Source organism: Melanotaenia boesemani, chromosome 3, assembly GCF_017639745.1.
Source record: "Melanotaenia boesemani isolate fMelBoe1 chromosome 3, fMelBoe1.pri, whole genome shotgun sequence".
In the NCBI taxonomy this organism is placed as follows: Eukaryota; Metazoa; Chordata; class Actinopteri; order Atheriniformes; family Melanotaeniidae; genus Melanotaenia; species Melanotaenia boesemani.
Window position 1 is genome coordinate 32237118 of NC_055684.1, and position 50743 is coordinate 32287860.

The following is a 50743-nucleotide window of genomic DNA, read 5'->3' on the forward strand; positions in this document are numbered from 1 at the left end:
GCTTTTAGAATAACTACTCAACATGTGTGGAAAAAAGTGAAAAGTGCAAAGTAGTACCAAACTATAAGAACTGGATTTCCAGCAAACATGAAAGAGGACCTGTTGTTGAACATATAAAACTAGTTTCTGTTTGATCATGTCTTGTTAAAGTTCACTGAGCTAATGTGTGTTTGTTAAAAGCTTGTCTGGGTCAGTCAACCTCATGTGAGATGTGTGTATATATGGGAAGCGCAGCATGTGTAGGAAGAGCAGCCACTTCAAAGAAATGTGTGTAGTGTCTACCTCAGCTGAGAAGTCTTCATCAAGGCAGCACAGAACAATTACGTATTGGGGCCCAACCTGCTGAGTTTCCAAATTGGAAGCAAAATAAGAATTTGATGTTTTCTTGTACAACTTCCTTTAATGTTGAGAATCATCAAAGACTGTTTTGAGATGGGAACTTTCAAAACTGCATGGAAGGTCTACTTCTTAGCAAGTTTTACCTTTATATCCTCTGAGTTTGCCACTGTATTCTGCCTCGATTCCATCGGACATTAATAATTTTGAGTAGTTGACTAGTGGGTGTCTTACAGTCTGTTACACATAAAGGGGTAGAATCTCCACGGGCCTACAACCGGGACTCCCCTGAAGCCCCATTTACCCCCTTGGGCTTTCTCTCTTACCTGGCAGATGAATGAGACAGAGATGACTGTGACTTTCATCACACTCAGAGCTGGAAGCTCAAAGCCTACATTTGCCTTGCACCTGAAGAGAAACAACTATGTGCACTAGCGGGAAACTTGCTCCGAACTCCCCAGTGTTGGCAAATGTGTTGACTCAATGTCACTATGCCGTTTTGCTTTGCAAAAGCGTATATTCCAGGAGTCACTCATGCTAGCAAGGATGATACAAGTCTGTCACGGGTTGAGTCTCTGCACATCAACCTAAAAGCCACAAATCCCAAGCAGACACAACAAGCTGAGTCATAGCCGGAGATGTGACTGAATTGAAAAAAGATTCTCTGCAAGCATAGGTCAAATTTGTGTAAAACATGGTTATCTTTTAAAAGAATAAACGATAATGAATAAAAAATTAAGACTTGTTAAATTAGTGGTTAATCATCGAGGTGATGTAATATAAAGCACGCACAATTCATATTTCGTTTCCCTTTTTTTTAATGTCTGATATTAGACCGATAAATGCTTCAGAAATTAAAACATGAATAAATGCCTTGAAAAGTGTATAATCTAATCCATTATTAAAGTAAAGGACACTTCTTTTTCTTTGGGGGGGGGGGGGGGGGGGGTTCAGATAAAAATGATTTTATATTCAAGGAAGAAAAAAAGAGCAGGTTTGTTTTGTGTTGGTTTTTTTTGTTGTTTTTTTTTTTTTTAATCCAAAGCTGAAGCAGACAAAAATATGGCAGGTGGAGCGGAACAGACTCAAAGATGAGTACAGACACACACATCTGTGCTTTCATTACAAAATAAAAATAAAAAAAAAGAAGTAATAATCAAACATTCAATGAACATACTTGGGTGAGATTTTCAGGTGTGATGCAAATGTGATTTTACAAAGTGAAGTGGACCAAATTGACAAAATGAACATTTATTTTCCATGATACCAAGTGAGCTGGGAAGCATCCTGTCCCATTAACAGAGCACAAAAAATAAAGAACCATTTTACCCTCCGAGTGTGATGATAGATGGCTGGTGCCGTATCAGACTGTGCCCCATCAAAAAAGGGAAGTTTCATATGTTAACTTTCTCTCAGCCCTCCAAGAAATGTGAATTGTACCAAATAAGAGACTGAGCCTCCAGGCCGCTGGGATGGTGCAACTAACAGTTCTGCACTGCTTGAGACACTACTGCTTACATAAACACACAAGCAACCCTTATTGTTGCTTAACTTCTCCCCAACACAGTTGCAAACAGAAAACACCACAACTTTTTAACAGTACTTCAAGCTGACAAACACATCTGCATAGCATTAACCTGAAACAATTCTGCAGCGCAACATGGGTAAAGGTTGGAACTTAATAGTAGGAAGGGGTTAAAAAGCCGTTTGCTGATAAGCAATGCTCAGTAAGGCCTATACTAAAACTTTCATAAAATCCATTAAAAAATACAGTATAATCTGCCTCCTACTCTCCAACGAGCTACATGCAAGAGAAAGAAGAGCTGGTTTCAGTGTAACAAAAAAAACACCACAGCTTCTTTCTCTGTCCTAAAACTATTTACCTGATAAATAAGCAGGAATTAGGGTAGGAGAGAGGGGCTACGAGTGAGGTGCTCTGTCATAGTGGCGTCCGGCCCGTGTGTGAGTGCATGGGCCTCAGTTCAACATTCATAAAGACAAACTGAACCTGACAGATACTCCCGGCCCCAGAAATTAGCATCTATTTCCAGCTAATTTCATCAGTCAGGGACAGAGTCTTCACATTCCACTTGTCAGTTCAAAATACATCTGCTTACTTTGCATTTATAGAAAAAGAAACTTTCCCTTGTTTCTGTTTTTGGGATTTAGCCATTTGATAACATTCAACTGAAGCGGGGCTGTGGGGTGAAAGATAACTAATGCTAAGGCTTCATGTTTTATTCCAACATTCAAGCCCCTCTGGAGTACACAACCTCATATTTGGAAGAGGAGAGAAATCTACCCCCTCTCCTCCTCTTGTCAGAGTCATAATCTCTTTTGTGGTGTAAAAATACAAGTTCAACTCATCGCTCTGCGCGAGCAGAATAATGAGTCTGTTAACACGGTATGTTAACATGGTAGAGTAATAAAAACAAAACACTCTTACAAAACATTAGAATTTGTCAAGAAAAATAAAACACTGAAAATCCATGCAATGCGACTAGTGTCGACAAATTATTGCTTCCTTTTTTCGCAACCTGTGTTTGTGTGTGCATGCAAGCGTGCATCTTTCAGTGTGCAGCAGACTTTGGATCAGGCATGGCGTTATTGGCTCTCTTCCTTCTTTTCGTTAGCAGTGGGTTGGTTGAGTCCTCAATGGTCTTGATTTTGATTTGCTCATAGTCGACCCTCATTGTTGCCAAGGCACTCGTCATTTCCTCCTGAGAAATGAAGAAGAGGAAGTCATACTCCTTTTTTTTTCTTTTATACACAAAAAGTCTGTTTTCATAGCAACATTAGATTTTTTTATGCATTATTCAACTTCTGAGATCTCTTATTTAAAGACATTTGCAGATTGCAAAAAAACCCAAAAAATTTTCTTAAACACTCCCTATGTTTGACTTGGGGAATTGGACAAATTAAAACTTGCAGTTATTCATTTTGGTGTGAATGAAATTTTCTGATTTTGGATTGTGTTGGTGCACCATCTTGGTTTTCTTATGTTATTTTAGGAACAATAAGCTGTGATTATTGGCGAATGTGCTGCACCTGCAGAGGTGGGAGTTTATAAATGTTTGCTATGGCCAGTCACACTCTTTCTCTTTCTGGGCAGCTTGGTTCCCACCTCAAAAAAAAAAAAAAAAACTCACCTTGACTTCCTCCCATGCGTCCTTCTCCTCCATTAAAACTCGGCTGGTGTGAAGTGGGGTCTGGGGAACTTCCATTGATTGCTTTAAAGAGACACACACAAGCAGATCCCAATCTTACTTTACTATTGTGACTTCTGCCAAAACAATGAAATAAAAAGGTTCAAACGGATGAGGCTTTTAGAGTATGGACATACATTGATCCACGGATGATTCATGAACTCTGTGATGGTCATCCTTTGGGTCGGTTCAGTCTTTAGGAGCGTCCTGATGAGCTGTTTAGCTGCAAACACAATACATGCCAGCTTATGTTTTACTTGAACAAATCATTTTCATTGTCCTTTCATACTGTGACATAAATGGTTAAACATTAACATACAAAGTCCATTTTTTTTACCTTTTAATGGACTTTTTTGAAATAGTGGATGTTAGGAAATGTGACACTGCACTGCAAATAGCTTAATTTTGAAAAACAAACAAGTCTCAACTTCCTGTCCGGTTCTACTATGGCTCGCTTGAGAGTGGCAGCAAAGAGATGACAGAGCAGAGTAAGTGAGAACTTCGAGGCCAGGAGACACAAAAAGTTTGTTTTCGTCTGTGTCTTTATGTACAATTAATAATTGACCTAGTTATTTCATATTAAACGTGAAACTTCGTGTGTGGCAGGTCGGGGCTTTGCAGCCCTCCCCCGCAGTTTAAAAAAAAATCCTGGAAGGTCTAAAGCTGCAATGCTACGACATGAGAAAACATTCAAATCTAGAGTCATTTTATTTAACCTTATTATCTGGATGCATTAGCCAGGTTATGAGGATTATGCCATATTATTTTGTAAAGATCATTATGTTTACATGCATTTTCCAAGTCTGGTTTTGGTAACAATAACAAAATATTTTATTATAGCATCATGTAAACATGCAGTCTAATTCTTGCGTTGTGCATTGCGCAAATGAAAACAAACTAGTAGTAGCTCTATAGATGTACACCACTTTCAAATTTTTTTTCTATAAGAGGAAAAATTGGGTGAACACTCACCACATAACTTTTGTTTTAGTCAGAAAAAAAGACTTCACTTTCATCTGTAGTGAGTTACAGCTGCAAATATGAAACACCTTTATCAGTTTCAATTTCTTCATCAGAGTACGGACCAGTCGGTTACATTAAGAGCTGTTTCATGAAATGTTCCAACAGGAGTTTATGAAAAAGAATACCACAGCAAACATCAAACTTTTCTAAAGTATATGAAAGTGAAAATTTAAGGTAAAACCTTTTAATGTGAAAACTTCCTTTAAACAAAAATATTCACAAAAACTCTCACCCGTTCAAATGTTCAGCTCAATACCTGTTGTTCCCCTACAAATACTAACAACTGTGTGTTTTTAAACCAAAACAAATAAGTTATTTTGTAAATTAAAATGTTTAATAAAAGACTGAAATATCAGATTTGAATAAATACTACATAAAAGGTCCTATTACTTAAGCAAAGCAACTTTGGTGGCCAGAAGCCTTTTCGGAAGGAAGTTTCTACCCTTCTTCAGGGAAGAACATTGAACCTCGACTACATTTATCAAAAAAAAAAAAGGCCGGGGGGGGGGGGTTGGGGGTTATATTCATTATCATGTGACTCAAAGTCTCTCCCACATCTGGGATGTCAATCTGTCCAGTTAGGACAGAGAGTGGCACATGGCTGGGTTTTGGTCATGTTCACATTATGCCAGTGTCCTCACCACTAAAGGTAACATAAGGGGGAAGTCTGGAGACACATGGAGAACGTCCTGCTGCCTGAAACCCAGCATGACCAGTTTGGCAGTGGGTTAGTGCTGGTCTGGGAAGGCCTTGGAGGGCCACACAGACCTCCATGTGATAGTCAAAGGTACCCTGACTGCCATTAGGTACAGGGATAAGATCCATTCACCAGAACTGAATCCAATCCAGCAGCTCTGGGACATCATGTTAAACAACATGTACTTAAACTACGCCACGTCAAACCACCGAGTGTCTAGGGGCTGACTGATGCCCAAAAATAGATTTTCAACTGAAATATTTCATTCATCAAGATTTAAGGTGTGATGTTGTAAGTGTTCCTTTTGTTGTTTTGAGCATCTCCAAAACTTTTTCAAGTTTCTTTAACAATGCTCTTCTGCAATCAGGTTTTACTAAAATCAGTGCTGTGATTTCATGGAGTACTTTTCCACCTTGTTCAGCTGTGTTCAGCAATAAGCTGCACATGAAAACTTAATACAACGTAGATGAAAATCTAAATGTAGATGGTGATTTTCTCATTCAATGTCACACTGTAAAAAGTTTGATTGGGCATTCAGCTGTATTAAAATACTGAATATAAGATTACAGAGTAGGAGATAAAAAACAGCTGTTAAGAACTGGTGTGTGTGGAGAGTAGAAGAAATGTAGATGCTGACTAAATTGATGTCGTTCATTTCTTATCAGTGTTCCAGGGCAGTCATACGTAGGAAGTGTGCTGGTGTTTCCAATCTCCCTGCTTTTGTAAATAATGGAGAATTCTTTTCTTAAGGGCACAACAAATGGCAGTGGAATTTATATTTTACCCAAGATCTATGGCTTGACAAACTTGTCTTGCAGGTCAATAGAAAACAGGTTTTCAGTGTGACACACACCATGAACTTTAAGATATTATTTAAAGAGATGTGTACCCTTTTAAACGTTGAAAGCAATTAGGGACAGATGAGGGCTTGGGTCTAGGGTACCCAGGTCAAGTCCCAGTAACCCGACAAAAACTCAGAGCATATTTATACCATCAGGCTTAATAAAGACAAAATTATTTTTATTATTTTTCCATCATTCACTCAGAGGACAACAGTACGCGTGTTAAGGAAGAGTCTGAATGCTCATGTAAACTGGATGTTGAAATTAAATCTTAGATTTCTTATATAATACATAAGATATTTATATCTACATTATATATTGTAAATAGTATTTTTTCTTTTCTATCTTTTATCTGGATATTTACTAATTTTGTTTCGTATATAGTATTTGTGCATCATATAGTTTATTTAATTTTTTCTGGTTAATTTCTTATTCTATAATGCTGCTGTAACATTAGAATATTCCTGTCCAGGATCAATAAAGTAAATCTGTTTCTATAGTTTTTTTTTTTTTCAATCATAAATTTAAAAAAAAAAAAATCCTCATAGTCTATACAAAACTTTACAGAACAATACCAGCTCTTTTGCTGCAAGTAAACAATGGAGCAAGAATAAATTTATTCAGTCTCGTGGTTTCCGTTTTTACTTTATTGTTAAAACTTAACATGGTTTTCATCAGAATCTGTCCAGTATGAGCAGCAGGAGAGGGAGTGAGCTATCCGACATGCTGCAGTTCATTACATGATATGTCACTTGCCCTCTTTGGTCCACTGGATAGTCTGTCTGCTTTCACACCGTCAGTGCACCGGAGCACAGTTCACTTGCAAGACCCTCAAGTTTTCAAGCGGACCAGAGTTTGCTTCTTTGGTCGGCACCAGAGTCCAAATATGTGTTCAGACTACTCCAAATGGAGCGGACTGTCCGTGGAAGCGGACCAAACAGTATCAGTGTGAATGCACTCTAAGCGGCTTACCTTCCTCTGATACATCAGACCATTCAGGGTTGGGAAATTCGTACTGGCCCATCCTGATCCTTTTCTTCATCCCAGGCGAGATGGCTAGGCCATGGTTGGAATAAAATGGAGGGTACCCACACAGCCTTAGTGAAATTTATAACGGTAACATTAGATGCGGCACTGAATAAAGAATCAAATGATTAAGTGTTTGAAGAGACTGACTTACAGGATATACATAATGACACCCAATGACCACATGTCACATGACTTGTCATATTTCTCTGGGCCCAGGACCTCTGGAGCTGCAAACAGAAATGAAGGAATGAAGAGAAGGCAAGGGAAAGAACAGAATGAATGCTTTCATGTTTAAGTGTTAACTGAAGTAACACGTGGAGTGAAAATGACAATACATGCTGAGGCAGATCCTTACCAACATAGTACGGGGTGTAGCAGGGAGTATCTAAAGAGTTATGTGAAGTGGTCTCCTTGGCAAAACCAAAGTCTGTGAGTTTGAGCAGGGCATTGGGCCTCTTTGAGGAATACAGTAAATTCTCTGGCTGCAGGAATTATTTAAACAAAAACAAAACAAGACTATGAAATTATAAACAGCAAATACGAGTAATTTTTAACAAAAACAAACATCTTAAGATGCTTCAACTTTCCAAGACAGAGTTCAATTTCACACCAACAGTTGTAAGAGCAAACAACACAAACCTTGACGTCTCGATGTGCAATGTTGACCGCATGTAAGAACTGGATAGCCTCTCCTATGCTCTTCATGATATCAGATGCCTCTTTAGTAAAGACACAAATGACTCTTTTTAAAAAAAGATTACAAATGATGGGTTGTGACAGATGTACAGCTCTGTGCCAAGAGCAAACCGAACTGAATATCACACACAGTAACGTAGCTTTGCTGTTTTTAAAAGCCCTTTTGCATCTTTGCAATTTGTGCAGTAATGTATATCTAAACCAGCAAGAAATTCAACAAAAAATATTTTATCATATTCTGAAACCCTGCAATTCAGTATGAGACAGGAATACCTTTCTCGGTGAAGGCTTGGTCTCCTCTGTCCTGGATTCGACTGAAAAGCTCACCACCATCCATACTGCAAAAAAAAAAAAAAAAAAAAAAAAAAAAAAAAAGAGATAGGGTTTAACTTGTGTAATCAGTCCAACTGATGTCCCTGTTTCATCTCCAGCTTATATGTGAATCCCTGTAAGACAACCTGCTCAGTCAAACATTCATGGTGGTGTGTTTTATATGATACCATCAGAATAATGGAGAAACTACTGCAATTTGAAATCTAGATCTCTGCACATCGCAATGAGACACGTGTCAATTTGATACTGATTCATAATTGTTCAAAAAATTTTTTTTTCATAATTAAATAAAAGGAATACAGATGCAAAGTGTGGCAGGGACATACATGGTTTAGGCAACTAGTAAACAAAAAGGATATAAAAAAGGATGGCATCTTGCCTTTTAGCCACAGTTACTGAGCGTGAGATTTATTCATCTGGTTTGAAGTTTAGCATTTGAAAACATTTTTATGAACATGAGAATGGAAAAGGTCTGGACTAGACTTACTCCACATGCAGGTTGTGTAAAATCAAAATAAATATAACGATAATACTACAAACACGTGACAGCACCTAATGTGTTCCCACCCTGGGTTAGAGGAGAAGCAGCCGCCCGCTGTTGCTTCTAACCAGCCAACAATCAAGGAAGGATTGTTGGCACCGAAAGGAAGAAACAAATGTAATCAGCCGTCACAACCATCAGTAAGGATTTATGTCCATAGCAGCTGGATAGCTCAGTTGGCAGAGCATCTGTCTCCCATGCAGTTGACCAGAGCTCGATTCCCCCAGGGGATGAATATTAACACCTTCCAGTTGGACCCTTAGGCAAGACCTTCAATGCAACTGCCTAACCACTGTAGGTCACTTTGGATAAAAGTATCTGCTAAATTACTGTAATGTAATAATATAACATATGTTGTCATTAACAACCAGAACTTTCATGCTCGGATGCAAACACTGGAGAAAGGTGCAAACCCCCAAAGCAAAAGTATTTTGCCCTGAAAGCAGTTTCTGACCTGTAAAAAAAAGACCGAAGCAAAACCCCTTATGGACAAAGATTTTTTTTATTCTCTAACAATGCCTCTAATACGGTTGTTGTTGCACAAATGGGAAACTTCCTACATGTTAAGCTATGCACACACCCTCAGCCTCGCACCTTAAAGCCCTCAAGTTGCCTGCAGTGACAAGGCTCCTGGGGAGGGTCAGACAGATCACCTTGTTTTTTCAGCACAGCACCACTGTCAGCCACCTGCTGGGGGAGAATTCACAAGCTGAAGACAGATGTGTGCACCAGGACGAATAGTGATGGTTGAAAGGTTCCTGGAGTGACAGCCTGCTATCTGCGCCACCTTGCTCTTTCCTAGGAGGACAACAGACTCAGACATTGCCACTCACTGAAGCTGGCATGTTATATTACTTGTTTTCCTTTAAAAATGTGTGTTTCAATCCACCAAAGCTTTTTTTTGTACTACTTGAGAATATTATTTTATTTTTTTAATTATTTTGATACTGCAAATGTTTTTGCAGGTAACTAATGGTAGCTTTTGCTGTTGTGTAGAATTCTGCTATTGCCACCACACATTTTTGTAGTCAATGTAACAATATTTACAGTTTGAAAAATATGTTGGATATGTGCTGGATTTGTTTGTTTGACATAAAACATGCTGGACATAATTTTTTTTAGTTACTTAAATTATTGGTTACTGAATACATTTAAAAGTATATATAGCTGCAGAGTGAGGAGAAAAAAAACACTAAATTGGGGGAAAAAAAATTCATAGAAAACCCCCTTTCTGTTCCTCTGCCTGGAAGAGGAGGTCTGATCTGCTGATCAGCAAGTGCTTACAAATTCTTACCCTACCTCCTGATAAAGCCATGTCAGAACAGGAACAGTACTTTGTAAGGCATATAATTCACTCGTCTGTTGTATGCAACTACCCCAAATCCCATCAGAAAGTTTTGTAATGTGATAATGGCCATTTACTTTAAAACAGAAGTGTTACTGCCTCAGTTTGTACATCACAAAATAATACACAGCAATCATCTTTATTTCATGATATTAGTTTTCATTTTATTTACTGTGTAATATAAAATATCTTTGCTGTCAAAATCACCACTATGTTGTTGTCAGTCAATCATGCCCATTTACAAGAGACATGACTACACACACCAATTCTGGGTATGGAAGCTACTCGACCAGATAAAGACTCATTTCCACTATTGATAACATAGTTTTAAAGTACCATTCTTGTGTCTGAATGATCAACATAAATCTCTGAGTTGTTTTGATGTGGTAAAAGTTCTTAAGATACAGTTGAGATTTCAACATCCTCTTCCTCTGCATTTCTGAAAATCTACTGTCTTAATTCTCTGTAGACATTTTAAGAGTTCAAGGAGCACTAGAGAACCAAAGCAGATGTAGCAACTGCATTATTTTGAATTGATGCCTTGCCCCACTTTACATTATTTAATGGTTTATCAAAAGGCAAAGACATTGTTTCTTGTGTTTTACATGAGAAAAATACAAATTTCAGAGTAAAAAGAGAGTTTGGGGTCAATTATTGCAATACATTCAGTCAACAACAGAAAAATTAGTAAAACTGAATGTTGTATAGTTATTATATAAGTTAAATGTTTCAAATGTTTTCAAAAATGAACTGCTAAATTATTTCCAGAGCTGTACAGCCACCAGAGTGTGATTTCCTCCACAATGTTTGAAAAACTCACATAGTAACTCTTTTAGTTGCAACTTGTTTATGTTTTCATTTTTCTCGCTACAAAGTTGAGCTGTTTAATAACAACATGCTGGTACTGGATTAGAGAAAAAATACCATCAAACAGCACAGACAAAAAATAGCTGGTAAGATACATTCATCAGCCACTTTATAAGTACAACTGTTCAATTTAACACAAATAAAAGGCTGCAACTCAATGCCTTTAGGCATGTTGACCCAGTCAAAAAGTTTAAACTGAGCATCAGAATAGAGAACAATTAATAAACTTCATATAATGCTATTAAAACCAACAAGGCTCAATGTAATAGTAGCCACAAAACACAGAAACGGTCAAATGCACAAATAACCGTCAATAGCATGACTTCGAGTATGAAAAAGTAGCACTCCCTTACTTGATAAGTTTCATTTAATCTTTTTTGCTAAGTATGACTGTGTGAGTTTCAGATCCAATCATCAATACCAATTTCATATCTGTGTACCGAGAGGTTCATGACACTACAGAGCAATTCTTCGGGCATCCAAGTGTTAATGGGAGCAGAAGACTCGCAGGCTTAGCACTCTGGGACAGCCCTGTTAAACCACAGCACACTTCCTATTTCTCTAAATCATTCACGTTTTGCATGCTGAGAAACGGACACCACAAACCTCCAGAAGAGAGGCAACCCCTGTTAAGCAAATCTATGTAGACGAAGTTAGGAGATATTCTTGAGGTCGCTAGACCTCACCCTCTTCCTATGCGTTTCTGAAAAACGTTAGCAGAAGTGTGAATTCTCAGCAGATGATTGATGAACACTGTAGTACTAATGGCATTTTACACCATAACAGCAGAAAATTGATCCACCCTTACATATCTCAACCTACATTCTTTCACATCTCATGTACAGTGTGAAGATGCTGCACCAAGAACAACGATAAGAACCGTTTGGAGAGGATGCGAAGAAAAAAGAAACAGTATGAAAGCAATTTTTTGCAAATACCTTTTTCAAAAACTGTTACCTATTAGTCATCTTTTTTTTTTTTTTTTTTTGTACACCGAATAAAAAACTGCTGGAAGCAGAAATTCTCATTAGTTTGGTCTGAACATGTCAAAGTTGTGAAATATAATATGCTTATCTTAATAAAATATATTTTTCAAATGGCCTCTTAATACAACATAAGCTGCTGCCAATCTAACAGTGATTTACCAGAGTGACATTGGGATATTTTAAACCCTGAACAGAATTTTAAAACAGTGGAATATAGGTCAAAATTAGTGAATGAGTCACGACGGGTAGCAGAAAGAACACGTACAGGATTCTCTTCTAGTGTGATATTCTAGGAAATGCTTTAATTTCACCAGAAAAAGAACTTTTCAATTACTCTTTCAAGTTGCTCTCATTTGCTCAAGGAAATTAGTCATCACTTAGCATGAGAACATGTAGGAAGACAGGTCCACTACCTCTGCACTAAAATGCTAACCACAAACCCAATGAATGCACGTGTAAAAAGATTATGGGGGTTAGGTGGTTTGGTGGTTTAAAATGCAAAAGATAGAAACAGAAAAGAAATGAAAATAAGCTCAACTCATTTAGGAGAAATTTGGTTTTTTGTTTGATTTTTGCAACATTTGCAATAATTTGATTACTAGAAGCTGCTTAGAATAAAAGATGGCAGCTTTTTTTAAACTAGGGGTATACACCAGAAACTGGTAACTTAGAACTTGAGTAAAACATGTAAACTGGAATAGTTCACTGAATGGACAATTTCACCTAAGAAAAAAGCTATTCTCAATATGACTTCAGTTTAAATTATGCACTACTGAAATAAGAATGGTCCATTTAAACTGTGCAGACAACTGTAATTAAACATAGATTTGAACAAGCTGGTACCATTATCCAGTCTTTCCCAGATTTCACAGCATCTTTTTTTCTCCATGTTACCTACAATGTTTTATTGTTAAAACACACTGGGAGAGCATTTCACCATTCAGCTGAATGCTCAAGCTGCAAATTCTTCAAACAGCAAGCACTGCAGAAAAATACTATCCAGATTATTTCACTATTTGCAGCAGATCTACATGTTACAGACTCCGTCATGGTGATTTATTTGTCTGCTTGTGCATTTCAGACATTTGCAGGCAGTGTTTTGTGGTAGAAAAAGGTTTGTCAATGATTTTCTAACCTGCAGTGGGTGCATTGTGGACTTGTAGTCTATAGGCTATATGTCCCTGCTGCCAAACCAGTTGAATTTAGTTTGTTGTTTTGTTTTTCTGCCAACACTCCTTCTTTGTAAAAACAAAAAAAAAAAAAAAAAAAAGGTTATATACCAGTTAATAATAATAAAAATAATAACTTAAAAATATTAATAATAATTTTTTGGACAACCTTTGTGTTTACTTTGGCCTCTTAGCTCTTAACTGCTCGGAGAGACTTGAGCCCTGCCAGGACAGGTGATGTCACATAAAGAGGAGGCTGCAGCAGTCAAAATACATTTTACTCTCATCTTGTTTTACTTGTTCATTTGATGCAGGCACAATAAAAAACTTTTAGATTAGTAGGGAAAGCAGAAATTCCACGTTTTACAACTGATTCCATTGTTGTCAAATTCTATGATTTAATTTGTAATTTCCATGTCACAGAAATCATAGTAATAATCTAGTAGTAATCTAGTAATAAGGCTAATTTGGCATCCGTCTTGAATTCCCTTGAACTCTTCCCTTAGCTCTCTAGCCAGTAAAAGTTCAATGCTGGCTCTTGTCTTATGTCTTGCTTTGTCACTTTTTTATTTCTCCCTTCCTCCAACAATGTCCAATTGCATTTCTTTGCTGAATCAGTCCCGGTATCCAGTTCCTAGTGTGTCATGCAGTGCCATAAAGCAAAACAAAGCCTCGGGAAGGGAAAAAAATAGTTGTTTGGTTTGCCGGCCCACGGATGCAGCAGGGCAATCACAGCACCAGGAATATGCATATTTAATTTCAGTGTGAAAAGTCAAAAGCAAAGCATTCTGAGGTCAGAAAATTATAGACCGAAACTAATCAAAGAAGAACAATGACTTGTTTTCCTTTTAGGCTATGTAAATAAATGTCTCTGGAGGATGAATAAAACCCAGTGGTCCCTTTCACACATCCGCTCTGCCATACGGATGCAACAACTGCAACAAACTACCCAAACCAGTCAGCCTAATGTGTGTCCCTTCACAAATCATTACAGCGTAGCAGAATCAAGAGCGGAATGATTTTAACTCTGTGGGATTGGTGTGAAAAAATGTGTTCCTGACTACATGTAGTCATAATATTAAGACTCACTGTACCATTGATACATATGATTCAGTGCTGACTGTTTAACCTTTTAAATCACAAGGCATGCTAAGTGCATACATCATGTATCATCACACTCATGCCACAATGCTGGCTTGATGTCTGAAAGCACACACTAGGTGGGATAGTTCCTCGTCTGTTACTGCCTCCTGTTCTGGCTCACAGGCCTGTCAAGTGTAGGTCAACACTCCAATAGCTCTAATGCATTTGGGAAGCCTCAAAATAAACACTAGGTGGCAGTAAAATTCCTCTCATATGCTGCAGAGGATGGGTACGCAAAGACGACACCAATGAAAGTGTGTACACAGCAGCTGTGTAGAGCACAAGGGAGGCAGCGGATGAAGCAGAAATTAGTTTGTAGAAATAGCCTTTACAACACAGAATAGCAGGAGGTTGATATGTATATTTCATGTCTGTACATTTTCACAATATCAGGGATCGAGTAGGAAGCAGCATATAGCACAGCTACAGCAAATGTCCCACAATATTTGCTAAACTGTTTATACACTGTTTCACCTGCTGATAAGCTAAGAGCGATGGTACACCCTGGACAGATTGCCAGTCCATCATAGGGCCACTTTCTGAACATTTCTAGACCAACGCAGGCCTCAAGTGCACATTTGAAATCAGCTTGCGTGTCTGATGAGCCAAACTGCAATGCAAAACTGATATCTTAGCATCTGAAGGGCATCCTCCACACGTTTCCTGGTTGCAATCAGATCTGAATGATGCACAATACAATCAAACTGCAAAAATTTCAATTGTAAATGGAAACGTCGATACTGTATGTTTGTACTAGTTCACATATAAAAACGTATATGGAAACAACAGACAGATTTATCTGCCCATACAGATAAACAAAATGCAACAGAGTAAAACAGGATAATATGAAACTCACACCACTTATTTAAAAAAAGTATCCTACTATAACGCCCATTGTTAACTAGCATGCAATTATAATCCAATTTGTTCACACTTACAAATCCCACACAGATGCAGCTTGGATATTACTCTCATGCTAGTAAGTTTAATTGCTGTAATTAGACTCAGCAAAAATCTGTCATAAGGTGACAAAACAAAAGTCTTATCAGATTAAAAAAAAAAAGAGAAAATGAAAGAAAACAGAGAAGCTGTGTTGCTCATGTGGGTGCACTTGAGTACATATAATAAAGAACAGAACAAACTGTGTGGTAATAGTGTTAAGACAGCTGTAGTCTTAAAGGAAAAACACTACATATTAGAATTATTAATGATAACTACTTTAGATATATTGCCCTGCCCTACAGAGTTTGGGGATTTTACAGATGTTGAATGCATCATTATAAATGTAAAGGTACACACAATGTAATGTGTTAGTTAGTTAGTTAAACACCAGGAAAAACCCTTAAATCATTTCATCAGTCAGGAATATTCCTCAGAATAATTCTGGAATACACATACAGCATTGCAGAGCTTGGGTAAACAGTTAAAATATCCTTGTCCAGCCAAGTCTATTGAACAATTTCAATCCTTGTGAGTATGTATTTCAATTACTGAAGACTTAAGGCAGAAAAACTCAAAACAAGCGGGGAAGGGGGTTAATTTATTAAACATCCTAGTTACACTGGGAACAGTGGGCTGCCAGGCCAGATTCCGGTGTCCACACCGTTACCCACCCAGGAACTTGAACCCCAGTCAACCAGACGAAAACCCACCTCTGTAATCACTAGGCTACCACTGCCCCTTTTCTGGTTAACTTTGCTCAGGCATGGTGAAAAACTCTTAAATTGGTGAGGATAATAGATATCAACCGTAAATGAGCAAATTCCACAATGTTCCAAGTTTTACAGTTGATTCCAGTTCCCGTGATTCTCCTCTTTGTTGCTCCCCATATCGAATGTCTAATGTGTGTTGGTTGCATTCAACACATTTTTGGTCGCATGTGCTCACTGTGATTTTTTTTGTCTTTTTTAAAAAAAATAGTATGTTCTTGCATGCAGCAGATAAGACATTTAACATCTAAGTAAAGCTATTATTTTCTGTGTTATCTATGTCATATTTGCTCTGTGTGAAGTCTGACAGGAATAAGAATATGAGTTAAAAGGAATGGCAAAGCTGCAAGACCTTTGAAATATCTACACTGAAATATGTACAATATAGATATTTCATAAGTAGTTTAGTGGTTAGAATTCATTTTTCTAATATAGTGCTTTTCATTTTTAAGGCTCAATATACTTTTCTCTTTTTTTTGAGCAAACATAGGCATCTTTTTGCATAACAGATTATGTTGTTAGTTCATGGTATTATTATGTGTATTTGCTATTTTTTTAGCTTACTCACACATTCAGTGTGCTATTATCTGGTCAAGCTTTTTTTTTCTTACTACTGTTGAGGTACCAAATAACTATTGCTGACTGTGACCACCTCAAATCAAAGTGCCTTTTCATTTAGAGAAATGCTCTGCAAAAACAACTGGAGGCCAAGTTTTTGACAAACACTGAGCTATGTTGATTTAAGCTAAAAGCACTCATAACCACTCATAAATAGAGATGTTCATGCACGCATGTGTGAGAGAGAGAAACTGGGCACTCACCACTCCATCACAATAAGGAGACATTTTCTGCCTTGATAAAGGTTCTCATAAACATCAATGATGCGCACAATGTTGGCACAGGGTGATGCCCTCCAGTGAAGTTCCACCTCCCTGCGGGCCTTAGGACAGTCCTGTAGCATCTGGGGAGAGGAAAAAAGACAAAGGAGGTGAGGCTGATTAATATAATACATACACCTAAAATATACCCTAAGTCCGGGGTGTCAAAAGTCGGTCAAGGGGGGGCTGCTGTCCAGCAGGTTTTCAATGTTTCCCTGCTTCAACACACCTGACTAATTAAATGGAACCAACAATTTATTAAGTTCTACACAAAGACGCATTCATTTGAGTCAGGTTTGTTGAAGCAGGGAAACACTTAACATGTGCTAGATTCTAGCACTCAAGGACCAGAGCTGGACACCCCTGCCCTACTTATTATTATTATAGACAACATTGAAGAAAGAAGCACTGGTTCATTGCAGGATGGTCACCTGTGTCTTAAATGATTGGCTTGTTTTAGACCAAGAAAGGAAAAAAGAAAACTACAAAGGCCACAAATAATCAACAGTGTAGTGCTGCCATCAGATGGCAGAAAGTTAAAAAGGTGCTTTTTACAATTCAGTCTTATGTGAACGTAGCACCCTCTGGTGTACAACACCATGTCAACACACTATTCAACTGCTGCAAAGGTCATTTAAATGGTTTTATATCAATGTTTGTTTTTTTTCTTTTGCAAGAACAAATAAGCTGTCATGAAAGTTAGTGTTCAACAGGCAACATAAATGGGATTTTTTTTTTGTATAATTATGTTTATATAGTTGTGTGTTCTTTGGAATCCAAGTATTCTATTAATGATAAGCTAAAACTTTTAGTCAAGTATCAAGTTTGAGTAAATCTAAGATGAATAGTTTACTATAAACAGGGCCATGTGTTATGTGACCTTGCCAGTTGTAAATAACATCATCACTTGCCATGGAGACTGTCACAGTAAAAGTAGTTGGGTCTTCAGCAGCAGTAAAACTGGTTCCTGGTCAAATATAGACCTGAACTTATGAACTACAGTCACCAACCCATCTCAGCAAAAAGTTAGTTAAGTACAAGGTGTGAGTTAGGGCACGTTAAATGTAAAAGAGAAAAATGATAATACAAATAAATGTTAATTTATTGATAAATGATTAACAAAACCAGTCAGAAAAAAAATGTATTACATTCCAACACTGCCCACTTAAACACAACTAGCCCTTCACTCCATGTTTTCAGGCTGCTCTCTGATCTGGCACACTAATGCTGGGCTTACACCAAACGATTTTTACAGTCGCAGACTAAAAACTGAAAGTCTTACTGGAGTCACAGAGCGCTCCCGTCATGTCGATCGTTAGGTTTAAGGTGGTAATCTGCACTGTTTCATGTCAGTCTTTTTCCAGTCTTTGGTCTGTGTTTAGATATAACCCAAGTCGCAGTGACGTAACACAATCAACAACCAATAGATGAGCTCTGACAAAAGCAGAAGCAGGAATCCTGACAGAACGGCAAAAATTAATAATAATAATAATAGAATAAATAAATATAAGTAAATAAATAAAAAAGGACGAACAAGAACCGTTGATGAAACATTGTAGGTGGACTGTCCAGAAAGAGGAGTGGATGGTGGAGCTTGTGGCGGATCAGTCTTGTAAATAGTGACCCCACAAGATTCACAGTCTTTGTAAATTCTCAGTCTGAGACTATGCGAAGACTCAAACACTAAACACTTGTCATTAGATGTGAGTAGGTGTGAGCTGATAGTTTTCCAGAGTCTTCTCCAAATCTTTTCAAGGTTTTCTGATGTAAGTCCAGCATAATCTTGTCAGCAAACGCATATACTTCTAAGCAACAAGGTTTATAAGAAATGTAAATTTGCTCACATGCTGTACCTTACACAAGTCTTGAGCCACCCGTCATTTCATTAGTATTGCTCCCATGATGCATAAAAAAGGTACTATTTTTATTTTAACAATCACCATGATCACAAGCGATAGAAAAACTTTTTGTAGGACTAATGCAACAGTTCAAAATGCAAAGTTAATAGGTGATGATAGTAGGGCTGCAATAGTTGATTAGTCACTAACTATTAAAACGACTAGGATTGTGTATCTCGTGATTATTATAAATGGATCTTATTTCACTTTCAGCTTTGAAATCTTGCATGTTGTTGTTATGCAAGTCCGACGTGCCTTCTCTTTAAATGTTCAAGCATTGCAGACGTACTTCTGTGGCACGCAAGGTCCGCTTTACAAATCTCACATGTTTTTAATGTATTTTGTTTAGCATGAAGTTATCCCAGACTTTTGACATCCTCTGCCGCCATTTTGTTCCCTGGTCCGCTGCCATATTTTTCCCCTGGAGGACTTTATTGCACATGTGCAACTCTCAGCAGAGATAGGGAAGAAATCAATGTCTCACTCACTAAGTAGTTTTTTTTTTTGTTGACAACGTCGACTATTTGTTGCAGCCCTAGATGGTAGAAAGATCTCCACTGATAATAAATCTTTCCATTGCACTGTTTTTACAGCAATACTACGTCTGTCTAAAGATATGGAAACACAGATAACAAAAAATTAGGAATCAATACATACAAGGGCAAAAAAATAGTTTTTTTCTAAAAGCCACCTCAAAATAGAATACATTATCATGAACATGTTTTCAGGTTTGTCATGTTGCACAGCTGAGTTTGTAAGAGGTTAAAAAAGGCTGTCTGTCAAAAAATACTCCACAGACCAGTGATGCTGACCACTAAACACTGAAGTACAACTATTAAATATAACAATTATTTTGAAAACAAATTTTATTCGCAATCTAGTAATAAGCAAAATTCTATTTCCAATTGTTTATGTCACAAGCTTAATCATAATGACACGTGGTATCATGCATGCATTTTTAAATAGTTGTAAAACCAGTAATTTAAAAGAAAAAAAAATCGTTTATTTTCTATGACTGATTAAGGTCACTGGTATGTTTGCAATCCAAAGCCTGGTGCAATGAGCCATGGTCAGGCCAGATCACTATCTTTACACATTACTTCTCTAAAAGTCGTTTTCATGATGCAGCAAATTCTCAACTGTCAAAGTAGCACTGATGACTCAGATTTCACATACTGCACATAGTTCACAACCGAAAAAGAAAAAAAAAACATTTTGGAAAAGAACTAACACGTTTACCAGAAATTTGAAGACCCACTCCAAAGTTTATTTGGAACTATTTAAAATGTTGTCAGTAGTCTTTAAATTGTGATTATGAGGTTTTTGACAAAAATCACAAAACCTGTGCCCTTTTCCAGGACTCTGCTTCTGTAGAGGACCAGTAGCATATTAGCAATTTGCCTCTGAGTTGTGGGAGGAGTCAGCGCTGCTCAGTGCCCTCCCCCACTGGCATCGAACATTGCCCCTCCACCCTCCCGTCACCATGTGCTGGCTCTGCATGCTAGCGCACTGACCGATCATTAGCGGGGCAAAAAGGGCATGTAGCATAGGAGCTATGCTGGACCATGTCTTCCTTGAAGTGTTGACTAACCAACGAGTGGTTTGTAATACTGTGATGACTGAGAAACCTAATCCATTGCTCTCAGACAACAAAGTTTTTCAGTAAATAATAAAAGCTAACATGATTAGCAACCCGCTACTGCACACGTCGATCCGCCATCTCTTCATCCTCAGTCAGAAGGGTGGGGCAGTAGCTTGTGGCCTCGCCCTGTGGGTTTATGTAGGTGGGTGTAAACGCAGGTCTGTCTGAGCTCGCCTTTATCTGCCCGCCATTGGCTCACAAGGATTTCAATGCAGAAATACTCAGAAAAGCCAATTTGATCCGATTTTTTATAAGATATGGCTTCTAGCGTCAGATAAATCCCACATAAACATGATTTTCACCAGAGTGGGTCTTTAATTTATCACAGCAAATAATTTGATATTGTCACAATTCCATAAAAGAAGAAATCTGTTCCAATGTGAGGCCAAAACCCATTCATGCCTTGGGCCTATGTAAAAAGGATTAGTGGCTTAGCAAAGTAACCTCAGGTTCAGTCTGAGCTAACAGGGTCACAAACATGGTTCACTTCTTATCAGGGTGTATTGACATGGCAATTTATGCAGGAAATATGTTCCAAAGTCAGTTCTGTCCAAGTATGTCCAAGATAAGAGAAAGACATGTATAAACATTGCCTTTTCAACAAAAAGGTGTTGTGGAAAATGAGGGGTGGGGGGTGTATGGGCAGTTACAAATTTTGTGATGGATTTATTTAACGTCGCAAGCAGCTTCAGCTTCACTGAGAAGAAAGGTATTTGTTTCTTTGTCATCTCCCTCAGCCTCTTCATTTTTCTCTGATCTGTCTCTGCACTTTAATGTGCTTTACTGTAGCTCCTCAGCCATTTGTCTAATGTCTATCCAGAGACAAAGATCAAACTCATCTAACTCCGATCTAACTCATCATATATGCTACACAGTAAATGGCATTCGCTGTTCTACTGCTCTAAACTGAAGACAATAACAGACCAACACTAAGGGCTTTCCAACAAAGAAATAATCTGATAATGTCATGTTGTTCTGAATCAAACAATCTGAACTTAACCCAACTGGGATTGTTTGGTTGAGATGTAGCGCAGAATGAGAGGAAAGCAACCAACGATCATACAGAGTACAGAGTGACTGTCTGTGTTACTCAGAAGAGTTGGTATGAGGTAGTGATGTGTGACTGCTTTATCTTCACATTAGCCACACAGCACAGTTCATCCACCTTTTAGGACAGAACAAACAAAGATGAGACTTATTACCAGCATCAAAAGCGAGGGGAAAAAAAAAGGAAAATTCAATGAAACTACCAAAAAGGACGAAGAATTAACGCTGTACTTCTACTGAGAATTGTAGTAATAGTTATTTTCTAAAAAGATTATCTGCATATTTGTTCTGTGATTGTCGTTTGGGGATGTACCAATTAAAGATTTTGTTGTTATTTTATGATTACCATTATTTTGTCTTAATTACACAACACTATAAATGTGATCCCACAAAACAGTGATAAAAAAAAACTATTATTTTGCCATATTACATTCTGCTATTTTGTCACACATTTCGAATCACGCACACTTCTGCTCCTGCAAAAAATCTTCAAATACTAGAAGTAAATCCTCCACCATAGCTACTCACTGTTGCCAAATTAATGACTTAAGGCGGATTTATACTCGCGCAGCGCCTACATTACCGCCGTAGGCGCTGCATAGCTCCACAGAGCCCGATGCACACCTCTTCCAGACCTGATGTGCACTTCAGCTATGCAGTCAGTTACGCAGAAGTACTCCCTTATGATTGGTCAATTTGGGATTATGAGTTTCCAGATTTCTGTATCTTCTCTCTGAATTTGTGTAGTAACCATCATTTTTTAAAATAACATCCATGGATCAAGTTCATGAGAGGCTGATCAAATTATTTCTTCATTTTCTTCCACAAGCTAATAAAGACACTGAACCATACTGGACGCCATTGTTTTTTTAAAACAGAAAATGCATACCGGAACTGAAGTGAACCAACAAAAGAACTCCAACCTGGTCAATTTGGTCAATCTGCCACCTTCAGATTAAGAGGAGAAACTGCAACACAACACCAAAACAACACGTAACTGACCGCATGCAAGTGCCACTCAAGTATAAATCCACCTTTAGTTACTATATTTAGCAAGTATTCAGGCCCCATTAGCAACTCTTTAAAAAATATAGCAACAAATCTAGCTTTTCTAGAGAAATCTTGAGAAAATAGTTACAAAATACAACAACAGCAATTACAGAACAGGTAGCAAATATTCTGTTTAAGAACATTAATGTTACATTGACTTTGTTAAAGACAAACTAAAATAAAGTGTGTGCATGTAGAGGAAAAGACTTCCCTCCACAAATACTTCTCACTGTCCTTACCCCTTGCAAATATGCACATAAGAATAGACCCCCGTCACCTCTCTGATGTTGTTTGTGTGACTGTGTAGCCCCCCCCCATCTGTCACTTGCCTTTTCAAGTCAAACTGTGAAGCTTGTGGAAAAAAAGAGGGATATGAGGAAGGCAGATGGGCAAACAATACACTTGCACTAGTCAATACAAAAGCTCCTATAGGGTAGGACAGTGGGAGGTAAGATGAAGCTTAACTGAACAACCACCCATCCTCCAATTGTTGAAAAAAATAAAAGGGTTAAAAATTTTACTGAGAATGATATTGCAGTGAAATTCTGGGGGTGACAGATTGGAGATGTCATAGGTTAAGCTTGCTTCTATAAGAAAAGCTCCTTAACTTGACAAAGTGGGGTAAAATGGCAAGTCAACAGAAGAGAGACCGTTTGTGCATTTGACCTGCTCTTTGTGGAATCTGTGAAACAGTGAAAGTGTTTTAGTTAATAGGACATTATCTGATTAAAGCCCAGCAAGACCATCAAATATCTTCATGTAACTTAATGTTGTGTGTATGCTACCAGTAATGCTGAATCTAGGGGTGTGATGCTGCAGGTTTATCCCATCCCATTTGGCACTCAGCATTTGATCTGGTATGAAAATTCAGTATTCTTTGTAAACCAAACAGCTTCATAGAAGTCCATTCATGGTGACATTTTTAGATTCTATAAGTGAAAAACAAGTTAGTTATTGCAATAGTGAACTCACAACTAGTGGTGTGTTTATTCTTACATAGTTAAATCTAAAAAGACAAGAAAAGCACAATTTTACATTTAATTTATAACCTTCCTGACAGTCCACCTTAGCATTCATAATGAAGCACTGCTATGAGTACTGGTCACAGCCAGCCTCTGGAAACACATAGCTAGTATGGAGTATCCTGACAGAAGGAAGTTAGACCTGAATACGTATGTATGACCACATATAGGCTGTGTTGTACAAACATAGCCATCTCTTCTTGAAGCAAACTGGAAAACCCTCATTCAAACAAACCTGCTGGAGTACAGTCTAAAGATTTAAAGCAGAAAAGTGATAAAATGGTTTATATAAAACCCGTCTATTGAAGTAGTATGGTCAACACGACATAAGCCCCCTACATAATTTTGAAATCATCACTGTCCAACTCTTTGAGCAGGCTTCACTTACTTTGAAAAACTTATAATTCATGGTGTAATCCCCTTTTTGTATTAATACAACAAACTTTTAGTGTATAAACTGAAACAGACTAGTTTGTTAATATTTTCAGACAACAGGGGGCCAACAAGAGCCAGTGACCTTACAATTAAATGAGTAGTATGTATACACATATCAGCCATAACAATATGACCACCAAATTAAATTGACGTAGAACACCTGAGAGTGTCCTTGACTGGAACTGCCTGGAAGCTGAGTAAACATCTCAGACTTGTATTCTTTGAGCTCTTCCTAAGAAGTGGCACATGTGGGTGGAGGCTGTTACTGAATCATTATGCTGTTGCCAGATCAGCAAAAATGTGCACATATGTGGCAAGTCTCCAAGTAATGTCGATGTGAATACCAGGCTGAAGGTTTTCCCAGGAAAACATTGCTTAAATATTATAACTTTATCAATAATTTTGAATGTTGCAGCAGACAAAAAAAAGCTCATCATACTCCACAATCACTCAACCAACTCATAGTGGACACCCAATGGATCACTGAACACAAAGCAATTAAGCTGCATCACCACCGGTACTGTGTAGCAACGTCAATTCATATCAAATGCTCTCAAGCCGAGCTGCTAACTGTGCCAGTGCCATTAGATACATTAAATTATGTATGATGTACACTACGTTTGTCTTAAATAGCTTGACCAGTTACCTCATAAACCTGAAATATGTGGCACATTTCTACTAAAACCAAAAGTCACAAAAAATAACATTCAAATGAAGATTAATGGTCAATAACAGAGTCATATTTTGTTCTTTTTAAATACCCAAGACAAAACTCTGGGCCATGAATCATAAATCAAAAAGGTAATGCAGACATGCTATCACAGATCCCCACAATTTGGTCAGAAATAAGATCAAGATAAAAATCAGGGATTCCGCTACATGTAAATGACACGATGATGGCACACCACAAAACCAAAATAAAAGTCGCCATGCCTTCAGAATAAATTTACAAATGTAAATTATATTGTATAAATGGATCCATATGCACATAGTCTTCATTTGCGCACATGTGCAGACCATCATAAGAGTGTGAAACTGTACTCAGGAAATGTGACACTGCCCTGCAAATAAATTTAATTTTGAACACTGGAGTCTTAACTTCCTGTCTAGTTCGACTGCAGCTCGCTTGAGAATGGCAGCAAAGAGGTGACAGTGCGGAGTAAAGCTTGTTATACACTCATGAGAAGCGAGAACTTTGTTCTTGTTCTGGAGGCTGCAAAAAAGAAAAACAGTTTGTTTTGGTCCAATTAATTCACACTCAGCAAGAAGCTTCATCTGCGACGGGAATGGGGATGTCCATGGCTATATGTGCAATGAACAGTTGAGCCAATTTTTCCATATTAAATGTGAAACTTCCTTTGTGGCAGGACACACAGTGGTGTCTATGTCTATAAAAGCCAAATGTAACATATACATTTTTGTACTTTTTTAGCAGCCAGATCAGCTTCATTAAGACCATCTGTTCAACCTTGCATTAGTTGTAGATATATTTTGAAAAACTTAACGATGTCGGGTAGTTTCGTGTAATGACTCATTCGTGGTTGCATTTTCAGATGAATAAGCCAATTTCAAAATATTTTTAAAGGGGAAGGAAGCCTAGGGAGAGAGTCAGGTGATGTAAGATAACAGAGAGGATTAATGTTCTTGATTTATCATGACTATCTCCTCAAATACCATGGGGAGTGTAATATTTAAATGTTTCCATTGTTAAATGCACGATATCTATGACGTAAAAGAATATAACGCTTGCTGCCTCACTGCCAAACAGTCAGAAGTAGTGGAGGAGACGAGTGGGAGAGAAAACTTAAGGGGCAAAGCAGGAGAGAGCAGCAGGGAAGCTGTGGCTGATTTTCCCTTATAGAGCCTTATAGTTCTTCTTAAAAAAAAATATAAGGAAAGAAAAATCAAGTGCTCTCAGCCCAGCAGCAAACTAAATGTGCCATTAATTACATTATGTATGACTCGCAATGTTCTGATCCCATTTTTTTCTGTCAAATACCGATTCCGATACCTGGCGTTTAGGTATCTGCCGATACAGAGTACGGAGCCGATACCAGTGTTATTTTATTAAGAGGTCTATAAATTCTATTTCATTCTTCAGCTTCATGTGACAGTGACATGGATCTGATTGACATGAGACTGATCAATTTTTGCTATTGCTAGTGCGTCCAAAAACAATAGTTTGGGTTTAATATAAGATGAACCATAAACTACTAATTTCCTCCTTCTCAAATGAATAATAAACAAGCACAACAAGAAAGCCGGTGCTAGCACCAGAGAAGCCGATCAGCTGATCATCAACAGCTGGTCACCAAAACAATATTAGTACAGAACTACAGGAAACTTTTTTTTTCTTTAACTGAATCCTCTCACCAGGAAAAGTGTGGGGGTTAAGAGAGTGTTAATTCTGGTTTAAAAAATAACACAATTACATAAATTAGTTACTGCTGTTAACGTTATTTTTGACAGCCTTAATATTTATATCATAAATTTTTTATAACACATGAAATCCATGATGGCCACAGAACTGTTTTAATTATTGAGTAAATAAACTCAGATGAAAGAATTTTTATTTAAAACTATCTTGAAATTGGACGTACAGTGAACATTTCCCACAAAGAATAGGGCCTGTTAATCCAGGACAATAAATTCTAAGAGGTCTGTCTTTGCGGTGGCTTTCTTCTGATAAAGTCGCTGGTGGTAAATTTGGCAGCATTCATGTAGTCTCTGGAAACTTCCGCCCTGCTTATTAGGCATGTCGCTGTTTTGCTAGCGGGACTTTTCCATGGTATCGGATGGTGTTTAGACAGAAATACTCACCGATACCGATCCCCTTACTTGTGGTAGGATCGGCTAGTATTTCCGATGCTAGTATCTGTATGACCTACACTATGTTTGCCTTAAATAAATCAATTTTAAGTTGTGATCTTCCTTTTTAACGCAACTTTTAAAAGTTTCAAGTTGCGGGGGGTAAAACTTCTGACCTTTTAGACAGTGAGCACGTCAGCAAGAGTTAACAGCAGCTACTCAAAATCAATTAAAATCTGATCACAAAATGGAAACTCCACTTGTGAAAAACTCCTTAACAGTGAAGAGAAGGATGTAGTCTTGTTTTTTTTCCCCGTTCAGCATGAGGAAGTAAAGAAAACAGAGCTTTAACAAACAAGTCTTTATGTTTCGCTGACTCCCCTGGCTTCACTCTAGTAGTGCATCCGTGAGGCACGATTCCAACTTTGCAAACGACGTGTCATGTTTGGCAAGAATAAGGTGACAGTCAAGGATGTGTCTGTGAAATCTTTTTGCAGACAAATGGTGAAGCTATTCCTGCTGTATTGTTATAATCTACAATGAACGGTCAAACCTGCTCTGACTACAGCAAGCCATAATTATTTCAGACTTGGCAGATAGACAATTTAGTGAAACAATGTGAACAAGAACATCACCATATTTTCTTTGGTATTGCAGATATTACTTTTTATAGTTCAAATGAGACTTGAACAACAAAACAATACAGCGTAAAGATGTTTTTATACACACTGTCTATTGCTCAAGATGTTGGTAATTCAATCTACTTTTATGCACCAAACACAGTAAGATTAAAAAATAAAAAATAAAAATAATAATAATAATTTCAAGAAATGGAAAAGAAACAAGAAATTCAGATGTGTATTGTTCATATAAATAACTAAAAATCAAAAATCATCAAATTAGCCAATGTAGCCTTGAGTTATTTTAGTCATTATTTTTTTGGCCACCATTCATGCAAGAGCAACACTTCTCATATACTGAATGAACTCTGAAGTGAAGAGAAACAAACTTCCTTTTACTGTTAACACCACGTTGCTCTATTCAACCACAGTGGTTCACTATCAGGAACTGATCACAAGACTCATGCAGGAAATACACAAAGGACAGATGAAGAAAACACAGTAAAAGCTCAAGAAATTAGCGTTTACAAATATCTATAAGTAAGAGCTATACCAGCAAGACTTCTACATAAAATCACTCTGCATCAGACTTACAGCTAGCTAACAGGTTCAACCTACCTAGCAAATATACCCAAATCTTTTTAAATACATGTCCTTCAACAGAAAGAGAAGTCTCTGTGAAGCAGGTTACTCCACATCTCACTTCTGATACATCTACAAAGGAGCATCTTATAGAATATTGTAAAAAAATAGGCTAATCTCCGTCACTATAATGTTGTAGGTACTGTCAAGTCAAGGTGTGCATTCATAATAGCACACAGTGCTAAACACACTGGGTTTTGTAATAGTTAAACAACTTGGCTCTCCTTGTCCAGGCTATCACAAATGGCAGCCTTAAAAGATTTCCAATCAAGCAAGATAGCCACATCTTCACAGAACATTAAAATGGAACTTGACTAGAAAGAAAGAAATTACACATTTTTGCCATTGTAAGCAAAGAAACAAGATTATCAGATATATCAGAACATCTCCTAAAAGACAAGTTTGGAAGCAAAGGTCATCAGAAAGGCCATTATGATGATGTGGCAAAAACCTAATTTTCCACTACACATAATTGAATAACATATTTTGTGGAAAGATGGGGGTTTCCTCTTTTGCATAAGTAGATCATCTCACGCATAGGGGCAGCATTAGTAAGTGCTCAATGAGCAATAGTAAGAGTAAAAAAGATTATGCACTTTAAACAGAATAAGATCAATGATTTTGAGGGCCAGCAGATTAACTCTTACTTCCTCTCTCTTTCCCTCCCTTTCCTTCCTCATGTCAAGACTGAAGCATGGGCAGAGCTCTTCCTCTACATCCTTGCTAACATTTAACCACATTCAATAATGCAACACTGAATTTAGAGGGATTTATGGCTCGCAGGTGTTGTATCTCAACAGAAATACAGACTTAAAGCACCTTCTCAGTAAAAGATAAAATGTTTCTGCTTTATTTTACTCTGAGATATGTGCAGTATTCAACTCATTTTAAAACCAAAAAGAATCTAAATTTTTGGCCGTCCCCCCACCAAAAGGACTAGGAGAAACTCATCCAGTAGACTGGATGACTGTAATGGGCTTTTAACAGGACTTCCTAAAAAGAACGCTGCTGCTAGAGTTTTAACCAGGACTAAGATCTGAACACATCACCCCAGTTTCAAAATCTTTACAGTCAATCACAGAAAAGATTTTTTACTCTTTTGACCATTTAAAAATTCCCAAATGGTTTAGTCCATAATATGTCTGTCATATGTTCAAAAAATATAAACCTAGCCTAGCAGACCTCTAAAGGTCCATTTATGCTCCCTTAGTGAATATAAATAGCGACGTGAGTTTCAAACGTTGTCATACCTCGCCGTCCCCATGCTTCCATGTGTCTTTTGCGTTACCATGGGTAAGTCAATTCATCCATAAGTGGGCAGTTCTAAGTTCAGAGTTCACTCCCATGAGCAAACGTCAGTTTCAGACATCGTTTGGTAGTGGTAATGCATCGCTATAAAGTTTTTTTTTCCCCAACCGCCAAAAACACCCTAAACAGTAAAGCTTGCACAATTTTTACAGTTTTACAGTCATAGATATCAATGATAAAGGATAGATGCTTTTTTACATCACTGGCGGCCATCTTGCCACAGGCAAGCCGTGTCTCAATTCGCGGGATCTGTGGTATCTGAGGGACGGCGAGCGATGACTGTGTGGAGTGCAGCCAATCAGAGAGCGAGCTGGCTGGGGAGCAATTGAGGATTTAAAGTCTGTGTTCACGCTGTCTCTATTATTTTTTTCAGTTCTAGCTTTTTCTGTTAACAATAGTCCCAAGACCACCATCATTCCCTCGTCTTGTATATCCTCTTCCATGGTGGATGTTGTGTTTTCCAGTTGTTGCCATGTCTCTTTTTCTCCGTTTTTTTTGCCGGTTGTTGATATGGTTCTTCTACGTTTTTGTTAGATCACGTTTGGTGACGCGAGGTATCCGGCTCGGAGGACTAGATTGTAGATCAGTTGTGGGACAGCATCATTATATGTGTGTTGTTCTGTGATGAGATTATCTGAGCACACCACACACTATATGATCAAAACTGTTGCATGCCAGATTGTTTCTCCTTATGTGTGAGGTCTTGACCAGATAAAAAAATCTCATCAGATTAAAAAGAAACTTTGCCTGTGTACCAGGCCTAAACCCTGCAGGACGTTGGCCCTTGTGGACCAGATGTGGACACCCTGGTGTAAGCTAATTAAAAGTTTTTTTCTCCATTTGCCAATTGCATAATTCCTAATACAATTTCTAGCTACATTTGTTTCAATGTTTCCCACCAACACAGTTGGTTGAACTCGAGCACAAATTCAAGGTGAAATACAACGAAACAACTGCATAATTTTACATGAACAGAAATACGGCACGCATTTCTAAAGTTGTGGAATCATGTGGCATTTTGGCACTTGGTAATCTTTCACCGTGATTATTACAGGAGAACTATATAACCCAAGATTATATCAAACTTTATGAAGGATTTATCTTTGTTTTTAGCTCATATAAAAGTAGTAATTTGAAGAATAAGCCTGGGACAAGACACCTTGAAGTCAGACTAACACAGGACAAATCTCTCTGCCTCAGATAAAAGCCACAAAGTCAAAGCTATTGAGTTTATAGGACAGGTATTATGAAGAATGTTACATTACAAGGTTGTAAAATATTATGGACAACTCAACATTTGGTCAAATTATTATAAATGTATTCATCTTACCAAAATCTATATAAAATCCTGAGCCAAATAAACGTAAATTACTCAAATGCATAGATTGCATTCATTTGACTGAAGGCATAGAAAAAAAAAAGCTGGCAGATTCCTGGAGATGGAGTCTAATACCAACTAAATGAATAAAATAGATGAGACAGGATTGGCTCAGCTAACGTCAGCAAAGAGAACAAGGACATTGCTTAATTTAGACAAGACATCAATCAATTTAGCTGCAGTCTGAGTAAATATGACAAGTTATCAGTCAAGCTAGCATATTACATACATATTTTGAACTGAGGCAAGTTTAAATAGCTGTAAGAGTGCTTCCAAGGCTCTGGAAGAAGTAACCTTCCATCAGAACCTCAGCTTTTTAAACCAGTATGTCTACATGATGTTACAGAAAACAAAAAAATACAGATGCAAACATGACAGTCCTGCTGAAGTCATGCAATTATTTAATGTCAAACACACCCATATAATGTGGTTCTAAAGTCAATTTATTAATGCATGTATATGCTCAAATGAACTCAAACTGTACAAGGCGCATTACGGGTTTTAAACTGGAAACAATAAGCAGCCAGTAACAACAAAGAATAATTAGAAGTCGTAGCATGTAATTTATTTCTAAATAAAAAAAGTTTGCAACACATACTTTGTAACTGTCAAATTCAAGATTTTTTTATATCGTCAATTTCTGCAGTATGCGAGTACATACACAGGAATCGACTAAGGACGTTTCTCTCCATACTACAATGCAAAAATACAAAGAATCCGGTACCTTCTTCCAGAAGGCAGTTCAACCAGTTCTCAAGTTTCTAGCAACTAAATCATGAATAGTTTCTCTATGACATGGCTATTCAAATGAAAAAGTCCAACACAAAACAAGCTGAAAGGAATAATATTGTCTTTCATGTTTGCTGTGTCAAACATAATCTTGATTAGGGCTGGGCGATATGACCAAAATCTCATATCCCGATATAGCTCATTTTATATCCTGATAACGATATACATCACGATATAGAATTTTTTTGTAATTTCAATTAATGAATAGTTTATATAAAATTGCAATGTGGAAATGCAGTGTGAAATGATATACTAAACAAATAAAAGGTATTATGTACTAAATATTTCTTTTATTTAGAACCTTTTTCCCAAGCAAGACATGGTGGTCATGGTAACATCTGCCATTAACATTCAACATGCACGGGTAAAAGCCTGTTGCAGCGTCTGCGCCTGGAGTTTATTATGAGCACTTTCGCCACCGCTCGACGCTGCTTTTGCGGCCTTTGCTCGTTGACTCTCTCTGTATTCTTTGTCGTGATTCTTGCGCAGGTGATAAAATAAGTTTGTAGTGTTGGAGTCCGTTGTTTGGACCGGGAGCCGACATACTTTACAAACAACGGTTGTCTGTTCCACGTCGGTCTTTTTATATCCAAACCACATCCATGCGACAGAAGTTGCCCCTCTTTTAGGTACAAGCTCCTCGGTTTGGGTTGGGTGGTCACCTTGTAATGCATTACCCTGCTCTGAAACGGGTCTGCTACCATCTTCCTCCATGTTTGTTAATGTATTGCAGCGTGCATGGGTATGTCGTAAGGCGAATCTTGGTGTAAAATACTGCAGTAACGCACCTAACCGTGGCGTAAACGATAGAGCCTCATATGAAACGATAGACATTTTCTATCGTCCAGATGATATATATCGTCATATCGCCCAGCCCTAATCTTGATTCATCAATAACTTGCCATTTCCTCCCACTGGTACAAAGACAGGAGTCCAATTAAATGGTCTTGTGGAGCATTAGCCATAGCTCGATTTAACCCATAAGAGCCCGATGTGACATGTTTGTTGAAGTTTGAGACATTTTGCCTCAAAATCCTGTTGAACACAATCTGATACTTGTCTTCTGTTCCCTAATAGATACCCAGAAACGGAAAACCACATTATATTAATTAACTATCACATGGTAGTAAACGGTAGATATAGTATATAACGGTAGATTGAGCATATAAACAGGGGTGATGGCAATAAATAAACAAACAATCCTGAACCTGAACATTTACACACAATTATATCAGTGTCAAAGGACACTGATATAACTGATCTAAAATTTCAGAATATTAGTACACATTACATCTTTTTCCACTAAAATGTCCTGTTGAATCCACAATTATTTCTATATTAAAACCTTTCTTAAATTGCTTACAGATTATTTTAAAAATAACCATTTTAACCACATTTAACCTGTTCTTTGGCTATAGATTTGTTAGATCTGTGGTTATGGTACAGCTATGTGACCTTTAAAAAAAAACTTACCACAGAACAAGACCGCCAGAGCACATTTTTTTTATATTTACGCATGCTATACTGACATTTGAGCATTTTAATTTGCTATACATCAACACAACCTTATATTCCATATTTTTAATCATATGTATGAATTACGTCCATTCCAACTGAAGAAGTAAACACACAAACAAACACACAAACAAAAAATCTGTTTATTTTATACAAAATTTCCTAAATACAGAGGTGCCAAAGCTTAATTCCTCAAAACTGTAAATATAAAGAAGTTGGACAAAGTCCTTTTGAACAACACAAAATTTATTTTGAGTTTGTTTATGATGTAGTTTTTGAAATACATTTGTTTTTACAAACAGTAACAAAAAAAAAAAAAGCACAATCTGCATATAATCAGGCATAAACAGCTGCAGAAAGAGACTAATTGAACTGGACTGAGGTGATGAGGCAAGCTGTCAGTTCATTTTTACCTGTCCAGCCAGCCATGTCATCAGGTGTCTCTTACCTGGAACTCACTCTCTGCTGCAGCCTTTGTTTGAAGGAGGCTGCCTTCTTCCTCTCCCTCTGCATCCCACCCAGCTATAGCAGGCTTTAGGGGAGCAAGAGGTCTCCGTTTTCTCCTCATCAACACGTTCAACACTGCACACAGGAATTATATGGCGTGTTAGATATGTTCACCATGACAGTAATATAATATTGTTGCATTTTTGGCACATTTTCCTAACATTTCTGTAACTAAAAAACAAAAACACAATTTTATGAATATATACATACCTGTCATGGGGCAGATGAAGCTGGATTTATCTCCACTGTCGGCAGAATCCAGATCAGATAGGTCAACAGAAACTGTCTTCATCCAACGCAGTAATCAGCTGACAGCTCCGTGCGAGGTCTAAGACTGTCCGGGTATTCATGAGTGTGGAAGTGTGTAAAAAAGCGTGTGGTAAGCGTCTGGAGTGTGTGGATACATCATGCTCAAAACGTGAGGACGTATGCTCCAAAGTAGAAAGGGCTGTGAACACCAGATCAGATTCATAAAGCACCCACAGTTCGGATTATGACGCTTTTTCACCTAATGCATTTTACTGACATTCTGAAGACCCAGTAAGTAAAGGAAACAGAGCTCTCGGACACACTGAACGTGTGATATGTAAATGTAATTCCTATGGATTTATATGCAGAAAAGAATTATTGCTCTAGTTTGTGTGGTTGCAATTTTACAGACGGTCAAACATTGATATGCAAACAGGATGTGCAAACATGATGTGCAAACAGCGCTCTGTCGCTCCGAAAGGGATAATTGTTTTGAATCAATTCAAATTTAATTATCCCAATATAAATTCATAAAAGTGATAAAAGAATTTGTGCTGACTTAAAGTCAACAAGGTGAGCAACATGCGTTTTTACTGTGTATTTTTCTTAAAACTGCTTCCATGACGCTTACCTCACAGGTAAAAAATAGACATTGCAACGAAACTCTAGATGGCATGCAGCTGCAGTGCAATCATTAGGTTCCACACATACAATGCACATAGCATGTAGCTGGTATTAAGCAAGCCTAAGTTTACCTCCCGTCTCAATTTAGGGATCCAGACTAATATTTTACATTGGCTGCACTGGTGTGCCAAATTTTTACAGCAGCTCATTTTAATACATTTTAATGATTGTCTTTTGATTGTTACACACAAACATTTATGGTTATTTAAGTTATTGTGAACAATAACGCAACAAATTCCAACATACTGCATGTTTTACAATTGATTCCAGTTTCTGTGAGTCTCATTGCCATACCAGATGTCTAATTTGCGTCAACACAAACCAACCAACATTGTGTACAGAGGTGAAGACCATCGCTTCTCTTGGCTTTTTATCACAGTGTTACCTCTTCTCTGAGCTCAATTAAGGAGGGAATGAACACAGAATACACAGGCAGACATTTAGAAATAATAAGTTCTTCACTCAGACCCGTAAAATGTTACGCACGACCAAGTCGCACTCAACAAGTTTTTGGTCACGTTGTAGAGCAATACGGATGTTTACTCAGTCAAATTCAATTTATATCCTTTTTCCTATTTCTCTAGCTTCTTTTCCCACCATCATTTATAAATTAACACAGACCTAAGTGTTACTGCCACTGAGCCCTCAATTGTCTTATTTCAAATATTTAGTAGGACCAACCCCTTCCCTTGAAAAGTTTCATTATTTTTAGTTTTATTGATTTCCCAGTAACCTCATGTAAAATTTAAAGCAGCTTTCACTGCAGGAACAACAATGCTATTGTTAAAGTTACTCTAGCAACATTTTTTTCTTGCTCCTGTGTTTGATTTGAACACTGCCAAAACTTCCTGAACTTTATCTGAAATATTTCATGCACTCCCATCTTTGATTATTCAGGTGCACATGTTATAATAAATGACTGTGCAGTATGACTTGGTCTTGACTAATATATTAAACAATGCTAAGCATAAGGGAAAAAAACAAAAAAAAGATTGCTAAACACATTTTTTCACCTTCATTTAAATTAACACAATCACATCGGATAAATGTGTGATTATTCCTGCCTGAACCACCTAAACACTGCGACAAGCAAGATCTTATTTTAATACACCAGTATGAATGCAATGTCTGAATAAATCAAGTAAAGCGTCTAATATGAGCTTGTTCCCGTCTCATATAAAGTGCTTTTCACTTGACTTTAAACCATAAAAAACAAAGAAAAAAAACAGAAATATCAGTGACAGTTTTAAGTTTTACATCCATAAAACTGCAACTACTCGAACAATGCACACACAAGCATGCCTTTTTTTCATATCCTCATCAATTCTTTTTCTGCTTGGTATTATCATGGTACCCAAATTTTCCCCCCTTTTTTTCCTAGACACTGACACAATTTTTGTTACACAAGTTTATACTGGATACATATGATTTAATGACAAATAAAATGCTATCAGCATTGGAAATATGGTTCACTGACTTGCATCGTCAAGCAGGTTTGACTTGGAGGGAATGTGTGTCTACACTACTAAATACACACACGCAGAAAGTCATGCCCTGATTATTTAATTCTTGTTTTCCTCATCTGATAATCTAGAGGGTGACATGCATCAGTCAACTCTACGTGGATATCTTTCGAGAAGTTTGTCCTTCGTCAATCATTGACTAGAACAAAAAGTGATCTCTATAGAGGTACTTCCTGATTAGGCAGTGTTAGCAGTCTTCTCTAAGCTTCATAATGTACACAAAATTAACATAATTTAAGCCAAAGAAGAAAAAACACCTGAAATCAATTAACAATAATAAGACAAACATTTCTTATTAGAATAATAAGAATATATTATAGTTATTAATCACATGACAACTGAAAAAAAAAAATACTTTAGCCAATTGAAAACACCATCAACAGCATCACAGCGCTCTCTATTTCCGAGGCAGGCCTTTAAAGATTAGTTTGTACAGTACCTGCTATAAAAATCCTTCCTCATGAGCAAAACACAATATTTATGGATAAAATTGAATCTGAGATCCTTCCTTTTTCTATATGTTCAATTTAAAGGGCAGATAACCCAAAAAGCAGCATCTGGTTATGTTTTGAAGCTTGTAATGATGGTAGTGACAGGTAAAATTAACAAGGGGGATTGACAAGACAATATACTACCAGTCAATTGTGTGGATACATCAATGTGTCCAAATATTTACTGTATGTTTTTTGTTTTATTATTATTATTACTTCTTTCAAAAGGCCATCCGCTAAAAACAGGAGGAATATTAAATTTAAATATTTCACAATTAAGAATATGAATACGTGAGATTTTTTTGGGTATATTTAATTCAAAATGTTTACATGTTTATACTTGTCAGTTCATTGAGATTTAAGTTGCATCATATCGGTATTTAAGTGAGCTTCATAAGGTGTGTTACCTAAAATGAGAAAGTCTACCATAAAACTTAAAGTTGTGTCAACTTCAATGACCTTCTACTGAACTTTGTTGTGAGATGTGACCTACCTTAAGCGCATATTTGTCACCGGTCTTCTTCTGAAAGATCTCGAGCACCTTGCCATTGATGCCCAGACCCAACACCTGGTTAGTCACCTTGTAGTCGTCAGTTATGGCGTTCTTCTTGATCTGTAGGTTGGGTCTCGCATGAAAGGGTAGGAACTGGCCCGTGGGATTCTGCTGCCCGCCCGGGTTCTGCTGACCCGCCGGGTTCGGAAACAGTGGCTGGTTCTGAGCGTTGGACAGCATGTTTATGGGCTAAGCTGAAAGATTAACAGCCGCCACCTCTTAATGTCGTTCCCCTCTACACAGAAGTCGAGTCTTCCTGAGTTAGCTGGCTTTTGACAATCTTATGCAGGGTGAGCAGCCAGGCCCGGGCACAAGCTGGCAGTAGTTCTGACGTTACAGGTTGAACAAAGTCACTTGGTTAGCCGACGAATGCTAAATTAGCTAGTTGTTAGCATGCTAGCGCGAACCTATTCTATGATCTATGATTCTCGGCTAACAACTAAGCTATCGGTTAGCTTATCCATCTCCTCCCATCGGTTCCTCAAAGAGCGCTTCGGGAACTTTCCTAAAACATCCTCTAAGTTGGTCAAAGCGCTGGGCTTCGCAATTAATATTGTGAAACTTCGGAGGTCAAATTAAAAAGCGGCAAAAACATTAAACAACAGACAAACAACAGACAGAAAAGTCCGTAACCACTAGCACGCCACTTCACTCCAGTGTTCAGACGACCAGGACCAGCAGGTTTTACTTCTGACGTCATGACTGGGGGAGTTTCGGCGCTTAAAGGAGAAGTACGAGTACGACTGAGGAAACGGCCGAGTTTATATAACACCAGCTTGGTTTATGAGCCACAGACTGGCAGGACAAAGGGTACAGGCCTAGTAAATGTCAAGCGTCAGGCAGTCAAAAAACGAATTATTTTAACACTTTTGGCGATTATATCCAGTGTAAATTATATGCTATAACTCTACCAGTATTTAAAGTCAGAGACTCTGTCACAATGTTTTGTATCAGACATGGAGAACAGAAATAGACACTAATCTCTGACCACACTCCTACAGGTGACTTGAAGGTCAGTTTTTTTGTTTTTTGTTGGTTTTTTGTTTGTTTGTTTGTTGGTTTTTTGTTTGTTTGTTTGTTTGTTTGTTTTGTTTTTTTGTTTGTTTGTTTGTTTTGTTTTTCCGACCTCTGTTCCTAATTTAAATTTGATTAAATAATGTATCGCCGACTGGCCTATTCTTAAGGCTGCACACAAAACGTAGCAAAAAAAAATCTGTGTTTAAATTTAAAGGTTTTTAGGCTAACAACATTTCCTTCAGACTAATGAGTAAGAATGTTTTTGTTGTTGGTGGTGATGGTGTTTGTTTGTTTGTTAGTTAGTTAGTTAGTTAGTTTGTTTGTTTGTTTGTTTGTTTTTGTATGTTTTGTTTTTGTTTGTTTGTTTGTTTGTTTTTTGTTGTTGTTGTTGTTGCCTCTAGGTTTCTATCTTGCCATACTGTGCCAATCAAATATAATAGGAAATATCAATGTCTCAAGAGTATGTTTAGGCACATTTAAAAAAAGAAGAAAATAATAATAATAATAATGATGATGATGGTGATGCTGATGAATTGTAACTGCAGTAACTGTTATTTTTCTTGTAAATACAGGTTTCCAGGGAAATGCTTCAGTGAATTTAATTACCTATATTTTCAGATCATTGGAATAAAACACATTCTCCAGTTTTATTCCAATCTGTATTATTATTATATTATTATTAAAAACAAAATAAAAATTTTGAAAGGATTTCAGCTGTTTAGATTTATGCAAATTCCTGTATATCTTAATAGACAATATATAATTTGCATATCCAAACATAACAATGCAGCTGAATTTGTTATGCAAATATCATTTGAAAAGTGTCATGATATTTGTTATTTCAAAACGTTGTCCCCCTGAAGTCCTCAGTTTTGTGAAAATTAATGTAACTGTCAAGTGGAACACAAATATCTTCTCAATAACGGTAAAAACTATAATTATAGTTTCATACATTAGTTTTAAGTCTAATAAGACTGTTAGTCTAACATATAATTGGCACCTACAGAGCAGTGACTAGGAATTTAGAAATACTTGGGTTATCAGTTATGATGGGGATTCCAGCTCTATTTAGAGCTAGATCATTTGGCTTTGTTAGATGATAAGAGTTTGCTATGCTGGCTTCAGCGCCTGGAAATGGATTTATAACTTTCCTAAAATGGTGTTTGTGAAATGCTGAAATTGTGAATGCTATGTATTTCAGACTTTAACATTTTCTTACACTATGCTGGTCCTTTGTAGGTTACAGAATTTCCAATTCTTTCAAAAACAACACTAAAACCCCTAAAAAACAACAAAAAACTAAAATATCCATTGCATTGTCCTATTTTAAAATTGGGCTTACTAATAAAATCTATACAAAAAAAAAAACATCAAAGGCATGTGGCACCGGAAGATCAGCTCAGCTTGTCAGGTTTATGTGGCATCAGGAAGTGGGATGAAAACTCTTAGTTTCACTGCAGCATCTCATTTCACCACTAGATGGCAGACCAACATCAATTTCTCTGTGACTTAACATTGTATGGCACACACTGTGCCACAAGAAAAAGAAAAAATACAGATTAAAACTCATTGAGATAAAGGAGTTTAAGGCTGGAGTGCATTTAAACTCTTTAATCTCAATAAAAATGGTGGTAGTCACCATAATGTGAAAAAACTGTTGAGCATGAAGGTCTGTCTGAGTCACCAGCACTCATGATTTAAATACTTTAGTATGTTGGCCAATAACAAAATTGTTTAGGTTCAACAATGAACAAACGTCTGGAACTTCACTTTTCAACAATGCTTTGTAGTGTGATGTCTGATAAGCAGTTCTATGCAGTTGCATGTCTTGTTTATAGCTATACCTGTATGCAACTGTACTCAGAGGGGCTAGAAGTCCAATAAGAAGTGCCAGTAATGGAAATGATGACTTAAAGTGAATTAGAAAAGGTTTCCTATTAACACGGTAAAGATATTTTATGTCATATCCAAACCTGTGCACTGGTGTACTGTACACACTCTTGTGTAATTCAGCATATAAATAGGATGGCGAGGCCAGGACCTAACTCACACACTTCTGTCTACTACCTGTACTTTTTCTTGACTTGTTCATTTATATCTCCAAAGGTTTTTAAAAGTTCACCACATAAGAAAGATTATCACTGGAATGTTTTCAGTGTTTGAGTCAGAGGTTTTGCAGGTTTATCCAAAGTTGTGCCACATTATTAGAAACTTTAAATGCTGTAAGCTTCTCACAGATTGCAGCTCTCAAAGTGTTAAAGAGACACTTAGAGCTTAGATCCAAAAATGGCCAAATGTAATATTCTCACTGTGCAATTCAACACCAGCCACGCTCAACCCAATTTGATTTAGAAATTTTTTCAAGCACATTTAAATAGCAGAGGACACAAAACTCTTGTTACAGGATGAACAGGGCTAAAATAAATGTGTTGCACCTTACATAAGTTGATTTATTTAAAAATGTTATTTACGATCTGTCTGTAAATTTAATTGTGTCTGTGTGAAGATGTATTTAACAAATTGTGTCCTCAACAATGCAGAGCTTCTTCTTTACTGTATCTTATTATGACGTGATTTACCTTTGAATTATATAATATTACATAATCCTGCCTGTTTAATTAATACTTTTCCATCCTTTTAAATGATAACTTAAGATGAAAATTCAAGATGGCAAATTCTTTGATTTACCACCAGTATTTATCAATTAATGCAGATTACACTAAGCACATATCTAATCTATAAAAAAAACAAAAGTTGCCAGCACAGAGGGTCCCTGTTCTTTGGCATAGGTTGTATTTCGCTGTTATTGTCCATAGTTATGTAAGAGAAGCTTATCACATGTCTTCATGCATTCCAGACATACACGCAGAGGAGGCTTTTACATCATCTACACAAAACTTCACGCATGTACTTGCACATAATTCACACCTAGACAGGCATATAGAGTATGTAAGACATGGGTCTGAAATTGGAAACTGTTCCTTGCGTTTTTAACAGCTTTGTGGGGATAAGTTGACACAAGCAAACACGTTACGTTTACTTTCGACCATTTTCAAGCATACTCATAACTCACCCCAGGCACTTCCTTTAACATGTTCATTACAGTATCCTCTAAGGGGAAAGAGTGATATGACCGTGCATTATTCAGTGGCAGGTTAACCAGGATGCTGATTTTACAGCAACTCCAGGCTGTTTTCCAAGAAGCAGGGTCATGATGTGCTAATCATTTAAACCTTATATACAAAGGGAAAAAAGACAAGGACAGTGTAATCTCATTGAAAGTATATATATATATATATATATATATATATATATATATTGTGCTTGACAAAGTTGATTTTGAATTTGATGTCAACAGCATGCTTCAAAAAAGATGGTGCGTTATCAGCACTTGTTGGAGTATCTCATAACTAATGATGAGAAACAGATTTACTGGCACTGGATAAATAACGTTGTAAGGGGAAAAAGAAAGATCCCAGAGACACATAGGGAAGGTGTTCATCGCTTTGCAAAACGCTATGTTAGCAAATAGTTACACAATTTAAATGAGTTTTGTGTGTGTGTGTGTGTGTGTGTGTTTATCACAATTAAACAATCTGAATAGAAAATTCAGGGAATATTAAGGAATGCTTGTATGCAAGACTGGAAACCAGTACTGACTGGTTGTGATCTGTAGTGCAAATCACTGTAAAGGCTTTGGAACACTCCTAAAAACTAGGCAAATGGAAGAAAAGAACTTACAAACAAAATATTAGATGATCCCAATCTCATCTAAGATTGATAGGGGAAACAGACACTGTCAAGTGCCCCCCGCCTCATTCCAAGTTGAAGTGGAAAGGGACCATCTGGCCTGTTATTAGAACACAGTTCAAAGGCCAGTGATGCTATGAGGGGTGCATTAGTGCACACAGCATGGCTGACTTTTGCATTAATGCTGAATGATATTTACAGTTTTAGGAATAGCATATCCAGATGCTTTTTTCAGCAAGACAAACTGAGTGTTGATCCATAGCAGTCCTATCAAGCATGAATCCGAGAACATTTTAATTTTAAAACTCCTACGGTTGGAAACTATTCTATGTATAGAGTGATTATCTGACCCTATCTTGGAGTTATGCACCAATGTCCCAAACTTTACCTTGGTCTACAGGGATCAGACATGCTTGGACTGTGCACAAAACTGCACAATTTCTCCACTTTTTTCCAGAACACCCCCCAGATGCTCTTATTTTTCACAGCACTTTTTTTTTTTTACTTTTGGAAGAAAATCTCGGGAGCATGAGGTGCATCTCCTGTCGCTTTTCCTTCTCCTCACCCTGCTTTTCATTAGTGTGCATAAGTCAGAGCAAGTTTGGAGCAGTTATTTCAGGCTAGCCAGAACCCTTCTTTCTCAGAATAATCCTCTGCTGCAGGGCTGAAACCCTAGCTGGCTCTTGATATAGTACCACAGTCAGCACTGGCTCTGATATGGGATTTTAGCACCTGAACACTCGCAAGCCTCCTCCCCAACATGGGACCTGTTGAACTGGCTCACCCCACTGTTGCACATAAAAACGCACGCACACACACACACACATTCATATCTCATGATGCCCTCTTATGATCTCTCACTCTTTCTCTTTCTCTCACTATCATGGTTCTTTTCTCGTTGTCTCTCTTTGATATGGTAACAAACCAAGACCAATATCTATATATGGTCATATGATTTGTTTAAACATTGTCTAAGCATAGGGTCAAAATAAAATTTACAAAACTTTATCTATCAGTCAGTCTGTGTCTGCTTGTTTACTTCTCATTTCGTTTGCACCATGTTTTGCTTCTGAACTAGTTTACATCAATAAAAGTGTGATTAAACACTCTTCAGGACAAAGCAGATCATTTCTCACCAATTTCTCGCTCCAATGCAGTGTTTTGTTGTTTTTTTGGAGCAATAGACAAAGTGTGCAAAGTTACTTTGACTCTGCTCTGCAACAAAGACCACTAGAGGCAAAAGTGTACCACAACCTGCAGAAGAAGATGGAGTTAACTGGTTATAATTTATTAATGTATCTCATATATATTTAAAAGCAACAGTAGTTCATTCATAGTATTCTCATGGAGAAGATTTGCCTGCAACGGCACTCCATATAAAAGCTTCAAGGACCAATCAGTATCAATTTGCTTTCTCTGTCTCACACATATACTTGTACGTATGGCACCAAATATGAAAAGGCCTGATTCATGCACATGTTGCTTTTGACAGAAAAGCTGCACAATGCCATACTGCACATGCAGCAACAGACAAAAGAAAACCATGTAAGGCTTGTCATCTGTAAAGTGGTCGGCCTCTTCTATAGCCCTGCAGGAAGCATGTGACCACTGCTGGAATCCCCCTTTCATCTGTGAACTGAATCACATCGGTCTCTGTAGAGCCACAATAGCCCTCGGTGAGTTGCATGTTCTAGCCTATAAAAATCAAACTCTCTGTGGAGCTGCAAAGTGAAAGTATGGAAAACTTTGAAAAATTCAAAGTGAAAATTGGTTAATTAGACCTGACACACAAAGCTCATTCATTCTGTCATTTTTTCTTTTTAGGTTAGTGGGACAACAGCTTGTCGGCTAATGTGAGAGCAGTTTCTCTCACGTTTTAGTCACATGGACATTCCTGTCCCTTCTTTTGCCCCTCCAATAAACAAGAGACTGTTTGATGATCAGAGACGGTTATTTAGCCCACTTCTGATGCCAACTCCTCTTTTGCCCGACTCAGCTGTGAAGAATGGCCTAATTTTACTTCCACACTGCAAACAAACAACCTCACATTCATCCCTTTCACTTTGTCACTCGCATACTTCTAGTTGTGTTGTTTCTTTCTCAGACACACAGCTCAGATTCTGCTGATCCAATGACGTGTGGCTGCAGGATGCTCCAGTTGTCCTGCACAGAGAAAGTCTCTGCGGTTATTGGTTCTTTGGCACAAAACTGCCATCCCGACAGACATAACAATGTTGTGCTACTTTTTCTATCTGCGATTCAGTCCAGACCACTGACCCAGTGTTGAGAGGACACACACACACTCCTACTCAGTCATACACAGTCACGTAAGCATAGGCTGCATTGGTGACCCAGAAGGTAACTGGAACTTGACTTAAAACATGCTTTCATGGATGTACAGAGCTGCATGAGAATGGCTTTCTTTTCAAAATGTACGTGAGAGTGTGTGCAAATTTCCAAGAGAGTGAGTTACGACTATACGAGGAAGAAGAGGCCAGAAACAGCACCACTATTAATTTCTGACCCAAAAATTGAGTTTTAAAAACTGACTTAAATATAAAAGAAAACATTTTGATTAGTTTATAGAGTTCTGTGAGTCTGCTTTAAGGAACAATGATACTGGAACTTTTTGAATTCATGTACATTTAGCATATAAAGGGTAAAAGGTCTGAATTACAATACAAAGAGTACCATTCTGCTACTGTTTGTGCTGTTGTGAGGGTGTTTTGCTGCTACAAGAACTGGCAAACGTGAGCGTGTGACTCCAGGATGCTTTTGGAAATTATTGAATTTCTATCAGAACAATGATCCCAACCAGAGCTTGATGAATGGTCCCTGGACTTTCCATGGGTAACTCATTTCATTTAAATCCTATGGATTTGTATCACACAGAAATGCTTCCAAGAAGAAAAGAAGATGAAGAATTCAGTATCATTTAAACAACATTAGTGTTGTTTTAGTAGTTTTAGTTTTAGTGGGCCTTCATGGAGAAAATACATTAAGTTATACTCTTAAGATGAATATTGTTTTTACTTTAATACATTTAACAGACCACATGACCTTCTTCCATTGCTCCAGAGTCCAATCTTTATGCTCCCTCTGGTTAGACTCACTGATTAGTGGTTTTCTTAGGGCTACACACTTATTTATCGATTGATTGATTTATTGATTGATTGCCAGGCAGTGTAGATCAAATAGTTTTGCTTAATAGTATTTAAATGTTTTAACATCATCTTTCAGTGTGGGAAATCCTTAGCAGAAAGTCAGTGAAAGGGTGCTTTTTGTTTACAGATGGTGGCTTATTCCAAAACTCAACTTTCTCCAGAACCGGTTATGTGTTCAGCCTATGTTTGCATGGTGATCTAACCAGGTTTAAACCCTCAGCTTCATCTTATGTACTTCTGACACATGTATCCATATTGCTGGCAAATCTGATAAAATAGGATGGTTCACATATTTTTAATTGCAGTTGTAAATGAGGTCAAAACCATTCACAGGAAAAAAAAAGAAAATACATACATTTCTCAAATTGTAGAGCTAATCCTTTAAAGGGAGACTGTAGAAGCGGAAAAAAAAAAAGTAAAACTAAGCTAAAATTATGTTATACAACACAAAATCACCATTAAAAAGCATTTTCCACAAATGCTTGTGAATAATGCTGTTTAAACACAAAAAGCAATAAAATTAAGGGTAATGTTATTAAAAATATTTATTTAAATATGATTCACATACTTCCACATCCTTTCCAAATATTTGTTTCAGCTATCCATCGTTTGTGTATCTGTCAGCCTGTCTACCTCCCAGGAGGCTCTTGTAATCCAGTAATCCATCTTAATCCATACTGAGATTACTTGAGGTGAATGAGCCACTTTGTTCATGGGATTAAATCAGCCCTATAGTTTCTGTGTTATGTGTGCGTGCATTAGCATGTTTTTGTATATGCACATATTGAAATAAGTGCATGAGATGTCATTTGTTTTGGGGGAAGGAGGTAGGGCAGAGTACACTGGTCCTTTTTAACAAGCAGCTGTTCCTGCAGCCTCCCTCTGATTCTTCATCCCTCTCTTGTGTTCTGTGCATTAGCAGAGGTCAGACCAGTGCTCTTTAAATCCTGGCAGTCTGATCCCTGTCACGTTTCACCTCCTACAATCAGCCTACTGCCCCACTACCCTTGCATATCTGAATCGCAAGCTTCACCAAAGAAGTTTCCATATTCTTGAGTTTACAAGCCCTCTGACGCCAGTGTGACATGTACCATCACCTTGACCTACAAACAGCACACTCCCCTTTGCCTCCTCTAGTGTCTCATAATTGAAAAGAGGCAAGTGAGTTGTGGCCCTATGAGACAACTCAGTTTAAACATTGTCTTTTTTTTATCTCATCACTCATCATGAAGCTGAGAGAAATCTGCTATGAATTACAACTGGACTGATGGTCATATTTTCCTAGAGTCCCGTGCAGTTGCAATCCTCCACTCTGCACTATTTTTAAGCTGCCCAGCTGGCACTTCAGCCTCCCCCTCCACCAACACCACAGATGCACACACCCACATACAGTAGTATGTGTATGTGCATATGCAATGCTGGTGTGAGTCCTTTGCCTCTTCTATGTCCTTGTATGGCTGTATGACCCACAGACCAGCATGCCCCAGTAGTGTAGATTTCCATTCCTGGAGCCCACTCCTACAACATGTATTCCTCTTAGCCATTATCATGTTCTGTCATGCCTTATACCCAGTAGCTGCCCTTCTCCTTTCACACATACGCAATATGTCCACATGGTCATGCAGCATGTGGACACCTGCTCATGTGTAAGTTGTGAACCCCATGCATTTTCACAGAAGTAGCATAAATAGAATATTATTAACCTTTAGCCTTCCATACTGTTATATACATAATACTGCCCTGCCAGCCTCACGTTTCCAGTGTACATTTCACCAACTGACAGGATTAGTAACATTAAGCCCTGAACTCTTGAACTCAGGTCTCAATAGACCTAGGGTGCATGGCTGATGTACTACTACTGTCCCATGCAGCTCTGTTGTGGAAAGTCAGGTAAGAGCCACGGTCAAAGCTACTCAGTAAAGCAAAGCTGCTAGTTAGCTTTGCTGAGCATAAAGATGACATGTTGGAAAACAGCTGGCCTGGCTCTGTCCAAAGGTCGGATCAAGGCTAGCAAAAAAGCTCATTTTAATCCTTATCTAGTACGTCTACTTAGCTGTAATACAGACCATGGACAGACCACGTGGTATGCAGACCATGTGCACTTAGTCAGGCAAATTTTAACACTTTCCAATTGGGTCCTTAGGCAAGACCCTTAACGCTACTGCCTAACCACAGTAACAGCCTGCTAAATGAATGTAATGTAATAATGTGAGTCCATGCAGTAATCACAATTTGTTTGGTTTACAGTCATTTACAAAGAGTGTTGCAAATTTAGGGTTTTGCTAACTTTAAAACCTTTCTAGTTGGAAAAAGTACAGGAGGATCTGATTAGTCTGTACGATCACTGATACAAAAACACAAGATATTTAAGGAACTTCAGACCGGCCAGGGGCACTCTGGAGGGGTAGTTTAGACCCGTACCATGAACTGCACACAAGCTGCATGCTTAAAGACCAAGAAGGGCTCAGTTTTTCAAATGAAGGTACAAACAGTAAAGATTATCTCTAAAAAAAGAACTTATAGATGAAGCATTGACCTTCTAGGATCATGTTCTCTGAACAGAAGAAACCAAGGTCAATTTTTTTCAGGTGCTTCAGCATCTCTTACTTCCTCCACTAGTGTAGCTTCCTTGCATCTTAGCTTCTCCCATGAAGGATGAGAAGGATAGAGATGTGAGGAAGAGATGTGAAGATGAAAGAGCCAAAATTGATAAAAGAAAAATGCTTGGATCCTTTGCATCAGTGTGCAGCAGCATCATACTATGCTTCACAAGTAGTGATACATGTAGACCACTTACCACCTTTTACAAGAAGCAATAGTTTGCCTTTCAACACCACGATACACATATAAATTTAGCATCTGTGTATGTGTGTGTGTTTGTGTGCGTGTTCAGCCACCAGTAAAACACAAACATTAATGTTGTTTATGCCGTTGAATTATTGATATCATGCTGATGAGTGTGTTCAAGCCATTTTCCTTAGAGTACACATGTGCATGTGTGTGTGTAAAAGAAGAAATAAGACAAACACAGAGCAAAAATTAGGTAGAAGCAAAGTGTGATTGTGGTTTTGTACCTCCTCTCCTCTCCTCTCCTCTGTAAGTCAGCATGTTTCCTGTCAGAAGTGAATGGGAACACACTCCTCACACTCCATGCCATGGAAAAAGCTCTCAGGTCAACAACTCACCCAACAGCTGTTACAAAAGAGACAGAGATGAATCTGAGAACATGGGAAGAATGGGGAAAATGGAGCTTCCTGGCAAACACAAGCATGTAGACACATCCATTATTATGTACTGTGTGCAGTGCTGGTGCCACAGTGTCCTGGAAACATTGCCTCCTAATGTACGCTTTAATATTCTCAAAGAACATGTCAGCGGAACTGTTGTCCCCTGGAACAAAGTAAAGCAGTATGCTCTCCTTTAACTAGATTTGCTATAATCAGCAGTGAATTGACTTTACAAGCATCTAATTATGGAGAATTGCTGGTTGATATGAGAGCGTTCAAAGTACAGTATGCCTGACTAATGCCCACTAAATGGTTGGAATAGTGACCATCAGGAGTACAAAATGTCACTTTCACAGAAATCCTTGTTTTTGCCGAATAACACTGAAATGCATTGATTTTTATCTGGAAACCAGCTTCAGTGAAAGTACAAACAAGACTGGACATGTGACAGTAACTGATGAGTCTGTGTTTACTACGACACAGCACGAGTCTGTGTCATGTATATACAGTATATGTTTATGGAAAGGGACACTTGGTAGCAGGGTATTTGTTCTGTTCTCTCTTTTTTCCCCGGTTTTTTTTTTTTGTTTTTGCTAGCATGATTTACAAGTGCTGCAGATGTCAGTTAAAATTAAGTAACCTGGAGTGTTTATAGAAATATCAGACTAGCAGATGACTGTCTGCTAAACTCCAAAAATTCCCTGCTAAAGGTTGTCCTGTCTTCTCCAGGAAACCTGAAACCAACCATAAATATCCAATTTACCCAGCAACAGAAAGGATGTGACAACAGTGTCCAGACTGTAGGTGCTTTACCAAGATACAGGAGTCTGCAGCTCTGGTTAAATATTTAGTAAAACACGTAATGATGACAGTGACATGTTTAAAGTGGATTGTCAAGGGTGGTCACGCTTATCACTGTAACACTGGTAGGTGAGTGTATGGAGGTGTGATGGTTAGGAGAAGAGAGAAAATGACCCCTGTGGTTCCTTATTTATATAAATGACTTTTATAATGTTCCAAATGTACTTTCACCAATTACGTTTGCAGATGATACGACCCTAGCTCTGTCACACACACTCTAACACATTGATTGAGAATGCCAATGCTGGCTTAGTTGCCCAAGATTCATGGTTCAAATGAAATAAATTATCTTTAAATATGAAAAAAATCTAATTTTATTATTTTTAGTAGCAAAAAGTCTTACAATAAAGATTTATCTTGAATTAAAATTGAATTTACTGAGTCACCCCAGGAATCAACTACAAAATTCTTGGTAGTTCTCAATGATGAGAGTTGGAGTTGAAAAGAGTATGTTAACTGTGTTAGTAGGAAGATAAACAAATCTATTGATATAATAAGGAAGGTTAGCCATCTTGTTACTCCAAAGTGTCTTCTCACTTTGTATCACAGTCTCATCTATCCTCAGCTCATGTACTAATAGCATCTCGATAAGAACCATGCATGTCTTCTGCTCCTTTATTTCAGAAACTTAAGATTCTATCAATTTGTGAAATTAATATTTCTCAAATATGTGTCTTCATTTATAAGATTTTGTCAACTGACAGATGGCTTGTTGCCTCTTCCTGCACTGTACTTTTAATTATTTATTTCTGTGTATTTTTATTCTGTGCAAATAAACTAAAACTAAAAGATAAAGAAAAAAGAGATGAGAGGAGTTCATTTACAGTCCTGTAAGAACTGGTTTAATCAGTTAAAGCCTAATGGCAAGAGTTTCTCCACTTATCCATCACAAAGGACTTAATAAACCAGACAGGCAATGAAGATGGTGATAAAAAAAATAAATGTCCCCAGTCATTGTTTCTGACTAAACTGCAATATTTGGTAATGCACACAAGTTTCATTAATCTGAATTAATCTTAAAAATATATTTATATATGTCATTTTAGTATTATTTTGTGTTTCTCTTTAGTTGCATTCAGGTTTGTGCAGAACTAGTCCAAGTTGCTGTAAAAAAATATTAAGTGATGATGAGTTTCTCTAACAGCTTCTTAATATTCTGAAAAATAAAATAAAAAAAATCAGGGAAGATTAAGAAGATACTACAATATTTTGGGGGAGCTGTTTCACCCCATTTGTATTGGAGGCCATGTCTAGATGGAAGACCAATAATCCTTTCAGACAGAACTGCTTGTAGCATCCTATAAAAACAAATTCTGGAAGCTTTTTGCAGACTTTGGAGTTTTGATTCATCATTTGAATGAAATTCATCATTCCAAAAAAAAAAAAAAAAAAAAAAAAGAACTTTATAATGAGTCATTTGAAGAAAACCTGCTGGATGCATCCCTTGATAGAAACATTTCACTATGAGACAAGCAAATGGATTCAGTACCAACAAATACTGAGGGAAAACATCGTGGAGTCTGCAAAAGAGAACAGGATAGCTTCTGCAGCAGAATAATGATCCCAAACACCTCAACATCTACAACTGACTTCCTCAAAAAATGCAGGTTACCATGGTGCTGCCATTTTCCTTATAGTCCCTAAACATAAATATCTTTTTTTAAAAAAAGAAAAAAAAAGAAAATATATGGATAGACCTCAAAAGAGTAATATGATGAAAACAGCTTGTGAATTGTTGGAAGAATGGATAAAAATCCCCTCAA

At 37.5% G+C, this 50743-nt stretch overlaps 1 protein-coding gene across 1 annotated transcript; it reads right to left on the reverse strand.

Moving 5' to 3' along the window:
- Positions 1–1273: 1273 nt before the first annotated feature.
- mapkapk2a (MAPK activated protein kinase 2a) lies at positions 1274–37651 on the reverse strand. The gene is made up of 10 exons (XM_041980669.1): positions 36902–37651; positions 16744–16883; positions 8103–8167; positions 7773–7852; positions 7489–7615; positions 7285–7360; positions 7077–7201; positions 3680–3765; positions 3486–3566; positions 1274–3056 (listed from the first exon to the last, which is right to left on the reverse strand). Exons 1-10 carry the CDS (start codon positions 37139–37141, stop codon positions 2907–2909), a joined length of 1170 nt encoding a protein of 389 aa, XP_041836603.1. The 5' UTR covers positions 37142–37651; the 3' UTR covers positions 1274–2906.
- Positions 37652–50743: the final 13092 nt, after the last annotated feature.

Bases quoted from the DNA above. Each gene is read 5' to 3' on its own strand.
- mapkapk2a (XM_041980669.1), bottom strand. From the start codon at position 37,141: ATGCTGTCCAACGCTCAGAACCAGCCACTGTTTCCGAACCCGGCGGGT. The intron at 7,361-7,488 runs GTAAGGATCTGC...TTCTGTTTGCAG, and splicing joins CTACACCCCGTACTATGTTG to CTCCAGAGGTCCTGGGCCCA. The intron at 3,057-3,485 runs GTGAGTTTTTTT...TTCATTTCTCAG, and splicing joins ACGCATGGGAGGAAGTCAAG to GAGGAAATGACGAGTGCCTT.